The sequence below is a fragment of the Oncorhynchus mykiss genome, chromosome 11, assembly GCF_057628025.1.
Source record: "Oncorhynchus mykiss isolate SJ-2025 chromosome 11, ASM5762802v1, whole genome shotgun sequence".
Classification (NCBI taxonomy): Eukaryota; Metazoa; Chordata; class Actinopteri; order Salmoniformes; family Salmonidae; genus Oncorhynchus; species Oncorhynchus mykiss.
Genome location: NC_143032.1, coordinates 64,545,417 through 64,600,500, shown reverse-complemented (window position 1 = coordinate 64,600,500; position 55,084 = coordinate 64,545,417). Strand labels below are relative to the sequence as shown.

General features: G+C 44.1%; 2 protein-coding genes across 10 annotated transcripts; both read right to left on the bottom strand.

Annotated features, from left to right (window-relative positions):
* Positions 1-282: 282 nt before the first annotated feature.
* On the bottom strand, positions 283-19,937 carry dhx37 (DEAH-box helicase 37). Of its 7 annotated transcripts, none has more exons than XM_090190923.1 (28): positions 19,832-19,934; positions 16,173-16,277; positions 12,389-12,848; positions 10,684-10,818; positions 10,281-10,450; positions 10,032-10,144; positions 9,522-9,873; positions 9,238-9,386; positions 8,998-9,090; positions 8,804-8,900; positions 8,434-8,547; positions 7,881-8,196; positions 7,702-7,778; positions 7,487-7,613; positions 7,320-7,396; positions 5,318-5,550; positions 5,091-5,202; positions 4,877-4,983; positions 4,517-4,705; positions 4,201-4,325; positions 2,408-2,524; positions 2,065-2,237; positions 1,832-1,946; positions 1,612-1,749; positions 1,234-1,328; positions 997-1,070; positions 819-916; positions 283-729 (listed from the first exon to the last, which is right to left on the bottom strand). In XM_090190923.1, the coding sequence occupies exons 3-28, from the start codon at positions 12,561-12,563 to the stop codon at positions 653-655; spliced, it is 3,648 nt and encodes a 1,215-aa protein (XP_090047049.1). In that variant the 5' UTR covers positions 12,564-12,848; positions 16,173-16,277; positions 19,832-19,934; the 3' UTR covers positions 283-652. The 7 variants fall into 7 exon arrangements, with proteins under 7 accessions (XP_090047049.1, XP_090047050.1, XP_090047051.1 ...); XM_090190924.1 differs by lacking the exon at positions 16,173-16,277 and adding an exon at positions 17,859-17,942 and having other exon boundaries at positions 19,832-19,926; XM_090190925.1 differs by lacking the exon at positions 16,173-16,277 and adding an exon at positions 18,832-18,912 and having other exon boundaries at positions 19,832-19,901.
* Positions 19,938-20,718: 781 nt separating this feature from the next.
* sept5a (septin 5a) lies at positions 20,719-52,607 on the bottom strand. Of its 3 annotated transcripts, XM_021621824.3 has the most exons (12): positions 52,463-52,607; positions 52,279-52,292; positions 28,681-28,771; positions 27,041-27,127; positions 26,813-26,936; positions 26,166-26,300; positions 25,772-25,889; positions 25,528-25,629; positions 25,303-25,399; positions 24,852-24,987; positions 24,450-24,552; positions 20,719-22,592 (listed from the first exon to the last, which is right to left on the bottom strand). In XM_021621824.3, the coding sequence occupies exons 1-12, from the start codon at positions 52,506-52,508 to the stop codon at positions 22,527-22,529; spliced, it is 1,119 nt and encodes a 372-aa protein (XP_021477499.1). In that variant the 5' UTR covers positions 52,509-52,607; the 3' UTR covers positions 20,719-22,526. The 3 variants fall into 3 exon arrangements, with proteins under 3 accessions (XP_021477499.1, XP_021477498.1, XP_090047054.1); XM_021621823.3 differs by lacking the exons at positions 52,279-52,292; positions 52,463-52,607 and adding an exon at positions 29,914-30,397; XM_090190928.1 differs by lacking the exons at positions 52,279-52,292; positions 52,463-52,607 and adding an exon at positions 28,993-29,287.
* Between the last annotated feature and the right edge of the window lie 2,477 nt (positions 52,608-55,084).

Here is a 55,084-nt window from a genome sequence, read left to right as displayed (position 1 = left end):
TTGGGTTGGAGTTGATAGCCATAAAACAGTGAAAGAGATACTTTGTTTATGGCCCTTTTTTTGCCATTGAAATACATTGGAGATCATTTTCCATATTGTTATAGTTAAAGTATAAATGCTATCCAAAATATTTTCTCAAGCAATTTAAGTTCGGGAGGTCTGTACCTCGAAGTTAGTTTCGTTCTCAATCGTTTAAGAAGTAGAGCGAGGGAAATAAATATGATAGTAAGACTATGCAAGAAATCTTCAGGAAACACACTAAAATAAATACATTCACTTCAATTAAAACAGAAAAAAAAGCCTTCGTATTTATTTTGGGTGTCAACTGCGAGGTAAGATTAAGGCTTCATCTTCAAAAAGACTTGTCCAACATTGATCAAATCTCATTCTAATCATCAGTTTCAGACTAGCACAAATAAGCAGTCTTAAAAATGTATCAAAACACAACCAGAGATGGACACATCGTCCAAGTGAAAGACGGCCCTTCCCCTGAACAGTTCTGTACAGAACAGCCAAAAGGTCCTGTGTGTTGTGTGGCTGGCTGAGGTATGGATAACTGGCTCCCTGGTATGTGTAATGGGGTTGTGTTGATGGCACTGTGATGGTATGGCTGGTTTGGCAGGCTGCAAAGCTGGTATCAGTGTCCTCTGTGTCAGATGGGAGGCCAGCTCTTGGCCACGTCTTGGTGCTTAGCTTCAGGGATCCACTGGCAGTACGCAGTCAAGAGGACTGGAAGGAGAAAATTATGAGAAGAGAACATCATGATAAACTATTTGACACGTTTGACAGTCTCTCATTGAAATGACACAAATACGTACATTTGTCGTGGTTCTTCCAGGATGAGAGCAGTAAGTCTCTGCAGTCCACTCTCTCTGACACTAAAGCTCCCAGCAGAGCCTCAGTCCTGGGCTGGAGTCTGACAGAGGAAAAACAACATTAAGCACCAACACAGACAGACCATCCTATGTGGTGTAGTGAAAGGAACACTTGGCTTACTTTGCCCAGGTCTTCATCATGATGGAAGGGTTTGAGAGAAGATAACCGCTGTGCTGCTTCAATTTAGGGCAGACCTGAAACACACGACACACAAATAAAAGTGAGTGCAGTCAACCTCTGTTTTACTCCATCTAACCAGGTTTATCCCATAGAGATCTGTACTGCCTGACCTGACACTATAGAGCACACTTATAGGTTAAAGGGTTCCCTTTGGGATGCAGCCAGTGCTTTTAGTACCTGTCCTTCCAGAAGAAACTTGGCAAACAGTTTGTATCGTTCCAGGCCATCTGGGTAATCCATCTCTATAGCAGGAAGCTGCCAGCCACATCGGACTGGAGAATACGGGGAATAGAGTGTTAGGCTCAATCTCAATCAATGTTTCTGTGATTCTTCACATCCTCGCCTCCTTTTCTACTGTATTAGAGAAGGTCCAAGGTCCCTCCCCTCAGACCTTCCTCTCCAATACGTTTTGAGGAAATGAGAGGGGATTCAGGGAATTGAGAAAAGATTAATAGAGACATAGCCAGAGATCAGAGACGTTATAGCCCACACAGACCAGGGAGATACTGTATTACTGAACGTGACAAGGACAGGCATGGTGTAGAGCAGACTCACAAAAGGTGCTGGTACAGTGACATTTGACCCTGCCTGTAGAGGCACAGAGCCATGGCGACGGGGTCTCCAGAGGAGATCCAAAATGGCAGTACTGGGTGAGGAGCTGGGGAACCCACTCTGGTTCTACCGCTGACACACCTGAGAGACAAATCTCCTAGTTAACAGCTGTTGGCATAATGGAATACCGATGAGATTAAACTGTACTAAGTGTTTCACCTACCTCTCATGTACATCTTGGTGGTCTCCAAGACCTCCTGATAGACCACAAACTGAGGTAGCGTTTTAAACAGGGCTGAGGAGGGGTGGATGTAGACTGGCTCATCCAGGAGTGGGGTCTGAAAAGGGTTAACACAACACTATCAACAAGCAGGATCAGAAATGGGACTAAGAAACACAAAGATAAAAATAAACAAAAAAACTTTCCTCACCAATCAGTATTATAGGTGAACTCACCTTGTATCCATTCCTCCATTTTGGGTCTAGAAGTTCCTCTTGCTGTACCCGTCTGGCGAGGTGGTCTCCCAGTCCCGCCAGCACTATCTGACGTAAACACACCACCTGGCTCTCAGTAGGTGGAGCCATCTTACAGTCCACAAACACACCCACCTCTGGACACACTGAGTTCACTATTGAAGGAGAGGACAGAGTTTTTACTTAAGAATTGCACTGTTGGTTAGGGCCTGTAAGTAAGCATTTCACTCGAAGGTCGACACCTGTTGTATTTGGCGCACGTGACAAATAAACTTTGATTTATTTATTTGTGTGTGTGTGTGTGTGTGTGTGTGTGTGTGTGTACCTGCGTTGGTGAGCTGTCCTCTAAGTCGTCTGATCTCCAGCATGGCTTTATACCGCAGTCCATTCTCCTCACAGAATTTAAGAGTGCAGCCAGCAAACTCACACGCACCCACAGCACCTGAGGTAACCCATCATACTTTAACAGACACATGTAGTACACTACCGGTCAAAAGTTTTACAACACCTACTCATTCAACGGTTTCTCTTTTTTTTGAACATTTTTTACTATTTTCTACAACGTAGAAGAATAGTGAAGACATCAAAACTATGAAAAAAATACATGTGGAATCATGTAGTAACCAAAAAAAATCAAAATTTATTTGAGATTCTTCACATAGCCACCCTTTGCCTTGATGACAGCTTTGCACACTTTTGGTATTTTCTCAACCAGCTTCACCTGGAATGCTTTTCCAACAGTCTTGAAGGAGTCCCTACATATACTGAGCACTTGTCGGCTGCTTTTCCTTCACTCTGTGGTCCAACTCATCACAAACCATCTCAATTGGGTAGAGGTTGGGGGATTGTGGAGGCCAGGTCATCTGATGCAGCACTCCATCACTCTCCTTCTTGGTAAAATAGCCCTTACACAGCCTGGAGGTGTGGGACTAAGCCCAAACCAGATGGGATGGCGTATCACTGCAAAATGCACACTGGTTAAGTGTGCCTTGAAACGCTAAATAAATCACAGACAGTGTCACCATCAAAACACCACCACACCATAACACCTCCTCCATACTTTACGGTGGGAAATACACATGCAGAGATGATCCGTTCACACACACACACACACCGCGTCTCACAAAGACACAGCAGATGGAACCAAAAATATCAAATTTGGACTCCAGACCAAAGGACTAATTTCCACCAGTCTGATGTCCATTGCTCGTGTTTCTTGGCCCAAGCAAGTCTCTTCTTATTGGTATCCTTTAGAAGTGGTTTCTTTGCAGCAATTCACCCATAAAGGCCTGATTCTCCTCTGAAGAGTTGATGTTGAGATGTGTCTGTTACTTAACTCTGTGAAGCATTTATTTGGGTTGCAATTTCTGAGGCTGGCAACTCTAATGAACTTGTCCTCTGCAGCAGAGGTAACTCTGGGTCTTTCTTTACTGTAATGGTCCACATGAGAGCCAGTTTCATCATGGAGCTGCAGCAGAGGTAACTCTGGGTCTTTCTTTACTGTAATGGTCCACAAGAGAGCCAGTTTCATCATGGCGGTTGATGGTTTTTGCGACTGCACTTGAAGAAACTTTCAAAGTTCTTGAAATGTTCCATATTGACTGACCTTCATGTCTTAAAGTAATGATGGACTGTCAATTCTCTTGCCATAATATGGACTTGGTCTTTTACCAAATAGGACTCTCTTCTGTATACCCCCCTATCTTGTCACAACACAACTGATTGGCTCAAACGCATTGAGGAAAAAATTCCACTAATTAACTTTTATCAAGGCACACCTGCTAATTGAATGCATTCCAGGTGACTACCTCATGAAGCTGGTTGAAAGAATGCCAAAAGTGTGTAAAACTCTCAAGGCAAAGGGTGGCTATTTGAAGAATCTCAAATCTAAAATTTATTTTGATTTGTTTAACACTTTTTTGGGTTACTACATGATTCCATGTGTGTTATTTCATAGTTTTGATGTCTTCACTTTTATTCAACAATGTAGAAAATAGTAAAAACAAAGAAAAACCCTTCAATGAGTAGGTGTTCTAAACCTTTTGACTGGTAGTGTACAGAACACACACACAAAGAAAACCACCACCACACCCTCATACGCTCACACTCCAGCCTTACCCAGCAGGACCATGAGGTCCCCCAGCAGTAGAGAGGCTCCCTGCCCAGCCCACAGCCTCCTCATCTGGGCCAGCCGGGCTCGACGCTGGGCCAGCTTGGAGCTCTCATCCTCACTACCAGCAGGTCTGGACCAATAGAGACAGTGGAGAGAGAATGTAGACGCAAACACTTTAGGATCTTGTTTAAATATGCATTTCACAATAAGTAACAAAACCAAAACACTGTTTGATCAGAAACACATGCTATTCTAATGTCTATGTATTTTAGAATAATCCTATAAAACACACATTTCCTCTACTCTCTCTCTGCCCCTCACCTGTCCAGATCCTCAAAGATCTCCCGGACCGTCATGGCGGCCACCACAGCGATGACGTAAGGCAGACAGTCCTGCTGCTTCCCTAGCGCCAGCATCTTAGCGTAGCGTGGTGACACGGGGAATGATGCCATTGCCCTGCCCAAGGGGCTGATGGGACAGCTCAGACGCGCTCGCTCCATCTCCTTAACCCTAAAGCAGATAGAGATGGATTTATCGTGGGTGGGTTTGCTGCAGGAGGGGATAGTGAGGTAGAGGATCTGAAGAGGGGACCTCAGATATACCTGCTGAGAAGTGAGTTTTTGAGCCGTGAGGTAGGTTGAGTGAAGGGTGAGAGAGAGTGAGTCAGGTTTAACCGCTTACCGTCCGGTGCGTGGCGGCTCCTCTAGGGCTCCCAGTGAAACCAGTAACTGTTCTGCTGCCACCAGCGCCTCAGCTGAGGGAGTTGTGGGGAATGGGAAGTTGACCACCTGAACACACAGGAAAACACCATTAGCCAAATAGGTAGTGTCTGACTAATTTCACAGGAAGACTTTCTCCCTCTTTACAGCATCAATCAATCTGTTATTTCTCTGACCTTGTCTATGTTAAGGTCCTTCATCTGTAGTACCAGGTCCTCAACTGGCCTGCGGGTGATCTCTGCCTCTGAGAACAGACTGAAGTCTCCAAACACCGCTGATGAGTACAGCCTAGCACACACAGTCATAGCACATTACATTTTATCCCAGTTAGAAATGATTGAGGTTAAAAATGGGGTGTGAAAGAATTTACTTTAACAATTAAACACCCCTTTCCAGTTCTGACCTATAGCAGTGTCCAGGTTCGGTACGGCCTGACCGGCCTGCCCTCTGATTGGCTGAGGCCTGTGAGGTCCAGGAGACCTTGAAGGAGGAGACCCCCGTGACGCGGTCGTAGAAGCGCTTCTTGACCCGACCGCAGTCGACCACATACTTTATCCCCGGGATGGTTAGAGAGGTTTCTGCTACGTTGGTAGCCACGACACACAGACGTGTACCATGAGGAGGGGGCTGGAACACCTGGACACAAAGATTAGAAACACACATAGACACAGTTGAAGCCGGAAGTTTATATACACTTAGGTTGGAGTCATTAAAACTTGTTTTTCAACCACTCCACAAATTTCTTGTAAACAAACTATAGTTCTGGCAAGTCGGTTAGGACCTCTACTTTGTGCATGACACAAGTCATTTTTCCAACAATTGTTTACAGGCAGATCATTTACCTGTATCACAATTCCAGTGGGTCAGAAGTTTACATACGCTAAGTTGACTGTGCCTTTAAACAGCTGGGAAAATTCCAGAAAATTATGTCATGGCTTTAGAAGCGTCTGATAGGCTAATTGACATAATTTGAGTCAATTGGAGATGTACCTGTGCATGTATTTCAAGGCCTACCTTCAAACTCAATGCTTCTTTGCTTGACATCATGGGAAAATCAAAAGAAATAAGCCAAGACATCAGAAAAAAAACATTGTAGACCTCCACAAGTCTGGTTCATCCTTGGGAGCAATTTCCAAACGCCTGGAGGTACCACGTTCATCTATACAAACAATAGTACGCAAGTATAAACACCATAGGGCCACGCAGCCGTCATACCGCTCAGGAAGGAGACGCGTTCTGTATCCAAGAGAACGTACGTTGGTGCGAAAAGTGAAAATCAATCCCAGAACAACAGCAAAGGACCTTGTGAAAATGCTGGAGGAAACAGGTACAAAAGTATCTATATCCACAGTAAAACGAGTCCTAAATCGACATAACCTTAAAGGCCGCTCAGCAAGGAAGAAGCCACTGCTCCAAAACCACCATAAAAAAAGCCAGACTACAGTTTGCAACTGCACATGGGGACAAAGGTCGTATTTTTTGGAGAAATGTCCTCTGGTCTGATGAAACAGAAATAGAACTGTTTGGCCATAATGACCATCGTTATGTTTGGTGGGGAAAAGGGGAGGCTTGCAAGCCGAAGAACACCATCCCAACCGTGAAGCACGGGGTGGCAACATCATGTTGTGGGGGTGCTTTGTTGCAGGACGGACTGGTGCACTTCACAAAATAGATGGCATCATGAGGTAGGAAAATTATGTGGATATATTGAAGCAACATCTCATGACATCAGTTAGGAAGTTAAAGCTTGGTCGCAAATGGGTCTTCCAAATGGACAATGACCCCAAGCATTCTTCCAAAGTTGTGGCAAAATGGCTTAAGGACAACAAAGTCAAGGTATTGGAGTGGCCATCACAAAGCCCTGACCTCAATCCTATAGAAAATTTGTGGGCGGAACTGAAAAAGTGTGAGCAAACAAGGAGGCCTACAAACCTGACTCAGTTACACCAGCTCTGTCAGGAGGAATGGGCCAAAATTCACCCAACTTATTGTGGGAAGCTTGAAGAAGGCTACCCCAAACGTTTGACCCAAGTTAAACAATTTAAAGGCAATGCTACCAAATACTAATTGAGTGCATGTAAACTTCTAACCCACTGGGAATGTGATGAAATAAATAAGAGCTGAAAAACACTTATTATTCTGACATTTCACATTCTTAAAATAAAGTGGTGATCCTAAATGACCTAAGACAGAGAATTTTTACTAGGATTAAAATGTCAGGAATTGTGGAAAACTGAGATTAAATGTAGCTGGCTATGGTGTATAAACTTCCGACTTCCACTGCACAATAAGCATGCACACAAGGACAAGCTCGCACAGACAGACACAGATCAAATATCCATGCATTAATGCAACGATATCACTTAATCTACTGTAGATTTCTTGTGCCAAGTGGCCCGTCTTACCTTAGCCTGCTGCTCTGGAGCCAGGAGAGAGTAGAGGGGGAGGACATAAAGAGGGAGGGACGGGTCCGCCTTCTCCTCTACAAACACGGAAAGAGAACATATGAATCAAGGATACACACCTGAGAGCTGTAGGGCAACACATACACCTAGCTGTACTTTTCTCTTACCTGTGTCTGCAGCATCGTCTCCTAGTTCTAGGTCTGACCCCTCATCATCTATCCCCGCCAGACGGTCCTCGTCTCCCTCATCCACCGGCAACGCTGAGTAATTATCCAGGTCAATACGGGGTAGGGACTACTCACACACAGAAACCACACAAACAGCATTAAAACATTCACTCACACACTTCTCAACAGTGACAGAATAACTAAGTAGTACATACCACAGTTCTCTTATGTTTGGCTTTCTTAAACTTCTTCATCTCATCTGAGTAGTCTGTTGCTGCCTCCTCTCCCTCACCTTATCAGAACACACAGTCATACATTTTACACGGTGTAAAGACTGTGTGCATAAAAAAATATATAATAATAATAATCTTTTTTTTTTTTTTTTTAAACTTACCAGTAGCTGTATTGCCCCTCCTGAAAGGGAAGGCCCTCCGCAGTCTCCTGCAGACAGAGTGGACCTCAGCCTGACCAGTCAGGAACACCAGGATACCCCCAGGGGGCAGCATGCGGTGGATCTTACAGGTCTTGTGGAACACCTCTCCAGTGTAGTCCTCCAGAGGAGTCCGTTTGTTAAAGTGAACGCTTACAGGGAACTGACGGGCCTCCACCTTTATGACGGGAGGAGGAGTAGGAAACAGCTTCCTGTTTTCTGTGAAGTCCTCCACACGCAGAGTAGCTGACATCACTATCAGCTTCATGGGGAGGCCTTTCTGTATGACACACAGGAAACAACAGGGTAGTGGAAAATAAGGACAACAGCAAGCTGGGTAGAGAAGTCTGCTAATAAATCATTATTAAACACATTTTCGATTGAGTAAATAGTTTATAAATCTTTACATAACAGTTGTGCATATGTTAACTAACAGGCCCAAGGTGTCAGGAACCCCCAGTCACTTGTTGATGTTCTTTTTTTAATAACAAAAAAAAATGAACCCCATCTGTCTGACCTTGTTTCTGAGTGGTACGATGCGTGACAGCAGGCCAATCAGGATGTCTGTGTACACACTCCTCTCATGGGCCTCATCTATGATGATCACACTGTACCTCTGGAGCAGGAAGTCCTACAGCAGAGAGCGACAAACTTAGATTGCATTTCAAATAGCACCCCATCCTATACAGTAGCACACTACGGGCTCTGGTCAAAAGTAGTGCAACAAATGGACTAGGGTGCCATTTGGGTGACTGAGGCAAATAGACTAAGAATGGAGTCATACAATAAATATGGAAAAACATGGGGGGGCAGATAGGTAGGGAGGGGGAAGGATGGAACAAGTGAAGGGAAGGATAGAGAATAAGGAGAGGGGGTGGGAGGATTACCTTCTGAATCTCCTTCAGCAGGACTCCGTCTGTCATGAACTTGATCTTGGTGTCACTGGTCACATTCCCCTCATAACGGATCTGGTACGACACCACCCTAACAACAGACAACCAAACACACAGAGAGCCTCAGACACAACTGGAAACGAAATCCAAACACTAACCATTGTGTGTGTGTGTGTGTGTGTGTGTACCGTGTAGACAGGTTCATCTCTTTGGCCACTCTGTTGGACATACTGACAGCTGCCACTCTCCTAGGCTCTGTCACACCAATGATTCCAGTGCCACTGGAGAGTAACAGGAGGGAGAGGGGTAAACAGAGATATGATGGTATTAGTGGAGTGAAAAAAGGCTTCAAATAAACATACAACAAGATAAGTGGTGAATAAGATAGAGTGAAGCAGAGAAAAAGAAGAGCAGGGTGTGTGTGTTACCTGGCATATCCAGCCTCGTACAAGAACTGGGGTACCTGGGTGGTTTTACCACTTCCCGTCTCTCCACACAGAACCACAAAACTGTTCTCTCTCACCGCCTCCATGATTACTTGCTCCTCAGCCAGCACTGGCAGCCTCAGACGGGAATCCTACACACATTGCAGGACAAACACACAAAAACACATGCGCGCACACAGCAGGAGAAAAAGACAAATGCACACGGCTTGAGAAAAAAAAAAGAGAATGTGCATGAGAAACAAACACACACCACAAGAAACACACACCTGTATCTCTGGCAGTCTGTCCACGGAGATGAAGATTGCTGGCTCGGAAGGTTTTTTACTGGAGGCCCGAGCAGGGCCTGACTCCTCGCTCATCTCCTTTTTCTCTTCTTTCTTTTCCACCTCTTTCTCCTGACAGGAGGAGGCTGGCTCTTTAGATTCTGAGACATTAGTGGCCTCCACCCTTCTATTCCCCATCCTGCTATCATCCATCTCTTCATCAGATGAGTCCAAATCACTACTCTCCTCTTCTGCCTTCTCTTCCTCTCGTGCTCTTCGTTTCCTCTTCCTGTTGGCTCCACTCAGGCTGCTGATCCTGGGCCCTGAGGCTCCGTCATCTACCTCATCAGGAGTCCTGAGAAAGTTACCACAGAGGATCACACACAAGTCTTCAGTTGCCCAGGACACTAATCACTCCAACTGAATATCATTGTTCATCAGTCAACCTGAGCTTATGGAAAGCATAACTAAACCAAATGCTGCTACAAGGGTGTGACAGTCCCACTGCCTTACTGTTTGGTCTGGTACTGCTTGTCTCCTGTGCCCAATTTGGAGGTGGTGTAGAGCAGCTTCAGTTCAGAGTCAGGCAGCTGCACTTCAGCCAGTTTGGCCAGGATGTCTACTCTCTGGTCAAAGGAGGAAGATGATGAATAGTGTAGTTTCATGTTTTTGTGCAGAACTATTTCAAATGACACACTTCATAATTATACTTGACTGAAACTGGCCTGGTCTGACTCAGAGAAGGCAGATTGAGAATGTTACCTTAGCTTTCTTCTCTTTGACCTCCAGGACTTTTTGTAGATGTTTCCTCTGTTTCTTGGTAAGGGGCTGTTTCTTAGTAAGGGCCTTCTCAATGCCCCTCTTCTTCTTGGGTTTGGTGGCTGGGAGGACCAGGGCATTGCTCTCGTCCACCCCCTTTAGGTTGGCCCCGTCTGTGGGACAGAGAACAGAGTATCATGAGTACACAAGAATCACACCCATTACAACACCAACCTCACGAACAGTAGTTGTACATTTTAGTAGCAGACGCTCTTATCCAGAGGGACTTAACAGTAGAGTGCAAAAATGTTCATACTTAGTTACCATGTATCTCTCCCCTTCACCACCCTCGTGAGTACCTACATATTTTGAGAGCCATCGGGCCACAGGCGCTTGAGTGTTGTACCTTTGAGTTCCACTACAACAGTCTTCCCCTCCTCCTTGGCCTCTGGAGGTGGATGTGTCTCGTTCTGCTCCCGTCCCTTCCAGTTGTGCCTCTTCCTCAGTCGCCCCATCTTACGGCACGTAACAGACAGGAGCTCTGTGGATCGCACAAGGAGAGCTTCGCATTGACAGGGAGGTGAGTGCTACAAGTTCCCATTTAAATATATCGGTACTAATGCGTTGTTAAGCGGTTTTGAAAACAAATGTAGCCGCTGGTAGAAAGAGCCTAAACAGCTACGGTAGCTAACGTTACTGATGCTAGCAAAACTATTCTTGTGAAACGCTAACGTTAACTCCATTGGCTAGCTAATACAAACCACGAACAACAACACTCACCGTGTCAATACGTAGAAATGATGGTAATGTATGGCGCATAAACGTTAAAGACAAAATGCCGTCCAGCTCGCTGTTGAAACTTTTCCAGGATCTCACGTGTATACAACATTAAGCCTGGGTCCGTCACACATTATGTTCCGATACTGATACATGATCGGTATGAAAGTTCCGCCGTCTTTTTCAGAACGCTATGGTTATGTATTTATGTATTACAATATCTTTGAACGTTCCAGTGAATAACGCATTTTTATTCGATGAAACAGACGTACAATAGCTAATATGACACATGTGTATGGTGATGTGCTAAACTGTTCTGTGTGGAAGTGTATGGAATAGCCTAGGTCTAATGTAGCCTAGGCAGACGATAGCGGGCGCCAGATCTGCACTGTCGTCTAGGGTTGATGTGCCTAGTAGTAATACCAAAGACAGTACCAACTCTGTGTCGTCCGTGGACTGGGTCCTACACAAAGCATCCTCCATTCAGGCTGAAAAATGATAATTTTACTCTTTTAACTAGCTTTAATGGCGAGCCGTCGAATAAAAAAAACTGAAGCTGGTTGAGATAATGCCAAACGTGAAGAAAGCTGCCATTAAGGCAAAGGGTGGCTACTTTGAAGAATATCAAATATAAAATACTTTTGTATTTGTTTAACACTTTTTTGCTTACTACATGATTCCAAATGTGTTATTTCATAGTTTCCATGTCTTCACTATTATTCTACAATGTATAAAATAGTACAAATAAAGAATAACCCTTGAGTAGTAGGTGTGTCTAAACTTTTGACTGGTAATGTACATCCCAAACCTTTAAAAATACACCCATTTAAGAAATGATAACACAATACAGTATTATTGTAAATTAAATGTTATCTCTATCTGCAATGTATTCAAAGCTTGATGTATTATTTTAACAGCTTTATTGAGTGATGCAAGCAATGAAACATATTGAAAGAATCCTCAGAAAATAAATGCATAACCACTTGTATTTGCCCATGTTTCTTGTCCTGTGAGTCCCCTTTCAAGCTCACCAGCTTGACCCCTTTAAGGTTCTCTCTACTCTGCCTTTCGCTGTTTCCTCTCCCTCTTCTCCCTCCTTGCCTACCTGGCCCCTCCCTCCCCTCTTCAGATGCTGCTGGCCTTCAGGGGCTCAGTCTCACTATTACTCATAAGCCCCTACCCCCCCAGCAAAGCTCTCCTCTGTGGTCCTTCGTGCCTCACGGGACAGCCTTTCAAACCTCCTCAGGAACACGACCATGGCACCCAGCAGCCCCACCTGCACCGCCACAAACACAAACAGAAAGACCTGGGAGGCCAGTGCCAGGTCACAGTACCAGTAGTGACAGGACTCCAAAACCTCCTCCTCAGCCAGGTAGACCACCAGCCTTCCCCGCAGGCCGGGAGGGGAACTGCAGGTGACATTGCTGTGTCCCACGTAGTCGACAGGCTGTTTGAGCAGCCAGGAACGCAGGTAGAGCACGCCGCAATCACACGCCCAGGGGTTGCCATGGAGAGAGACAGAGCGGAGGGAGGAAAGGGAGTCCAGCAGGCCGTTGGGGAGCGTGGTCAGCTGGTTGTCGTGGAGACGGAGCTCGATGCTGGCAGGAGGGAAGTGGGAGGGTAAAGAGGAGGTGGTGAGGGTGCGGCTGCTGCAGTCTACCTGACCACCATGACAGGAGCAGGACAAGGGACAGCCTGATGACCCTTCAACCCTCCCTGGGGTCAGCAAGAGGAGGAGCAGACCCAGGAGTTGGGTCACACATGGCAGGAACCCCCTCATCATCACTGCCAACTCTGGAGAGGGAGGGAGGGTGAAAGGATGGAGAGAGAGAGAGAGAGAGGTAGGGAGACATGTCATACTGGAAGGGTGGAGGAGAAACAATACCAACTCATGTCTGTGGATGTCTCTGCCATGTGAGGGATGCAGATATCATTTTAGTGTGAGTGTGAAATTAGTCATTAAAATAGAATATGTATAATTCCAAGCAAGGGAGATAGCAACCCAAAAGGCCTTTTCACACTGCATTGTTCTTAGCACAAGGCTAGACTGGCCCTGTGCGGGGTCATTCCTACACTGTGGTACCCTTTTCTGTCCACAGGAAATATCACTTCTTATTTAGTGTTAAATGTGGATTCTAGGCCTCCCGGGTGGCGCAGTGGTTAAGGGCACTGTACTGCAGCGCCAGCTGTGCCACAAGAGACTCTGGATGCGCGCTAAGCAGTAGGGCTTGGTTGGGTTGTGTACCGGAGGACGCATGACTTTCAACCTTCATCTCTCCCGAGCCCGTACGGGAGTTGTAGCGATGAGACAAGATAGTAGCTACTAAACAATTGGATACCACGAAATTGGGGAGAAAAAGGGGTACAGTTATAATTTTTTTTTAAATGTGGATTCCAAAATGCTTTAAATATAAGGTCAGATGTCCTTTACCTCAAGAACACAAAAATATGGATATTGAACACTTTTTTTCAATGGATAGCGTTTTTGCTTTGTTCCTGGGTGTTATTCATCAACTTCCACAAGAAATATAAGCCTTAAACTACAATCTTACTTCATTATTTTATAGTCCTAGTTAAATTCTCTCTGATAAAATTATTTTTTCATAATTATTGTATTTATTATTATTTTATTTGATATTTTTATGTGTGACTGATATCCCTTTTGTTCGTTGTTCACTCACTATGGCTAATTTGGGCTTCAAATGTCCAGCCTGTTAGGTTCCACCCTGTTGGGTTTATGCACCTAACAAGTTGGGAAAATGCACCACCCCAAAAATATGTGCCTTTTTTTCTGGAGTTATGAGGTCCACAAAAGGCACCGCGTTGTAGGAATGACCCGGCTAGCTTAGCCAGTGTTCACACAAACATTTGTTAACCTGGGCTAAGATTTAGCCCTGGGCTAAGGATTCCGCTGGTGTAAAGTACTTAAGTAAAAATACTTTATAGTACCACGTACATTGTTTTTGGAGGTATCTGTACATTACTTTACTATTTATATTTTTGACTACTTTTACTTTAACTTCAATACATTCATTCCCTAAGAGAAATGTACTTTTTACTCCATACAGTGTATATTTCCCCTGATATCCAAATGCGCTCCTTAAATTTTGAATGCTTAACAGGACAGGAAAATGGTCCAATTCACACACTTATCAAGAGAACATCCCTGGTCATCCCTACTGCCTCTGATCTGGCAGACTCACTAAACACAAATGCTTTGTTAGTAAATTATGTCTTGAGTGTTAGAGTGTACCCCTGGCTATCTGTAAGTTTATAAAACACACAAATTGTGTTTTCTGGTTTGCTTAATATAAGGAATTTGAAATTATTAATACCTTTACTTTTGATACTTAAGTATATTTTAGCAATTACATTTACTTTTAATACTTGAGTAAAAGTGAAAGTCACCCAGTAAAAGTCTAAAAGTATTTGGTTTTAAATATACTTTAGTAATTATGATGATTGGGTACTTTTTCCACCACTGAAGGATTCACACACTTGTACTCCAAAGCCCCGAGCTAACGGACAATTTGGACCAACATTCTATCTCTGACTCGCGCCCAATGTTATAAACGCTAAGACATTTATTAATCCATTAATTCCTCTTGCTTCTGGGCTAGCATTTTATTTCCTCTTGCTTCTGGGCTAGCATTTGATTACCTCTTGTTCTGGGCTAGCATTTAATTTCCTCTTGCTTCTGGGCTAGCATTTAATTTCCTCTTGCTTCTGGGCTAGCATTTCATTTCCTCTTGCTTCTGGGCTAGCATTTCATTTCCTCTTGCTTCTGGGCTAGCATTTCATTTCCTCTTGCTTCTGGGCTAGCATTTCATTTCCTCTTGCTTCTGGGCTAGCATTTCATTTCCTCTTGCTTCTGGGCTAGCATTTGATTTCCTCTTGCTTCTGGGCTAGCATTTGATTTCCTTTTGCTTCTGGGCTAGCATTTCATTTCCTCTTGCTTCTGGGCTAGCATTTGATTTCCTCTTGCTTCTGGGCTAGCATTTGATTTCCAACAGTGATGGTTTGTATAAACCTTGCTGTCTGCCAGTCAGACATCAAGAAACAATGTTTCACTTTTGAAATTCGATCTTGCTGCTGTGCAGAGAATGCTGTCAACGAACGAGATATCAACTTTCCTGATCCAGGCGAAGTCATGCAACAATATTATTATTATGGATATATGCAATGCTGGAGTGGTGTAAAGCTTGCTGCCATCGGACTCTGGAGCAATGGAAACGATCTGGCAGTCCGATGGACGAATCTGGGTTTGACGGGTGCCAGGAGGAGCTACCTGTCCAAATGCATAGTGCCAACTTTAACGTTTGGTGGAGGAGGAATAATGGTCTGGGGCTGTTTTTCATGGTTCGGGCTAGGCCCTTTAGTTCCAGTGAAGGCAAATATTATTGCTACACAATAAAAATTACATTCTAGATGATTCTGTGCTCCCAACTTTGTGGCAACAGTTTGGGGAAGGCCCTTTCCTGTTTCAGCATGATAATGCCCCTGTGCACAAAGCGAGGTCCATACAGAAATGGTTTGTCGAGATCGGTGTGGAAGAACTTGACTGGCCTGCACAGAGCCCTGACCTCAACCCCATTGAACACCTTAGGGATGAAACCCTACTAATACACCACGACTGGTATACCCGAAGTAACCGCACGAGGAGGCTATAACAGACTTCCTCCATCGCGATGTTCCTCTAAGGCCCTTCTGCTAGCTTGCTAGCCCCGGCCTGCTAGCTCTCTGAATCGCCTTGCCTATGATCAATTGGCTACACATGCCTCTCCCTAATGTCAATATGCCTTGTCCATTGCTGTTCTGGTTAGTGATTATTATCTTATTTCACTGTAGAGGCTCTAACCCTGCTCAATATGCCTTAGCCAACCAATTAGTTCCACCTCCCACACATACAGTGACATCACCTGGTTTAAATGTGTCTAGAGACAATATCTCTCTCATCATCACTGAATGCCTAGGTTTACCTCCAATGTATTTACATCCTACCATACCTTTGTCTGTACATTATGCCTTGAATCTATTCTATCGCGCCCAGAAACCTGCTCCTTTTACTCTCTGTTGCAAATGTACTAGACAACCAGTTCTTATAGCCTTTAGCCGTACCCTTATCCTACTCCTCTTCTGTTCCTCTGGTGATGTAGAGGTTAATCCAGGACCTGCAGTGCCTTGCTCCACTCCTATTCCCCAGGTGCTCTCATTTGTTGACTTCTGTAACCGTAAAAACCTTGGTTTCATGAATGTTAACATTAGAAGCCCCCTCCCTATGTTTGTTTTATTCACTGCTTTATCACACTCTGCCAACTCGGATGTTTTAGCCATGTCTGAATCCTGGCTTAGGAAGACCACCAAAAACTCTGAAATTTCCATCCCTAACTATAACATTTTCCGACGAGATAGAACTGCCAAAGGTGGTGGAGTTGCAATCTACTGCAGATATAGCCTGCAGAGTTCTGTCTTACATTCCAGGTCTGTACCCAAACAATTCAAGCTTCTACTTTTAAAAATCCACCTTTCCAGAAACAAGTCTCTTACCGTTGCCGCTTGCCATAGACCACCCTCTGCCCCCAGCTGTGCCCTGGACTTCATATGTGAATTGATTGCCCCCCATCTATCTTCAGAGCTCGTGCTGCTAGCAGACCTAAACTGGGACATGCTTAACACCCCGGCCATCCTACAATCTAAGCTTGATACCGTCAATCTCACACAAATTGTCAATGAACCTACCAGGTAGAACCCCAAATCCGTAAACACGGGCACCTTCATAGATATCATCCTAACCAACTTGCACTCCAAATACACCTCTGCTGTTTTCAACCAAGATCTCAGTGATCACTGCCTCATTGCCTGCATCCGTAATGGGTCTGCAGTCAAACGACCACCCCTCATCACTGTCAAACGCTCCCTAAAACACTTCAGCGAGCAGGCCTTTCTAATCGAACTGGCCCGGGTATCCAGGAAGGATATTGACCTCATCCCTTCAGTAGAGGAGGCCTGGTTATTCTTTAAAAGTGCCTTCCTCACCATCTTAAATAAGCAGGCCCCATCCAGGAACAGATATAGCCCTTGGTTCACTCCAGACCTGACTGCCATTGACCAGCACAAAAACATTCTGTGGCGTACTGCATTAGCATCGAATATCCCCCGTGATATGCAACTTTTCAGGGAAGTTAGGAACCAATATACACAGGCAGTGAGGAAAGCTAAGGCTAGCTTTTTCAAACAGAAATTTGCATCCTGTAGCACAAACTCAAAAAAGTTCTGGGACACTATAAAGTCCATGGAGAATGAGAGCACCTCCTCCTCCTCCTCCCAGCTGCCCACTGCACTGAGACTAGGAAACACTGTCACCACCGATAAATCCAATTGACAATTTCAATCAGCATTTTTCTATGGCTGGCCATGCTTTCCACCTGGCTACCCCTACCCCGGTCAACTGCCCTGCACCCCCCACAACAACTCGCCCAAGCCTCCCCCATTTCTCCTTCACCCAAATCCAGATAGCTGATGTTCTGAAAGAGCTGCAAACTCTGGACCCCTACAAATCAGCCGGGCTAGACAATCTGGACCCTCTCTTTCTAAAATAATCTGTCGAAATTGTTGCAACCCCTATTACTAGCCTGTTCAACCTCTTTCGTATCGTCTGAGATTCCCAAAGATTGGAAAGCTGCCTCGATCATCCCCCTCTTCAAAGGGGGAGACACTCTAGACCCAAATTGCTACAGACCTATATCTATGCTATCCTGCCTTTATAAGGTCTACGAAAGCCAAATTAACAAACAGATTACTCACCATTTCGAATCTCACCGTACCTTCTCCACTATGCAATCTGGTTTCAAAGCTGGTCATGGGTGCACTTCAGCCACGCTCAAGGTCCTAAACGATATCATAACCGCCATCGATAAGATACATTACTGTGCAGCCGTGTACATCGACCTGGCCAAGGCTTTCGACTCTGTCAATCACCACATTCTTATTGGCAGACTCAACAGTCTTGGTTTCTCAAATGACTGCCTCACCTGGTTCACCTCCTACTTCTCTGATAGAGTTCAGTGTGTCAAATCAGATGGCCTGTTGTCAGATGTCGCTCGTTGCTGATGATTCTCTGATCCACCTCTACGCAGACGACAACATTCTGTATACTTCTGGCCTTTCTTTGGACACTGTGTTAACTAACCTCCAGACGAGCTTCAATGCCGTACAACTCTCCTTCCGTGGCCTCCAACTGCTCTTAAATGCAAGTAAAACTAAATGCAAGCTCTTCAACCGATCGCTGCCTGCACCTATCCGCCTGTCCAGCATCACTAATCTGGACGGTTCTGACTTAGAATATGTGGACAACTACCAATACTTAGGTGTCTGGTCAGACTGTAAAATCTCCTTCCAGACTCACATTAAGCATCTACAATCCAAAATTAAATCTAGAATCGGCTTCCTATTTCGCAACAAAGCATCCTTCACTCATGCTGCCAAACATACCCTTGTAAAACTGAACATCCTTCCGATCCTCGACTTCGGCGATGTCATTTACAAAATAGCCTCCAACACTACTCAACAAATTGGACGCAGTCTATCACAGTGCCATTCGTTTTGTCATCAAAGCCCCATATACTACCCACCACTGCGACCTGTACGCTCTCGTTGGCTGGCCCTCGCTTCATACTCATTGCCAAACCCACTGGCTCCAGGTCATCTACAAGTCTTTGCTAGGTAAAGTCCCGCCTTATCTAACCTCACTGGTCACCATAGCAGCACCCACCCGTACCATGCGCTCCAGCAGGTATATCTCAATTCCACCTTTGGTCGCCTTTCCTTCCAGTTCTCTGCTGCCAATGACTGGAACGACCTGCAAAAATCACTGAAGCTGGAGACTCATATTTCCCTCACTAGCTTTAAGCACCAGCTGTCAGAGCAGCTCACAGATCACTGCACCTGTACATAGCCCATCTGTAAATAGCCCATCCAACTACCTCATCCCCTTACTGAATGTATTTATTTATCTTGCCCCTTTGCACCCCAGTATCTCTACTTGCACATTCATCTTCTGCACATCAATCACTCCAGTGTTTAATTAAAACTGTATTATTATTGACTGTATGTTTGTTGATTCCATGTGTAACTCTGTGTTGTTGTATGTGTCAAACTGCTGTGCTTTATCTTGGCCAGGTCGCAGTTGTAAATGAGAACTTGTTCTCAACTAGCCTACCTGGTTAAATAAAGGTAAACTAAATAATAATACAAATTGGAATGCCAACTGCAAGCCAGGCCTAGTCGCCCAACATTAGTGCCGACCTCACTAATGCTCGTGGCTGAACGGAAGCAAGTCCCCTCAGCAATGTTCCAACATCTAGTGGAAAGCCTTCCCAGAAGAGTGGAGGCTGTTATAGAAGCAACGGGGGACCAACTCCATATTAATGCAGATCATTTTGGAATGAGATGTTCAACGATACTTTTGGTCATGGAGTGTATATGAGGATTTGAAAATTATATCTAACCTTTGATCTTAATAACAATTCAGTTATACTCCATAGTAGTTGTTTTCTAAAGAGGAAACAGTTGTCAGACATTTTTATAACTACCACTGGAATTTATCTTTGACAGGTTTTTCTGACATCTTAGACCATTCTCCAATCAAATCAAATTTGATTGGTTGCGTACACATATTTATCATGCTTGTGATATCATACACAGAGAAAGCCTAATTAAACAGTTAATTAGGTTACAGTCATAGTGAAAGGTGTTATGGTCAGGAGAGGGTGCCTTACCTTCCCTGTTGTGTGTGGTCGTAGCAGGAGTGTGTGGTCGTAGCTGTTGCATGTGTTCATAGCAGGAGTGGTTTGCAACTCATCACTCAGAGGCATGAGAGTGTATAAAAGTCCAAGCTGGCCTGCACTGATAAAGCACCCTGACACTCACATATGGTTGACACACAATACTGATTGGACACAGGAAGAATATATTTATTTAATGTCAGCAGCATTTTACTCCTTATCACTGCCATAGAGGCTCCTGTCAGGGAAGCCTTATTTAAGCTTCAGGGGGTTTATGGATACAGTTAATACTAACACTACTGGCCCCTATTGATACATCTCTACAAACTATCCACAGATCAACAGTATTTTACCATACTGTATGTGACAGACCACAGTACACTAGCTTAGCAGCTAAGCTTCCTACTTCTCTGGGTGCAACCCAGGATAAACTTTCCCCACAACGGCTCGTAGGTTCACCGTCTACACTAACTATACTATAGCTGCAGCAAAGCCCTCATCATTCAGCTCCAAACAGTCAGTTGGGTTAGTGATGGATCTGACTGTGGGCCAGAGGGGAAGTGAGGTCCAAGGAGATACGTTGTGACTCAGCACTTTATTCAGCTACAGTAGCCCGACTTCCCCCACACAGGCCTGCCTGCATGGGGCCTACAGGATGTCTCAGGGGCTGTGTCTCAAATGGTACCCTATTCCCTATTTAGTGCCCTTACTGCCCTAAGGCAGTCAAAAGTAACGCAATATATTATAAGGGATAGGGCGTCATTTGAGAACCAGTCAAGACCTTCCTTGTAGAAATATTAGTGTCAGTAAGATCGTACTAGAAACAATAGGCTATTTATACATTTTTTTTCAGATGAAGATATATTGAAGAAACACTGATATGAATCAAGACTGTTTATTCGTCCTCATAACCTGGTCAGTAGTTCCACCACAACCTCTGAGCGCTAGCACTATAAAAAGACACAATCACCATCCTGTATGACACAGCCAGAAGGCAGCATAAACTTCACACACACACACACATACACACACAGATATGCCATATTGGACAGAAGCATATACAGTAGCTCCTCTTAAAATGTGGCCTCTTTTTACCATCCCATAGTGGTACTGTGGCATAGGTCATAATGCATTTCAGAACAAACACATTGCATCATATGAGAGAGTGGAAATCCAGCTGTAAGCAGATTTGAGTAACTTTGGCATGCTTGCACATGCACCCCTTACTGTTCTGTCCCTACCCTTTCATTTGCTATGTACTGTATGTCAGAGGGGCTCAATTCACTGTAAGGTAAGCAACTGGCGCTAGAGACATGTTCAATCTCATTCACAAGCACCAAAACATGAGAAAGGTCTTCTCAACAAGTCGAAGTAGAGACCAGCAGTAAAAAGTTAATACGTTACATTTATGTTCAGATTCTTAGGTAGCCTATTGTTCATTAGTCTGTAGCTAGAACATACAAGAAATGCCACTAAGAAAGGGGAAGCAAATTCTCACAGTTTCAAAGCAGAACAAGGTTCTCGTAATAGAGGGTGATACATATGGAAACACGCAGACACACACACTCACACGCGTTCAACATCAACAAGGATTCAAACTTTAACATCAGTAATATCGCTGTTTTACAAAACATTTTGTAATGCGTCTTCATCACCTGACAGAATATCCCAAAAGTATTCACCATATTTATAATAAATTGGATACATTTAACAGGTCATTTATATGACATGTTTATGTTATGTCATATGTTACTAGGACCGTCAATAATATTAATGGGGTTCAAATGGACACAAGATACAGTAAAAACACCACATTTCTCGTTGCAGGACAGACCAAATATGCAAGCACCAAAAAACAAATGACCAATGAACATGCAGCTACTGTTTTCCTCCAACACAGTGCTGATTATATCCAGGGGTGAAAGTAAGCAGGTCCTGTACGGCGTACCGGCAAAATAAATAGTGGGGGTACACTGTACCGGTAAAGCATGAGCCTGTCACAATAATTAAAACAGAGTGATTCCAAGAAAACTGTAGGCTTATATACTATTACTTATCATTACCCCATGAAGAATGAGCGAACAGACAAAAACGATTGGGTTACGCTCGAAAATGCAGCGTGGTTCGACAATAACACATACATTTTGCCAAGGCAGAGATAAGTGGCCGAGACGGGCGTGGACAGCAGAGGACGCATCAATTCAGGTTACAAGACTTTTGTAGGCCTAGTGAATGACCATCACAGAATGTCATTCACTAAACGTTTTGGTGTTTTGCAACTGATGTCTCTTAGCATTTATCAAATGGCAGGTGCACAGTGCAAGGATGCAGGAATTATTTTAGAGTGGAATAATGTGCGCGGGAAGCCTGTAGTAACCTTTTGGAGTAATTGTTTGACAATCAGATGAAAACATTATGACTGGTTGTGTTTATGATACATTAATAGGTAGGCCAATACATTTTAAAAGTTAACAGTAATCTTTACTATTAGGTCACAGAGATCCTATTAAATTAATAGGGGTTCTATAACTAATTATATTATTAGGCCCATAACAAAATGGCGTGCACGTGCACGCATAGGAGGTCCTCTTTAAATATACTTTCACCCCTGATTACATTATAGTTGGTATGTAAGTAACATGTCTGAAGTTGTGGTTGTAGTTCAGTTGCCAGCAGATGGGGCTGTAGCTCACTGGTCCTTCCCATCATGGATCTGCTGCTGCATCTTATTTAGCATCTCTTGCATCCTCGCCAACTGCAGAGAGAGAGAGAAAGAAAGAGGGTGGGGTAGAGAAAGACACAGAGAGAGAGAGAGAAAGAAGGGGGGTGGGATAGAGAGAAAGTGTGAGAGAAAGACACAGATAGAGAGCGAAATAAAGGGGGTGGGGTAGAGAGAAAGACAGAGAGAGAAAGAAGGGGGGTGGGGTAGAGAGAAAGACACAGAGAGAGAGAAAGAAGGGGGTGGGGTAGAGAGAAAGACACAGAGAGAGAGAAAGAAGGGGGGTGGGGTAGAGAGAAAGACAGAGAGAGAGAGAGAAAGAAGGGGGGTGGGGTAGAGAGAAAGACACAGAGAGAGAGAAAGAATGGGGTGGGGTAGAGAGAAAGACACAGAGAGAGAGAAAGAAGGGGGGTGGGGTAGAGAGAAAGACAGAGAGAGAGAGAAAGAAGGGGGTGGGGTATAGAGAAAACGACACAGAGAGAGAGAAAGAAGGGAGGTGGGGTAGAGAGAAAGACAGAGAGAGAGAAAGAAGGGGGGTGGGGTAGAGAGAAAGACAGAGAGAGAGAGAAAGAAGGGGGGTGGGGTAGAGAGAAAGACACAGAGAGAGAGAAAGAAGGGGGGTGGGGTAGAGAGAAAGACACAGAGAGAGAGAGAAAGAAGGGGGGTGGGGTAGAGAGAAAGACACAGCGAGAGAGAAAGAAGGGGGGTGGGGTAGAGAGAAAGACACAGAGAGAGAGAAAGAAGGGGGGTGGGGTAGAGAGAAAGAAGGGGGTGGGGTAGAGAGAAAGACACAGAGAGAGAGAAAGAAGGGGGGTGGGGTAGAGAGAAAGACATAGAGCGAGAGAGAAAGAAGGGGGGTGGGGTAGAGAGAAAGACACAGAGAGAGAGAAAGAAGGGGGGTGGGGTAGAGAGAAAGACACAGAGAGAGAGAAAGAAGGGGGGTGGGGTAGAGAGAAAGACACAGAGCGAGAGAGAAAGAAGGGGGGTGGGGTAGAGAGAAAGACACAGAGAGAGAGAAAGAAGGGGGGTGGGGTAGAGAGAAAGACACAGAGAGAGAGAAAGAAGGGGGGTGGGGTAGAGAGAAAGACACAGAGAGAGAGAAAGAAGGGGGGTGGGGTAGAGAGAAAGACACAGAGAGAGAGAAAGAAGGGGGGTGGGGTAGAGAGAAAGACACAGAGAGAGAGAAAGAAGGGGGGTGGGGTAGAGAGAAAGACACAGAGAGAGAGAAAGAAGGGGGGTGGGGTAGAGAGAAAGACACAGAGCGAGAGAGAAAGAAGGGGGGTGGGGTAGAGAGAAAGACACAGAGAGAGAGAGAAAGAAGGGGGGTGGGGTAGAGAGAAAGACACAGAGAGAGAGAAAGAAGGGGGGTGGGGTAGAGAGAAAGACACAGAGAGAGAAAGAAGGGGGGTGGGGTAGAGAGAAAGACACAGAGAGAGAGAAAGAAGGGGGGTGGGGTAGAGAGAAAGACACAGAGAGAGAGAAAGAAGGGGGGTGGGGTAGAGAGAAAGACAGAGAGAAAGAAGGGGGGTGGGGTAGAGAGAAAGACACAGAGAGAGAGAAAGAAGGGGGGTGGGGTAGAGAGAAAGAGACAGAGAGAGAAAGAAGGGGGGTGGGGTAGAGAGAAAGAGAGAGAGAGAAAGAAGGGGGGTGGGGTAGAGAGAAAGACAGAGAAAGAGAGAAAGAAGGGGGGTGGGGTAGAGAGAAAGACAGAGAGAGAGAAAGAAGGGGGGTGGGGTAGAGAGAAAGACACAGAGAGACAGAGAAAGTGAGAAGTTAGAGGAGGTAGAGAGAGAGTATGAGGGGTAATGCCATTTTTGTCCTTTCTAGGATCTCTCTATAAACAGGAGACTATCCTGTATAGGTGATGTTACCCATGATGACATAGCAGTTTACCTCTTCATCTTTCATCTTGATGAGTCTGTCTGTCTCCACATCTGGGGTGGATAGGGGCAGGATGGGGATCGGGCTTTCCATGCGGTTGTCGTGCGTCAGTTTACTAAGGGGAAAAAACATAAGGAACATGAATACAGACTCACACAAGGGCAATATTAATAAACACTTCAGATATAAACTATAAACCAAGCACCTCATACTTTCGGTCTTGCACTCTGTCTGACCTCTACAACAGGGTTTCCCAAACTCGTTCCTGAGGCCCCCTCTGGGTGCACATTCTGGCTTTGCCCTAGCTTTGATTATTTAAAGCTACTGTGTAATGCTAGGGCAAAAAACAAAATGTGCACCCAGGGACCGAGTTTGGGAAACCCTTCTCTACAGTATACACACAGACGCACATACCTGGTCATGTCCTGTATACACTGGGCTCTGTAGTTCTCATAGTGCACATCACATGTCACGTCTTTGAGGTCATGCATGTGAGAGCGAATCAACATGTTCCTCAGCTTCACAAAGTCACAGTGAGACTGGTTCTCCACTGAAACACAAACACAAACAGACAGAAAGACTGGGTCATTTTACACTGACATGATTTGCTTAGATAAAACATTCCTCTCTGTTGTCTCCACCAGCAGTGATGCACTGTATCCTATTAGGAACAGGGCGTTTTCTGAGCAAGAAAACTGAGCCTAATCATAATGCATTGGTTGAGAAATAAGGGTAGATAGAGGTTGTTTTTCATAGTTTGAGTTTCAGTCATTTTTCTTTCAAAAATGTTAATATGTGAGGAATGTTCACCATGCAACTTAAAGAGTCAAAGCCCTAAGTAATATTGATCTGTGTTGTCACCCACCTTCCACAATACCCCATGGATAGAGTCTCCCTCTCACTCTCTGGCCCCTGGCCTCAACCACTGTGTTACTGCCAATCACTGCTAACGGACAGCATTCCTACACACAGAACACGTGCGCACACACACACAGGTTAGGATTTGGCATGATAGATTGACATGTTAGAAGGTATGGTTGAGTTTGGTTGACTCTATTCTTAATGTTCGGTCTCCAGTTGTGTGTCTCACCTTCAGTTCTTTGTCCAGTTGTTTGAACTCCTCATCCTCATCAGAGTCACACTCTGGGAACTGGTACACCTTAATGCCAAACCTCTCAATTTCCTCACGGACCTACATGCACACACACACGAACACACACACACGCGCAAACACGTGGCACCACACATTGTGCTGGGTGAGCAACTTCCAATCTTCCAATCATAATGTGACACCTGCTTCAGCAGTTTTAGTCGGTCTGCTGTGTTGAACTCACCCTGTCTTTGAGTTTCTTGATCTCATTGGGAGTGAGACAGTCAGCCTTGGCAATGAGAGGAACCACGTTCACCTTCTCATGGAGAGCCTTCATAAACTCAACATCTACTGGACGCAGTCTGCAAGGGAGAGGAGATACCCCACCTGGTCAGAGTATGTGCGTGTGTACCTGCATGCACGTGTGAGTTTTCATGGAGACTAAGTGCATTCTGACTGAGGTGGGCAGTAATAACAGTGTTTGCTGGTTGAGTTGTATTGGTGCTGTTTACATAGTATCCTCCTGTCATCACACTCAGGATGTGTTATTACTATCTATACCTGTCATTACACTATCACATTCATGTGTATGTATGTGTGTGTGTGTGTGAGTGTGTGCGTGTGTGTGTTTGTGTTACCCGTGTCCGAACGGAGGAATGAAGTAGAGGCAGCAGTGGACTCTGTTGTCCTGTATATTCTTCCTGTTCAGTCCACTCTCATCTCTGAAGTACTGCTCAAACTGCTGGTCGATGTAGTCTGTGATCGGCTTCCAGCTATATACAGTGGGGCAAAAAAGTATTTAGTCAGCCACCAATTGTGCAAGTTCTCCCACTTAAAAATATGAGAGAGGCCTGTAATTTTCATCATAATTTGCAAATAAATTCATTAAAAATCCTACAATGTGATCTTCTGGATTTTTTTTCTCATTTTGTCTGTCATAGTTGAAGTGTACCTATGATGAAAATTACACTTGACTCAGAACTTGCACAATTGGTGGCTGACTAAATACTTTTTTGCCCCACTGTACAAGATGAATTTCCGCTATCATTCCTATTTTAGGTCAATCTTCTAACCCAGTGTTTCCCAACTCCAGTCCTAGAGTTCCCCAGCAGCACACATTTTTGTTGTAGTCCCAGACAAGCACACCTGATTCAACTTGTCAACTAATCATCAAGCCCTTATTGAGTTGAATCAGGTGAGTTTGTCTGGAACTACAATGGAACTACAATAAAAATGAGAAACACTGTTCTCACCTGTAAAGAAGCCTCAAAGAGATTTAGCTCACCATTCATTGTTGTTGACAGCGTCTCCAAACCCTGGCGTGTCTACAATGGTCAATTTGAGCTTCACTCCTTTCTCCTCAATGTCCACTGTATGCTTAATGATTTCCACTGTCTGGTTGATGCGCTCTGAGAGAGGGAGGGATGGATAGAGAAAGGGAAGAGAACCTCTAATGAGATGGCATTTTAAAATTGCTCTAGTTTACATTTTAATGTGTGTGTGTGTTACTCACCCTCAGCGTTGAGTAGTTTCCTGTCCTTGTACAGGTCTGTGAGGAACAGGCTGTTGACAAGAGTAGATTTACCCATACCAGACTCCCCTGTAACATGATATACATATTACATACACTGAACAAAAATATAAGAGCAACAATTTCAAAGATTTTACTGTGTTACAGTTCATATAAGGAAATAAATCAATTGAAATAAATTCATTAGGCCCTAATCTATGGATTTCACATGACTGGGAATACAGATATGCATCTGTTGGTCACAGATACCTTAAAGAAAAAGTTAGGGACGTAGATCAGAAAACCAGTCAGTATCTGGTGTAACCACCATTTGCCTCTTGCAACGTGACAAATCTCCTTCACATAGAGTTGATTGTGGCCTGTGAAATGTTGTCCCACTCCTCTTTAATGTGGAAAGTTGCTGGATATTGGCAGGAAATGGAACACGCTGTCGTGCTCAATGGGTGACATGTCTAGTGAGTCTGCAGGCCATGGAAGAACTGGGACATTTTACACTTTCAGAAATTGTGTACAGATCCTTTCGACATGGAGCCGTGCATTACCATGCTGAAACATGAGGTGATGAATGGTACAACAATGGGCCTCAGGATCTCGTCACTATCTCTGCATTCAAATTGCCATCAATAAAATGCAATTGTGTTTACTGTCCGTAGCTTATGCTGCCCATACCATAACCCTGCTGCCACCATGGGGCACTCTGTTTACAACATCTGCCATCTGCCCGGCTGCACAGTTGAAATCTGAATGAATTTGTGAAGAGCACACTCCTCCAGCGTGCCAGTGGCCATCGAAGGTGAGCATTTGCCCACTGAAGTCGGTTACGACGCCAAACTGCAGTCAGGTCAAGACCCTGGTGAGGACAACTAGCAGGCAGATGAGCTTCCCTGAGACAGTTTCTGACAGTTTGTGCAGAAATTGTTGTGCAAACCCACAGTTTCATCAGCTGTCCAAGTGGCTGGTCTCAGACGATCCCACAGGTGAAGACACCGGATGTGGAGGTTGTTACATGGTCTTCGGAGCCCGGTTGGACGTACTGACAAATTCTCTACGATGACGTTGGAGGCGGCTTATGGTAAAGAAATTAGCATTTCATTATTTGGCAACAGCTCTTGTGGACATTCCTGCAGTCGGCATGCCAATTGAACGCCTCCACAAAACTTGAGACATCTTTGGAATTGTGTTGTTTGACAAAACTGCACATTTTAGAGTGGCCTTTTAATGTCCCCAGCACAAGGTGCACCTGTTTAATGGTCATGCTGTTTAATCAGCTTCTTGATGTGCCAAACGTGTCAGGTGGATGGATTATCTTGGCAAAGGAGAAATGCTCACTAACAGTGATGTAAGAAAACAAACATTTGAGAGAAATAAGCTCTTTGTGCATATGAAAACATTTCTGGGATATTTTATTTCAGCTCATGAAACATGGGACCAACACTTTACATGTTGCGTTTATATCTTTGTTCAGTATAACATGTTTCTAAACAACCACCAACACACACAGACACACACGGCCATCAACACTAACACTGAGTCAACATTCATGAAAACACATGAAGTACTTAATATCACTGGGTTGTTTTACTTTTACTACAGTAAATGCTACAAACAATACTTTCACTGACCGGCGACCATGAGAGTGAAGTCAAAACCCTTTTTCACTGACTTCCTGTGCACCTGGTTAGGGAGGGTGGCAAAGCCCACATACTGCTTCTCCTGAGAGAGAGAGAGAGAGAGACAGAGAGAGAGAGACAGCGAGCGAGACAGAGAGAGGGGGAGAGAGAGAGAGAGACTCAGTCACACTCACACAATAGGTAAACGAACATACAATATCCTCAGTAGGATATCTATTCAAAGCAACATTCCTAAGACCTAAATAAATTACAGAAAAATTGCAATTTAAATTCAAATACAGCTCAAATTCAAACTCAACTCACAGTCAACCCACAAATCCCTTGACAATAGCAGGGGAGAAAGTCTCTAAGACCTGGCGCTGCGCTTTTTCCACACACACCAACAGACACACAAATACACACACATAAAAAACACACAGACACAGTGAGAGAAAGAGAGAGAAAAGTATGACTGATCTATAACATTTCCACCACACAATGGCTGTCTATCTTGCAGCTCTCCTCATCCCCTTCTGACACCATTCACACATCACCCAAAGCTTCTCCTTACTCAGAATCTACAGTACTGAAGACCCCATACACACACACACACACACACTAACAGCCTTACCAGTCTACCAAGGCCAGAGTCTGGCAGCCAACGGAGGGTGACAAAGGCTGTATTGACCAGACATAAATGGCCTATTTTAAACCCCAAACAAACACAAACATTCCAAAGAAGTACTCAGTCTATAACAAGTTGTCATAATTTGTCATGTGCATTCTCGACAGCTCCTGGGGCAAGGCTTATATACAGAAACACGCATACACACGGTCACAGCATACATAGACATGGAAGAGAGCTCGTGCTGAAGTCACACACACAGAGAATTGGGAAATCTATATCAATGAGTAATCATACAAACATCTGACTTACTTCTAGGGTGTGTTTGGGAACAAATATGCCACAGTCAGAACAAACAAACTACCCATAAATCTGTCATGAACGCATCAGGACATAACTTAAGAAAACAGTATGTTCTATATTCCATACTAATATGACATGTTAGAGAGAGAAAGATGGTGTTTCTATGAGCGTTTACTGACCTGTGTGTGTGTGTGTGTGTGTGTTAAATGTCAATTTCTCTTTGACATTGACCCCCTCTCCCTTCTCTTTCCTCTCCTTTACTTTCTCTCTCCTCTCATTCCCTATCCTCTCTCGCCTGTCACGTTCCAGTTCTTTACCTTCCGCCTCGCGGTTCTGACTCGAGGGCACAGCAAGCGTTCCACTAGTTTCTCCTGCAGCATGATAGCATCCATAACAAGCCAGCACGACACCAACAGGGAAAAGGTTTTCCAAAGGACAAAAACAGAGCAACCTCCTCACAACGCTTCTCTTATGCACCCCTCTACTCTCTACCTCTCCGTCAGTCCACTCTCTTCTCAATACACACACCACTTTCCTGTTCTCCCTCACTATGTCTTTGTTCCTCCTACTCTCCTCCTCTCTCTTTCATTCTCCTCTTTCTCTCCTCTGTCCCACAGCGCTCTACTGCTCCCTGTTCAGACAGGTAGGGGGGAATTCTGAGAGGGAGGAAGGGAGAGAGCGAGAGCTAGGGGGGTAGACAGGAGGAAATAAAATGGTAGGACAGAGTGAGAGAGGTAGTAAGAGGTAGAAATTTAGTGGAGGAAGAGAGGGACGGAGGGGGAAACTGAAGGAATAAAATACACTCATTCATTCACCATAGTCCCTCCCCCTTTTCCACCATTAGAAAAATAAAGCATTCACTGCTACAGTAATAACCTACAGTATAGCAGCCTAGAGCAGAAAGAGCACAAAAGAGAGAAGCAGACAGACGAGAGGGCTAAATAATCTAGCCCATATCTGACCCTAATAGTGATAAGTTGTCAAAGAACAACACAGTGTCCTATAGCAGAGACACAAACTATTTGTGTGGTTCAAGTGTGGACTTGTAAAAGACAGTAACCTGTCACACAGAGCTGAGTGAAGCTTAAAGGTCCTCTTAACCCAGCCCTGGGATGACGATAGCAAGAGATGTGTGACTCAATGGCTATATGAAGAGACGAGCCGACGTCTAGACTGGACATTAGCCATACAACAAAAGGCCCCTGCTGTGGAAATTACACTAAAAGTATCAAAGGAAACGTTCTCTCATTAAGTTAAATCAAAGTTAATTGGTCACATAAACAGTTTAGCAGGTGTTATAGTGGTGCAACAAAATGCTTATGTTGCTTGCCCCTAAGAATGCAGTCAAATGTCAATTAAAATAACAGAGGGACGAATCCTGGATGTTCAACCCAAATAGCACTGTAGCTGTATCAAAATGCAATCTATACATATGTACACCGGGGGAATTTACACAAGATAAGCTCATGTAGATTTAATATAGTGTGAGTTACAGTATGTCGTGAATCCAGTATATAAAGAAATATGCTGTAACGGGTGTCGTCGGGAAGGATGAGACCAAGGCGCAGCGTTCTTTGAGTTCCACATAATTTATTAACCAAGTGAAACTTTAGAAAAGACAAAACAATAAAGAATACAACGACCGAACAGCTTTGTTGTGCAAACTACCTGCACACAAACAAAGAACAAGATCCCACACAGGAGGAGGGAAAAGGGCTGTCTAAGTATGATCCCCAATCAGAGACAACGATAGACAGCTGCCTCTGATTGGGAACCACACTCGGACAGAAACAAAGAAATAAAGAACATAGAATGCCCACCCAAATCACACCCTGACCAAACCAAAATAGAGACATAAAAAGGCTCTCTAAGGTCAGAGTGTGACATATGCAGTTTGTATAAACAGTATAACAAAAATACAATGTACATTAGTAGAAATATTTTAATAAACTATGTCGGGGATACAGTATTCACCCGGGTGCTGAATGCAGCCTGACAGAATGCTCTCAATGGTGCATCTGTAGAAGTTCGTGAGGGTCTTAGGGGCTATGCCAAATTTCTTCTGCCACCTGAGGTTGTAGAAGCGCTATTGCGCCTTCTTCACCACAATGTCGGTGTGGCGAGACCATTTCAAGTCCTCAGTGATGTGCTCGTTGAGGAACTTGAAGATTTTGACCTTATCCACTGCGTCCCGTCGATGAGGATGGGGGCGTGCTCCCTCTTCTGTCTCCTGTAGTTCGCGATCTGCCCCTTTGTTTGGTTGACGTTAAGGGAGAGGTTATTTTCCTGGCGCCACTCCACCAGGGCTCTAACCTCCTCTCTGTAGGCTGTCTCGTCATTGTTGTTAATCAGGCCTACCACTGTTGTGTCATCAGTAAACTTGCTGATTGAGTTGGAGTCGTGCATGGCCACGCAGTCATGGGTGAACAGGGAGTACAGAAGGGGGCTGAGCACACACCCCTGGGGAGCCCCCGTGTTGAGTATCAGCATGGCGGAGGTGTTGTTACCGACCCTCAGGAAATCTAGGATCCACTTGCATAGAGAGGAGTTCAGACAGAAGGCCCTGAGCTTAATGACGAGCTTAAAGGGCAGTATGGTGTTAAAAGCTGAGTTGTAGTCTATGAACAGCATTCTGACATAGGTGTTCCACTTGTCCAAGTGGGATAGGGTGGTGTGTAGTGCAATGGTGATTGCGTTGTTCATAGATCTGTTGGCGCAGTATGCAAATTGTAGTGGTTAAGGGTGTCGGGTATGGTGGAGGTAATACAATCCTTGACTATCCTTTCAAAGCACTTCATGATGACAGAAGTGAGTGCTACGGGGCAATAGTGATGTAGTTCAGTTAACTTGGCTTGCTTGGGTACAGGAAGAATGGTGGCCATCTTTAAGCAAGTGAGGACTACAGTCTGGGATAGTGAGAGGTTAAAATTGTCTGTAAACACTCCAGCCGGCTGGTCTGCGGATGCTCTGGGGACGCAGCTTGGAATGCCATCCGGGCCAGCAGCCTTACGACGGTTTACAGCTTGGAATGCCATCCGGGCCAGCAGCCTTACGACGGTTTACAGCTTGGAATGCCATCCGGGCCAGCAGCCTTACAACGGTTTACAGCTTGGAATGCCATCCGGGCCAGCAGCCTTCCGACGGTTTACACGCTTGAAGGTCCTACTCACTTCGGCTACACAGATTGGCAGCCCGCAGTCCTCGTGAGCAGCGGGGGCACACGTCGTCTCTGTGTTTAGCATGTCTGGGAGTGAGGCATCAGTGACCGTGACGTGGCTAGTTTTACTTTTATAATCCGTATTGTTTTAAGTCCCTGCCACATGCGTCTCGTGTCTGAGGCGTTGAATTGCGACTGTACCTGTACTGTCTTTTTGCCTCTTTGATTTTCTTGCGGTGGTCATAGGTGGTCTGTTCATATTTCCAGACACTCTACCGTGGTTAAATGCGGTGGTTTGCGCTAATAGCTAAACGCTATTTGCGTTTTTGGTTTGGGTATGTTTTAATCATCACTGTAGGAACAACATCCTCTATCCACTTCCTGATGAACCCAGATTGAATTACTTTCTATTTGTCTAATTTATTCCCAGAGGTGGCCCGGAACATATCCCAGTCCACGTGATCAAGACAGTCCTGCAGCATGGATTCTGATTGGTCAGACCAGCGTTGTACAGACCTTAACACAGGTGCTTCCTGTTTTAACTTCTGCCTATAGGCGGGGAGGATCAGAATGGAGATGTGGTCTGATTTATCAAAGGAGGGGTTTGTATGGATCTCGGAATGGAGAATAACAAGGATCCAATGTATTTTTCCTGTGAGTGAGGCAAAAGATGTTCGAAATTCGAGAGAAGTTTCCTTACATTTCCTTTGTTAATGTCCCTGGCTACAAGAAATGAGGCCTCGGGATATGTTGTTTCCAATTTGTTAAAAGTCCTGTGTAATTCCTTGCGGTGTTGGCTTGTTGGGGGATGTACACAGCCGTGATACAAACATACACTCGACACACTGTGAAACAGGACAGGGCGTGGTGGACAATTGTTGCCAGATGTGGGCCCATGGAGTGTGTGTGTGTGTGTGTGTGTGTGTGTCTCGTTTCAGTGGTGATATCTCAGCTAAGCTACCACTGGAGGACAGACATGAGGTTCAAGACAAATGGAGCTAAGAAAGCTATGGTACCCCAGACAGAGTGGGCAACATCAATTGGTCTATCTCCAAGGCATTCCTAATCGATTACCAAACATTTCTTTTAAAAAAACAACGATAAAGCCTTGCTTTCCTCTTTTTGATTTGTTTCACGCTGTAGGTGGTAGGTGCACTTGACTCAGCAGTCCTAGTGCTGGGAAGGCAAAGTGTTCCCATTTTGAACCATTTCATGTGTCTGAAGATAAAACCCTGCCTACCCGGCAGGCCCAGAGAGCAAATCAAGTGTACATATAGGCCTTCCGTTGGCCAATTAGATAGCTCAGATCACCATGTCTGCAGTTTCCTCGAGCCATAGACTGTAAAAAGAAGCCTTGAACACATAGCACAAGTTGATACTGTGAGATTTCAAAACTGTTAAGACCATGACTCGAGAGAGACTCAACGAAAACAGCAAAGAGCTCCTGTTTTTAAGAGTAAGTTCATGTTTAAGTTGGTATTCAGCAGTCAACACTTTTATAAGCCATAAAATGCACATTCTTCCTACTTCCCCTCACGCTACAACCAACACTGCAGCTGCAATGAATGAATGTAGCAAAGTGTTCCGATAAGCTTGCGTTGTTACAGTGCCTTCGGAAAGTATTCAGACCCCTTGATTTTTTCCACATTTTGTTACAACCTTATTCTAAAATTGATTTTTTTTAAATCCTCAGCTATCTACACACAATCGCCCATAATGATAACGCGAAAACAGTCACTATTTGTTTAGGAGTAACAGGCAGAAATAATGCATTGTAACTTGAGTTTTGCCATCAGCTGGAAGACTGTGTCCCCTTTTCTCAGCGGGGGGAGTGGAGGGACGGAGAGTTGGGTGATAGACAGCCTCACCACTGCTCTCTCCCCTCAGACTGACCATCAGATGGAAGACTGTCCCCTTTTCTCAGCGGGGGGAGTGGAGGGACGGTGAGTTGGGTGATAGACAGCCTTACCACTGCTCCCTCCCCTCAGACTGACCATCAGATGAAGGCCATCAGTCCAGTAAAAAAATAAGATAATTATTATGCTCACTCCGCTGTGCCTCAAGTAATACAATACATGATGTATTACCAGCGTGATCATACACCTACATTTTTTTAATATAATTCCAAAATGGTCTGAAATGAACTACATTGACAGGGAAATTCAAGCACAGCCAATATGCAGTGATAATGTATTGGGCCTATAGCCTATTGCACAAATCTCATTGCTACAGAACTGTTTTTAATTGGTTAATGTTGCATGTTTAAAAAAAATCTGAGCGGTAGATCTCCGCTTGCATTTTGGCTCAGAAAGTGATCTTGACTCAGAAAAGGTGACCTATGGTATGTTATTTTAACTACTAATCAAGCCCTTGAATAGCTGTATCAGATGTATTAGTGCTGGGTTGGAACAAAAGCCTGAAAAGCTGTGGATCCCTAGGACCTCTCTTCATGGGATTGCTCCGAAGCTGTAATACCAATCTACATCACACGAGGGAGACAGATCAAAACAGAACAAGTTACATGATGAAGGTAGTTATCAACAGAAATGTATTGTGCTATGTAGCTAAGCTACCGTTTAAAGTAAGATATAAGAACACACATCAGATACCAGCATTTGAAAGAAAACTTGACTGGCTCTCAGGAGAGAATGAAAAAAGAGACAACATGAGCAGCAGATTTGGCAGGGTGTGTGACTGAACGGAAGCTACTGCTGCTCTGGTGTGTGTGTGTTGGGGGGGGGGTGAGAAGATGAAGTAGGAGCGCAGGGGGTCAAAGGCAGAGGGTAGGGATGTGCTGGGGTCCACTGTACAGCTATTTTTTTTATCTGAAGTTGTGTTTATTAATATTGCCCTTGTGTGAGTCTGTACTCATGTTCCTTATGTGTATACCTCTCAGTAAACTGGCACAAGACAACCGCGGGGGGGCAGGACCGAGTTTGGGAAACCCTGGTGTAAGGGACTGAGGATCCAGATAGCAGGGGCAGGGCGAGAGAGTTTTTCTGTGTGTGTTTGTGTGTGTGTGTGTGTGTGTGTCTGTGGGGGAGATGGGGTTGGTGTCCTCTGAATAGAACAGATGTCCTAGAGTGACATCACAATAGCCCTCTTCAGGCCCCTCCCTCTCTCTCACTGGCCAGCTGTCCCGCTGGCCTCTGGTAGGACACAGCACAGGGAGTTCTCTCTCACCTTCACACACACGCACGGCCTGATGCACGTGCATACACATGTAAACATACACACATGGATACAGCTGACATCATCAGCTGGATAAAGTGAAACGGTACATATTGTGAACAGTGTTTAGGAGGCCACTGTGAAAGACACTTATCAGGGACAGAGATACTCATGTACATTCGGGCTCCCGAGTGGCAAAGCAGTCTAAGGCACTGCATCTCAGTGCTAGAGGCGTCACTACAGACACCCTGGCTCAATTCCAGGCTGTATCACAACCGGCCGTGATTGGGAGTCCCATAGGGCGGTGTACAATTGGCCCAGTGTTGTCCGGGTTTGGCCGGTGTAGGCCGTCATTGTAAATAAGAATTTGTTCTTATCTGACTTGCCTAGTTAAATAATTAATTTGCAATTAATTGCAAAGTCCCTCTTTGCCATGCAAATTAACTGAATCCCCCAAAAACATTTCCCCTGCATTTCAGCCCTGCCACAAAAGGACCAGCTGACATCATGTCAGTGATTCTCTCGTTAATACAGGTGTGAGTGTTGACGAGGACAAGGCTGGAGATCACTCTGTCATGCTGATTGAGTTCAAATAACAGACTGGGAGCTTCAAAAGTAGGGTGGTGCTTGGAATCATTGTTCTTCCTCTGTCAACCATGGTTACCTGCAAGGAAACACGTGCCGCCATCATTGCTTTGCACCAAATGGGCTTCACAGGCAAGGATATTGCTGCTAGTAAGATTGCACCTAAATCAAGAACTTCAAGGAGAGCGGTTCAATTGTTGTGAAGAAGGCTTCAGGGCACCCAAGAAAGTCCAGCAAGCGCCAGGACCGTCTCTTAAAGTTGATTCAGCTGCGGGATCGGGGCACCACCAGTACAGAGCTTGCTCAGGAATGGCAGCAGGCAGGTGTGAGTGCATCTGCACGCACAGTGAGGCGAAGACTTTTGGAGGATGGCCTGGTGTCAAGAAGGGTAGCAAAGAAGCCACTTCTCTCCAGGAAAAACATCAAGGACAGACTGATATTCTGCTAAAGGTACAGGGATTGGACTGATGAGGACTGGGGTAAAGTCCTTTTCTCTGATGAATCCGCTTTCCGATTGTTTGGGGCATCCGGAAAAAAGCTTGTCCGGAGAAGACAAGGTGGACAAGGTTTTGTTATGCTACAGCTTTATTCTAAACTGGATTAAATGTATTTTTCCCCCTATCAATCTACACAATGACAAAGCGAAAACAGTTTAGACATTTTTGCAATTGTATTAAAATAATAAACAGAAATACCTTATTTACATAAGTATTCAGACCTTTTGCTATGAGACTCAGGTGCATCCTGTATCCATTGATCATCCTTGAGATGTTTATGCAACTTGATTGGAGTCCACCTGTGGTAAATTAAATTGATTGGACATGTTTTAAAAAAAAGGCACACACCTGTCTATATAAGGTCCCACAGTTGACAGTGCATGTCAGAGCAAAAACCAAGCCATGAGGTCGAAGGAATCATCCATAGAGCTCCGAGACAGGATTGTGTCGAGGCACAGATCTGGGGAAGGATACCAACATATTTCTGCAGCATTGAAGGTCCCCAAGAACACAGTGGCCTCTATCATTCCTAAATTGAAGAAGTTTGGAACCACCAAACAGCAAAACTGAGCAGGGGGGGGGGGCTTGGTCAGGGAGGTGGCCAAGAACCCGATGGTCACTCTTGCTTAGAGTTCCTCTGTGGAGATGGGAGAACCTTCCAGAAGAACAACCATCTCTGCAGCACTCCACCAATAAGGCCTTTATGGTAGAGTGGCCAGACAGAAGCCACTACTCAGTAAAAGGCACAATGCAGAATGCCTGGAGTTTGCCAAAAGGTACCTGAAGGACACATACTATGAGAAACAATTCTCTGGTATGATGAAACCAAGATTGAACTCTTTGGAAGGAATGCCAAGTGTCACATCTGGAGTAAACCTGGTACCATCACTACGGTGAAGCATGGTGGTGGCAGCATCATGCTGTGGGGATGTTTTTCAGTGGCAGGGACTGGGAGACTAGTCAGGATCGAGGGAAGATGAACAGAGCAAAGAACAGAGAGATCTGTGATGAAAACTTGCTCCAGAGCGGTCAGGACCTCAGACTGGGGCGAAGGTTCACCTTCCAATAGGACAGCAACCCTAAGTACACAGCCAAGACATCACAGGAGTGGCTTCGAGACAAGTCTCTGAATGTCCTTGAGTGGCCCAGTCAGACCTGACAGAATCTGCAGAGGAGAATCGGAGAAACTTCCCAAATACAAGTGTGCCAAGCTTGTAGCATCATACCCAAGAAGCCTCGAGGCTGTAATCGCTGCCAAAGGTTCTTCAACAAAGTAGTAAGTAAAGGGTCTGAATACTTATGTAAAATTTCAGTTTTTTAATTTGGTATAGTTTTTTGAAAAAGCCTGTTTTTGATTTGTCATTTGGGGATTGTGTGTAGATTTATGAGGGAAAAAAACTTTTAATACATTTCAAAATGAGGCAGTAATGTAACAAAATGTGGAAAAAGTTGAGGGGTCTGAATAATTTCCGAAGGCACTGTATCATTTTTTTGTTAAAAACAATACTACTCGCCCCTTAGCAATTTTAGGAAGTTGGCTTTAGCTGGCCCAGATAGGTTCCCAATCTCCCAACCTCATAAATCTAATCAAATCAAATTGTATTTGTCACATGCAACTTTACACATGCATTTTATTTGCTGAATACAACAAGCCCTTAACCAACTGTGCAGTTCAAGAAGAAGAACATATTTACCAAGTAGACTCAAATAAAAAGTAATAATAAAAGTAACACAATAAGAATAACAATAACGAGGCTATATACAGGGGCACACAAACAGTGTACATAAGGTGTACAAAAGGGGGCGGGTCATTGTAAATTGTCCGGTGGCGATTTTATGAATTGTTCAGCAGTCTTATAGCTTGGGGGGAGAAGCTGTTGAGGAGCCTTTTGGTCCTAGACTTGGCGCTCCGGTACCGCTTTCCGTGCGGGAGCAGAGAAAACAGTCTATAACTTGGGTGACTGGAGTCTCTGACAATTTTATGGGCTTTCCTCTGACACCGCCTATTATATAGGTCCTGGATGGCAGGAAGCTTGGCCCCAGTGATGTATTGGGCCATACGCACTACCCTCTGTAGCGCCTTACAGTCAGATGCCGAGCAGTTGCCATACCAGGCGGTGATACAACCGGTCAGGATGCTCTCGATGGTGCAGCTGTAGAACCTTTTGAGGATCTGGGCACCCATGCCAAATCTTTTCAGTCTCCTGAGGGGGAAAATATTTTGTTGTGCCCTCTTCACGACTGTCTTGGTATGTTTGGACCATGATAGTTCCTTGGTGATGTGGACACCAAGGAACTTGAAACTGTCGACCCGCTCCACTACAGCCACGTCGATGTTAATGGGGGCCTGTTCGGTCCGACTTTTCCTGCAGTCCACGGTCAGCTCCTTTGTCTTGCTCACATTGAGGGAGAGGTTGATGTCCTGGCACCACACTGCCAGTTCTCTGACCTCCTCCCTATAGGCCGTCTCATCGTTGTTGGTGATCAGGCCTACCACTGTTGTGTCGTCAGCAAACTTAATGATGGTGTTGAAGTCTTGTTTGGCCACGCAGTCGTGGGTGAACAGGGAATACAGGAGGGAATACAGGAGTACACACCCCTGAGGGGCCCCAGTGTTAAGGATCAGCGTGGCAGACGTATTGTTGCCTACTGTTTCCACCTGGGGGCGGCCCGTCAGGAAGTCCAGGATCCAGTTGCAGAGGGAGGTGTTTAGTCCCAGAGTCCTTAGCTTAGTGATGAGCTTCGTGGGCACTATGGTGTTGAACACTGAGCTGTAGTCAATGAATAGCATTCTCACATAGGTGTTCCTTTTGTCCAGGTGTGAAAGGGCAGTGTGGTGTGAGACTGAGATTGCGTCATCTGTGGATCTGTTGGGGCGGTATGCGAATTGGAGTGGGTCTAGGGTTTCCGGGAGAATGCTGTTGATGTAACTAGCTACCTTGAAGTAATTTCAGCCTATCAATCTAGTTAGAGTAGCTATCTTGTCTAACTTCCTTAGCTGGCATGCTTGCTGGCAAGGTTGGGAGAGTTTAGAAAAGCAAACAATAACTAAATGTACCGAATAAGACTCACATTCATTCCTTTCAATGTTTTACCCAGATTTTAGCAGATTTATTTTATTTTTACCACCACTTACAGTGCTTGTAAGTAAGCACTGGAAGTGTATTCGGCGCATGTGACTAATAACATTTGATTTTATTATGATTTGAGTCGGAAGGATACAGACAAGAAGTATGCTGAGATATTTTTTTTTTTAAATACAGAAAATTAAGCATGACGATTTTTGCTCTAGATTGCAAGAAAAAAGCTTTTTCAGGTGTTTGAAAAATACACAATTCTTGAGCTCTGCCTGCATGGAAACCAGTGTGGTTATTAGCGGCTAACCATAACAATGCTACATAATGTGAAAGGCTGAAGATGAAACATTGAGACATCTGAAGCCAAGCCCAGTGCTGCTGGTGACAGTGACACACACACTGATCTAAACCCTTCACAATCCACACCTCCAGCTGACCAAATACTGGACAGGAGGAGAGTGTGAGAGCTGGAGAGAGAGAGAGAGTGTGAGAGCTAGAGAGAGAGAGAGAGAGCGAGAGCGAGAGAACTATGGGAGCCATGGTGTTGAAGCTAAGGTCCATGTTCCAACACTTTTAACCCACATCCTTCCTTCCATCCTCCCTTTAGATAATCACTGATCATCAGAGACACTTTCCCTTTCCAGCTGACAGCAACTAGAGGTCCAGTGACTTCCTTCCCTTTAGAACCTGCATGCCTGCTGGATACAGAGGCAATGATCCAGAGATCAGTCATTCACACAGATGCATTGATCTTCTTGTTTACTGTTGTAGCCTTTCAGAAAGCTCTTTTCAAAAGGCCACGGCAGTAAACTACACACATATTACAGAAGTTAAATACACAAAGACAGACACTCATACCACACACACACACACAAAGTAAGGCAGATAGACAACCATACACACAAGCTGTAAAGCAGCTCCAGAGCCAGGAGATGTGGAGAGGATACATTCTGTGATGTAGATATAAAGAGGTGACCTTTCCTGATGACATCTCAGTCCTGTCCAACCTTGACTTTACACACAATTAAGTCTAAATGCTGCAACAAATGGTTGCTGTGTGTTGGGCCAAATATGCGTCCAGAGAAAGGGAAGGAGAAAAATAAGGGGAAAGGGGGAAAGATAGAGAAGGGAGGTAGATGGAAGACAGGGATAGATAGAGAAAGAGAGGGTGAAGGGAAAAGAGAGGGAAAGATGGTGGAACTTGAGAGATCGAGAGAAAGAGGATGAGAATGAGAGAGGGTGAGATAGAAAGGCTCTTTGGACCCCCATCCCCCATCCCTGTGGTGTTTGCTCTCCTTGGAGACGTGAGCCTCTAAGTGCTAGGCTCTTTACCATGCTAATCTAACAGCACGTAATTGGCCTGGCAACAATAGTCCTTCTAAAGGACACTTGGCTAGCGTAGCCTAGCATTAACGTCTAACCATTCAGCAACAATAGGCTCTTCCACAGCCTAGCTACAAATTGACCTATAGCCCTTTCCCTATAAGTGGCTTGAGTAGATCTGTAAAGATTAGTAAATATTGTAGAAGTAGTTCATAACCTATCAGGGCACAAGGTGGAACTGTTAGCCACCTTAACGTCTATATCAATCCAATCCTTTCAGAGCTACATGAATTGCCAAGTTGCGGGTAGGGTCAGGGGTTTGGAAATGGGGAAAAAGAGGGACACTTGGCGATATGGGTTTTTGGTTCGATTTGCAGCACCAGATACAGTGCCTTCAGAAAGTATTTATGCCCCTTGATTTATTCCACATTTTGTTGTGTTACAGCCTGAATTCAATTAATTCTCATCCATTAACACACAATACCCCATAATAACAAAGTGAAAACTTAAGTTCTAATTTAAGTTCTAACTTTAACTAGGCCACTCAGGAACATTCAGTGTAGGTTTCAGGATATATGTGAATTTGTCTCCAAGTGTCTGTTGGAAAGCAGACTGAACCAGGTTTTCCTCTAGGATTTTCCCTGTGCCTATAGCTGTATTTCATTTTATAAATAAATAAAAAAAACTCCCTAGTCCTTGCCGATGACAAGCATACCCATAACATGATGCAGCCACTACCAAGCTTAAAAATATGAAGAGTGGTACTCAATGATGTGTTTTGTTGGATTTGCCCGAAACATAACGCTTTGTATTCAGGACATAAAGTTAATTTCTTTGCCACCTATTTTGCAGTATTACTTAAGTGCCTTGTTGCAAACAGGATGCATATTTTGGAATAGTTTTTATTCTGTACAGGCTTCCTTCTTTTCACTCTGCCATTTAGGTTAGTCTTTTAAAGTAACTACAATGTTGTTGATCTATCCTCAGTTTTCTCATAGCACAACCATTAAAATCAGTAACTGTTTTAAAATCCCCATTGGCCTCATAGTGAAATCCCTGAGTTAGGAAGGACACCTGTATATTTGTAGTGACTGGGTGTATTGATACAATATCCAAAGCCTAATTAATAACTTCACCATGCTCAAAGGGATCTTCCAATCGGTATCCCCTCTGGTCTTTGTGGGTGAATCTGTGCTTGAAATTTACTACTCGATTGCGGGACCTTACAGATAATTCTATGTGTGGAGTACAGAGATGGGGTAGTTATTCAAAAATCATGTTAACCACTATTATTGAACACAGAATTAATTTGTTCAGTATATTTTTTACCGCTGAACTTATTTAGGCTTGCCATAACGAAGGGGTTGAATAATTATTTGTTAATAATTTGTCAAAATTCTACTTTGACATTATGGGGTATTGTGTGTAGATCAGTTACACAAAATCCCAACTTAATAAATATCTTATTCGGGCTGTAACACAACAAAATGTGGATAAAGTAAAGTGGAGTGAATACTTTCTGAAGGCACTGTATGTAAAAAAGTTATACTTTTTAAATGTTAAATTATTTTGTATTTCATGCATCATACCATTCTCAGATAATCTTTTAAAATTTCTCAAGGAGGAATTCCTTCATTTTAAAAGATTCCTCACATCTTTTAACATTCCAAAAGGGAGCTTTTCTACCCACATTAGGCAAAAGGAGTCCTCTAATTCTCCTTACAATTTTCATTAGATTTTAGTTCCCAAGTCTCTGATTCCTCCTCTCAAACATCATATAATCTCTAACTTATCAAGGTCACCCAAACTCTTCCTTCTTAAAAAGGGGTTTGGAATCCTATCTGGGTCAGGCATGGGTTATTAGCAAAAGCTTTTTAAACGCCTACGCAAAGGCTGAGACATGGCTAGCTGTACAGGGAGAGAGGGAAACCTAGGGATAGAGATAAAATATACACTTTCTATTCACGTGTGTTGTTTGTGAACTCTCTCTCTCACACACACACACACACACACACACACACACACACACAACCGCACACAAACACACTGCATGTTTGGCATTGCATGTTTGCAGCATGACATAATGACATCAGGTGCCAGAGAAAAATACAAATTTCAGTTCAGATAAAGAACAAAGACAAACACTCAGAACATGAGAGAGATAGTTGAACATGTTGCTACCAGACAATTTTCTGTAAACAACCATAAACTGATTATGTAGTATCCTTTTGTACTAAAGGAATAGCTCAGATGAACTCGTGGATACCATGTTTATGTATCTGCGTCCAGTATGAAGAAAATTAGAGGTAGTTTCGCAAGCCAATGCTAACTAGCGTTAGCGCAATGACTTGAAGTCTACAAGAACAGTAAGCATGCTAGCTGGTGGTATGCACCATGTACAGAGTGCTGGTATGAACATGGTATTGAAACTAGGTAGGGTTGGTGCTTGTTACATGAAGAGTGGGCAACATTTCCCCTCTGATAATGTCCTTTAAGCAGTGCTAAAGAGATGATTCAACACTCTTACCAATACCGATCAAGACCCCCAAGGGGTTCCGCTGTTTAAATGCCTGCCCCCTGCATGTCCCCTACCCCACCCGGCAAGTCTATCCAAGCCTAGCAGCTGTTCTTCACGAGGGAGGATAGGGAGGGGGTTCCATCTGTGACTACAACCAGCAGCACTCAAGGCTGTGTGTGTGTGGGGTGGGGTGGGGGGGAGACTGGTCCAAGGCTGGGATGTGAGACAGATGCATATCTCCATCTGAAAAACATCTGTTCAGCCCAGCTAAGTCAAAATCAATATTTATCATATTAACACTCACTGATGCATGACTCATTGTTTTAAACCACATGTAACCATTTTTCATAGGGATTACCATGACAACCATGGATGGCAGATGGATGGCCTGGGCTGGTAGAATTCAAACTATTCCTTTTTCCTACACTGTCTTTTCAATCAGAACCTCTGTTGTGTGTGTTCATACCCTATATATACACAGAATAATATGTAAACCCCTTCAAATTAGTGGATTTGGATATTTCAGCCACACCCGTTGCTGCCAGGTGTATAAAATAGAGCATGCAGCCATGCAATCTCCATAGACAAACATTTGCAGAAGAATGGCCTTACTGAAGAGCTTAGTGACTTTCCACGTAGAAGTCAGTTCGTCAAATTTCTGCCCTGCTAGTGCTGCTTGTGACGTGGAAATGTTTAGGAGCAACAACGGCTCAGCCATGAAGTGGTAGGCCACACAAGCTCACAGAATGGGGCAGCCGAGTGGTGAAGCCAGAAGCGCGTAAAAATCGCCTGTCCTTGGTTGTAACACTCACTACCGAGTTTCAAACTGCCTCTGGAAGCAATGTTAGCACAATAACTGTTCGTCGGGAGCTTCATGAAATGGGCTTCCATGACCGAGCAGCCTCACACAAGCCTAAGATCACCATGCGCAATACCAAGCATCGGCTGGAGTGGTGTAAAGCTCGCCACCATTGGACTCTGGAGCAGTGGAAATGCGTTCTCTGGAGTGATGAATCAGGCTTCTCCATCTGGTAGTCCGGCAGATGAATCTACCTGTGCAAATGCATAGTGCCAACTGTAAAGTTTGGTGGAGGAGGTATAATGGTCTGGAACTGTTTTTCATGGTTCGGGCCAGGCCCCTTAGTTCCAGTGAAGGGAAATCTTAACGCTACAGCATACAATGACATTCTAGACGATTATGTGCTTCCAAGTTTTTGACAACAGTTTGGGGGAAGGCCCTTCCCTGTTTCAGTATGACAATGCCCCCATGCACAAAGCGAGGTCCATACAGAAATGGTTTGTCAAGATCGGGGTGGAAGAACTTCACTGGCCTGTACAGAGCCCTGACCTCAACCCCATCAAACACCTTTGAGATGAATTGGAACACCAACTGCAAGCCAAGTCTAATTGCCCAACACCAGTGCCCGACCTCACTAATGCTCTTGTGGCTGAATGGAAGCAAGTCCCCTCAGCAATGTTCCAACATTTAGTGGAAAGCCTTTCCAGAAGAGTGGAAGCTGTTATAGAATCAGGAAGGACCAAATTCATATTAATGCCCATGATTTTGGAATTAGATGTTTAACGAGCACATGTCCACATACTTTTGGTCATGTAGTGTACAGTAGCTGGCCAGACTAACTTATCAATTTAAAAAAATGTTAGCTGATATGGGCTGATTGAGTCTCTGTTAGTGACTGATATTACAAGAGAAGACCTGCTAATGTACTACCAAATTTCAAAATTGCACCTTGTGTATTCTACTATTCTAACCCTCAACAGTAAGTTGAGACCAGGGCCCACTCTGCATGTGAGTAGTGCCAAGGAGAACTATAATAAAAACATGTGGTGTAGATTCCACACCATAGTGATTTGTGATAACTGAGTGTCATTGAACTTCAGCCTACACACAGCAATCACCTTTAGGAATGTGTGGGTAGGTTTCTCTCCCAGCATCCGAGAGTGATGAGAATGGAAGGAAGAGAGAGGAGGGTAAAAGGAGACAATGGGCTTGATTTGAATGTGACACACCTCTGCATCGCCCCTGCTCTCTCTCAAGAGTGTGCAAAGCTGTCATCAAGGCAAAGGGTGGCTACTTTGAAGAATCTCAAATATTAAATATATTTTGATTTGTTTAACACTTTTTTGCTTACTACATGATTCCATATGTGTTGTTTCATAGTTTTGATGTCTTCACCATTATTCTACAATGTAGAAAACAGTAAAAATATAGAAAAACCCATGAATGAGTAGGTGTGTCTAAACCTTTGACTGGTACTGTATATTTATTATATTTCTCTTTCTGTCTCTTTTGCTCTCTCTCTCTCTCACACACACACACAAACAAACAAACAAACAAACACGCACAGAGACAAAGTCCCACTTCCTACCCAGGGAAGCACCCTCCCTAAGCACCAGATCAAGTCAGGCAGTGTGTGGGTGCACTGTAGCAACAGATATGCTGCTTGAATATCTCCAATTCATAGTACGATAGGATCTCAGCAAATATAAAAACAGGGAAAAGTCCTCACAGGGGGAAAGAATATTGAATGTCTTCAGACACAGGACATTTGTCCATTCATTAGGGGACATGCAAACACGCTGAGTATTTCCAAATCAACACTGTAGTAACTGTACTGTAGTAATCAATGCTAAGTGTCTTCGAGCAATCATTTCCCAAAAGTTAATTCCACAATGCTGCCCATGTGATTTTACAGGCTTACTGAATATCTCTCTTCAGCAAACCCAGCTTACAGCTCAAACAATAAGAATTACGGTGCCTTGATTCCTACAGTATGTGAACACCACAAAATCAGCAAGGACCAGTGGACCTATGTGGGCCATAGCCTCTGCATGACCGTAACACTATACTGTCAAAGGCCTGGATATAATAGCCTTACAATAAGTTCAGCAATTAGCTTTGATTGAGATCAAAATGTTAAAAAACATAAAACCGTGCTATCAAATCGAATCAAATTTTATTCATCAGGTACACAGTTTACAGCAGGTATAAAAGGTGCAGTGTAATGCTTGTGTGCTAGATCCCTCAACATTGCAGTACAATAATCAGTATCAAATCAAATGTTATTGGTCACATACACGTGTTTTGCGAAATGCTTGTGTTCCTAGCTCCAACAGTGCAGTAGTATCTAACAATACACAAATCTAAAAGTAAAATAATGGAATTAAGTAATATATAAATATTAGGTTGAGCAATGTTGGCATGGCATTGACTAAAATACAGTAGAATAGAATACAGTATATACATATGAGATGAGTAAAGCAGTATGTAAACATTAAGGAAGTGACCAGTGATTCCTTATCTATGTATATAGGGCATTAGCCTCTAAGGTGCAGGGTTGAGTAGCCGGGTGGTAGCCGGTAGCTGATGGCCTTGAGATTGAAAAACAGCTTCTGTCTCGCAGTCCCAGCTTTGATGGACCTGTACTGACCTCACCTTCTGGATGACAGGTTGTTGTCCTTGATCTTTTTGGCCTCCCTGTGACATTGAGTGCTGTTGGTGTCCTGGAAAGCAGGCAGTGTGCCCCCGATGATGCGTTGGGCAGACCGTACCACCCTCTGGAGAGCCCTGCGGTTGCGGGCGGTGCAATTGCCGTACTAGGCGGTGATACAGCCCCACAGGATGCTCTCAATTGTGCATCTGTAAAAGTTTCTGAGGGTCTTAAGAGCCAAATTTCTTCAGCCTCCTGAGGTTGAAGGGGCGCTGTTGCGCCTTCTTCACCACAGTCTGTGTGGGTGGACCATTTCAGAATGTCAGTGATGTGTACGCCGAGAAACTTGAAGCTTTTCACCTTCTCCACTGCGGTCCTGTCGATGTCGATAGGGGTGTGCTCCCTCCACTGTTTCCTGAAGTCCACGATCAGCTCCTTTGTTTTTTTTTTACTTTGAGAGAGAGTTTATTTTCCTGGCCCCACTCTGCCAGGGCCCTCACCTCCTCCCTGTAGGCTGTCTAATCATTGTTGGTAATCAGGCCTAGTACTGTTGTGTTGTCTGCAAACTTGATGATTGAGTTGGAAGCATGCGTGGCCACACAGTCATGGGTGAACAGGGAGTGCAGGAGGGGGATGAGCACGTACCCTTGTGGGGCCCCTGTGTTGAGGATCAGCGAAGTGTAGGTGTTGTTTCCTACCTTCACCACCTGGCGGCAGCCAGTCAGGAAGTCCAGGACCCAGTTGCACAGGGCGGGGTTCAGACCCAGGGCCCCGAGCTTAATGATGAGCTTGGAGGGTACTATAGTGTTGATGGCTGAGCTATAGTCAATGAACAGCATTCGGATGTAGGTATTCCTCTTGTCCAGATGGGACAGGGCAGTGTGATGGCGATTGCATTGTCTGTGGATCTATTGGGGCGGTAAGCAAATTGAAGTGGGTCTAGGGTGGCAGGTAAGGTAGAGGTGACATGATCCTTAACTAGCCTTTCAAAACAGTGCTACAGTGCTATAGTCATTTAGTTCAGTTACCTTTGCTTTCTTGGGTACAAGAATAATGGTGGACATCTTGAAGCAAGTGAGGACAGCAGACTGGGATAGGGAGAGATTGAATATGCCCATAAAAACTCCAGCTAGCTGGTCTGCGCATGCTCTGAGGAAGCGGCTAGGGATGCCTTCTGGGCCGGTAGCCTTGCGAGGGTTAACACTCTTAAAAATGTCTTACTCACGTCGGCCATGAAGAACGGAAGCACACAGTCCTTCGGAGCGGGCTGTGTCGGTGGCACTGTGTTATCCTCAAAGCGGGCGAAGAAGGTGTTTAGCTTATCTGAGAACAAGATGTCGGTGTACGCGACATGGCTGGTTTTCCCTTTGTAATCCGTGATTGTCTGTAGATCCTGCCACATACCTCGTGTCTGAGCCGTTGAATTGCGACTGCACTTAGTCTCTGTACTGACGCTTCACCTGTTTGATTGGCTTGCGGAGGGACTAACTACACTGTTTGTATTCGGCCATATTCCCAGTCACCTTGCCATGGTTAAATGCAGTGGTTCGCACTTTCAGTTTTGCACAAATGCTGCCATCTATCCACGGTTTCTGGTTTGGGTAGGTTATAATTGTCACCGTGGGAACAACATCCCCTATACACTTCCAGATGAACTCAGTCACCGTGTCCGTGTAAGCGTCAATGTTACTCTAAGCTACCCGGAACATATCCCAGTCTGTGTGATAAAAAAACATCTTGAAGCATGGATTCCGATTGGTCAGACCAGCTTTGAGTAGACCTTAGCACGGGTACTTCCTGTTTGAGTTTCTGCCTATAGGAAGGGAGGAGCAAAATGAAGTCGTGATATGATTTGCCAAAGGGAGGGCGGAGGAGGGCCTTGTAGGCATCTCTAAAAGGCGAGTAGCAGCGATTTAGTGTTTTCCCTAAGCGAGTACTAGTCAATGTGTTGATAGAACTTCGGTAGAGTTTTCGGGGGGGCAAATTACGGGGGGTAACCCCCTGAATGGCAGATGAGCCCCCCTAAATGCAACAAAAGTGAAACTTGTGTTTTCAAATGAAAACATGACTGGTTGTGTTCATTTCACATTTAAAGAGGATTAAAAAAAATAATACTTCAATTCCATGTCTTTATTTAGAGACCCCTGAATTTCAGGATAATATTTGCCCTCTGCGAAAGAGGATAGTTTAGCCAGCCACCAAGCTCCACCTAAATGATGCATGGTCACACACAGGGTTAATGCAAGGTAATAATCTATGGCATCTATGAAATTGAGCTCGTCTGACCAATTCAGAGGGAAAGCAATGAGAGGATAATGAGCTGTGATGTACTGAGGATGCAAACAGAGATTGTTCTAAAGACAGCGATGTGCTAATTAACAGCCGGTCACTTCGCTGACTATACCAATAGGGTCTCTAATAGCATTTAGGAAGCGGGTCACTGTTACACCCACAGCCAAGTGCGCAACTGGAAGCCTGGATGAATGGATGGATGCCCAAGGATGAGGAGAGCCCTCGGGTACCACAAGCTGCGTACGCATCCTGTGTCTGACTGGTTGCGTAAATATGATATGCCGAAGGGAGGGCACGGGAGGGCCTTGTAGGCATCTCTAAAAGGCGAGTAGCAGCGATCTAGTGTTTTCCCTAAGCGAGTACTACAGTCAATGTGTTGATAGAACTTCGGAAGCGTTTTCCTCAAATTTGCTTTGTTAATATCCCCAGCTTCAATAAATACGGCCTCAGGATAGGTGGTTTCCAGTTTGCATAAAGTCCAGTGTAGTTCCTTGAGGGACCGTCATGGTATCGGCTTGAGGGGGAATATATACGTCTTTACTATAATCGAAGAGAATTCTGTTGGGAGGTAATACGGTCGGCATTTGATTATGAGGTATTCTAGATTGGGTGAACAAAAGGACTTGAGTTTCTGTATGTTATCACAATCACACCATGAGTAGTTAATCATGAAACATACTCCCCCGCCTTTCTTCTTTCCGGAGAGTTCTTTGTTCCTGTCTGCACGATGAACTGATAACCCAGCTGGCTGTATGGATGGGGACAGTATATCCCAAGAGAGCCATGATTCCATGAAACAGCCTATGTTACAGTCCCTGATGTCTCTCTGGAAGGAGATCCTCGCCCTGAGCTCGTCTACTTTATTGTTCAGAGACTGAACATTAGCGAGTAATATACTCAGAAGTGGTGGATGGTGTGCCTGCCCCCTGAATCAGACTAGAAGTCCACTCAGAATATCTCTTCTCCGCTGGCTGCGACTCAGAACAGCCTCTGGAATAAGTTAAATTGCCCTTACGGGTACGAACAAAGGATCCAATTCGGGAAAGACGTATTCCTGGTCGTAATGCTGGTGCGTTACTACCGCTCTGATATCCAAAAGTTATTTTCGGCTGTATGTAACAAGACAAAAAACGCTCTGGGCTAATAATGTAAGAAATAACACACAAAAAATAAAATACTGCAAAGTTGCTTAGGAGCCAGAAGCAGAGCTGTCATGTCTGTCGGTGCCATATAATCAATAATAAGAGTAAAGTCAAATAAAAAATAACAAGTAATTGAAAAGTAGTATGCATAGTAAAACCTAATATATACACAACAGGGTATCAGAGTAGATAATGAAAGTGCCAAGTCAAGTAGGGCTTTATTTAGAAATATAATGTGGGTAGTGTCTTGGTCGAGCAGTTGAATAAATAGCAAATGCTAGAGCATCAGTGTGTGTGTATTTGTGGGTGGTTATGTGTGTGTGTGCGCTTGTGTGTAAGGGTTGGATGTGTGGAGAGTCTATTAATTACAATTGCTGCATGCTGCCTACTCGCAAATGTAGCTACACAAGGCTAATAACCTACTAACAGAACAGCATCCAAAGCTTCTGTCATCATGTGATCACCCTCAGAGCAGAGAGAGAGAGGAGATATGTACACATGAGAAGTAGTCTGCTGCTGGTCTCCCAAGGAGCAGAGTGCAAATTACGGGGGGGGGGGGCAACCCCCAACGAGAGAAAATGAGAGATGAGCCCCCCTAAATGCAACAAAAGTGAAACTTTTGTTTTCAGATGAAAACATGACTGGTTGTGTTCATTTCACATTTAAAGAGGATTAAAAAATATATAATTAAATTCCATGTCTTTACTATAAGGCTCATAAAAAATAGAGACCCCTGAATTTCAGGATAATATTCGCCCTCTGCGAAGGAGGATAGTTTAGCCAGCCACCAAGCTCCACCTAAATGATGCATGGTCACACACAGGGTTAACGCAAGGTAATAATCTATGGCATCTATGAAAGGGAGCTCGTCTGACCAATTCAGAGGGAAAGCAATGAGAGGATAATGAGCTGTGATGTACTGAGGATGCAAACAGAGATTGTTCTAAAGACAGCGATGTGCTAATTAACAGCCGGTCACTTCGCTGACTATACCAATAGGGTCTCTAATAGCATTTAGGAAGCGGGTCACTGTCACGCCCACAGCCAAGTGCGCGACTGGAAGCCTGGATGAATGGATGGATGCCCAAGGATGAGGAGAGCCCTCGGGTACCACAAGCTGCGTACTCATCCTGTGTCTGACTGTTTGCGTAAATATGATATGTAATCCTTCTGACTGTGTGATGCTCACTGTACCCTGTAATGCGGTGGCATGACAACAATAGTAATCTTCAATGCATCGGAATGATGATTCCGTTGACGTTTACTTGGCCTACATAGGCTGTAGGCTAAATATATATCTAGGCTATGCGGCCATTCGAAGCGAATTGGAGAGAAAAAAAGTAAGCTACCATGCTTGATATGAATGATTCTTTGAATCGCCTAACATGGCCTTGGTTTATACCAAAAGCGCGGAGCACAGATAAACATTTTCTATTTAAAAAAATCCTTTAGGAATAAACATGTTCCTTACCTCAGTGGTCTCATCTGTTTGGTCATTGTGGTGGATGGGTACATGAAACGCAGGTGGAGGGATACAGAACGACGCCCAATTTAGAAAGAGGGGGAGAGAAATACATAGAGAAAGACAATCATTGTAATTATAATGCGTTATAATTGCCTTTATGCATAATCATCCCTATTTTCATCATGCTTACCCGATTTGATCGGGATCCGGCTCTTGTATCTGATATTGGTCGTCATCTTCACGGCTCTCCTCCCCTCGGTGTCGCTTCCAAAACGGACGTACTGTTTGGTAAAAGCACGCGCCCGGTCCTTCTCCGCGATACTACAGCAGCCAGACAGGTTGTGTGAGAGCCCCGCCCTCCTATATGTGGTACCCAATGGTGGATGGAGACCCAGCTAACAACACACGTTCCCACAACTTTAGAGAAACTTCCCTTAATAGTTACATTTTATAATTACCTCACCTTTCATATGAATATTCCAATGATTTACAAGGACTGTTTCGATGAGACCATTCCCTTAATGTCAAGCAGAACTTACTCAGAATGTGGTTAACATTTTCTCCGAATATTCAATACTAATGTTCTAGACACGTTTCATGACAATATTGCACAAACATTCCTGTGTCCAGTTATCTAAGGGTTAGGAGAATATTCCATCAACGTCCCACCAAACATACACAGAACATGTTTGCCATGTTCAGAGAATATAAGATAATGTTCTAGACAAGTTTTATTAAAATGCTGAAAGAAAATTGTGTATCATTCATCAGGACGGTCCCAAAGAAACGTTCTCCCAACAAAAACAAAACGTTTTATTACACATCACCCCTTGTTACTATGGCCTAGCCCATCAAGGCTCTGATTGGTGAATGACTAATCCATTCACAGTTGAAGGCATTCAGATATTCCTGCTACCCCACCATGTTTGTATCAGTTAAAACATCTCAGTTAATCTGACTATTCTCTCATCGTTGATTTGATCTACATATTTCAGCAATTTTAGGGTTTCTGTATAGTTGTCTAAATATTGGTGGGGCATATAACCCTGTTTTCACTTTACTCCTGAACCACTATGATCAATAAAAGTTTTTCTTGAGTGTACTTTTAACTGAGCAGAAATGTACTTCAAAGTGCATTCACCCTATTGCTTACACCTATGCAGTTGTTGCAGATCTACAAGTGCCTCCGGAGAAGTGGTTAGGGTTATAAACCATCCCCAAGGATATCCCTTATTGGGATAGTGGTTAAGGTTATTTGATCAGAAATACAGTGTAGACATTGTTAATGACTATTGTTGCTGGAAACAACTTATTTTTTAAATGGAATATCTACATAGGCGTAGAGGCCCATTATCAGCAACCATCAATCCTGTGTTCCAATGGCACGTTGTGTTAGCTAATCCAAGTTTGTCATTTTAAAAGGCTAATTGTTCATTAGAAAACCCTTTTGCAAGTATGTTAGCACAGCTGAAACTGTTGTCCTGATTAAAGAAGCAATAAAACTGACCTTTAGACTAGTTGAGTATCTGAAGCATTAGCGGGTTGATTATAGGCTCAGAATGTCCAGAAACAAACGTCAACAGTGAAGAGGCAACTCCTTCTAGCAGAGTTGCAAAGAAAAATACATATCTCAGACTGGCCAATAATTTTTTTTATTAAGATGGGAAAAAGAACACAGCCACTGGACAGAGGAACTCTGCCTTAGAAGGCCAGCATCCCGGAGTTACCTCTTCACTGTTGATGTTGAGACTGGTGTTTTGCGGGTACTATTTAATGAAGCTGCCAGTTGAAGACCTACTTGCCAGTTGAAGACCTGCCTGTTTCTCAAACTGGACACTCTAATGTACTTATCCTCTTGCTCAGATGTGCACCGGGGCCTCCCACTCCTCTTTCTATTCTGGTTAGGGCCACTTTGCACTGTTCTGTAAAGGGAGTAGTACACAGCATTATACGAGATCTTCAATTTCTTGGCAATTTATCACAAGGAATAGCCTCCATTTCTCAGAACAAGAATAGACTGACGAGTTTCAGAAGAAAGGTCTTTGTTTCTGGCCATTTTGAGCCTGTAATCGAACACACAAATGCTGGTGCTCCACATACTTAACTAGTCTAAAGAAGGCCAGTTTTATTGCCTCTTTAATCAGCGCAACAGTTTTCAGCTGTGCTAACATAATTGCAAAAGGGTTTTCTAACAATCAATTAGCCTTTTAAAATGCTAAACTTGGATTAGCTAACACAACGTGTCATTGGAACACAGGAGTGATGGTTGCTGATAATTGGTCTCTGTACTCCTATGTAGATATTCCATTAAAAATCAGCTGTGTCCAGCTACAATAGTCATTTACAACATTAACAATGTCTACACTGTATTTCTGATCAATGATGTTATTTTAATGGACCAAAAATGTGTTTTTCTTTCAAAAACAAGGACATTTCTAAGATATCAATAAAGTGTAAACAGATCGGGATGGTTAAATCATTTAAATCATTATACCGGCCTCTAAAATCATTGACAGGTAGGACCACTGACTTTATGCCACCAGTAATTGTTTAAAAATAAATACATGTTCTTTTGAGAGAATATCTGTTAAATAATTTCCATACGGGGAGGAATGTTCTTGCAAAGTTCCAATGAAACATGATTAGAAAATTAATATTGGACATAAAAAACACATTCTGGGTAAGTTATGTTTGACATTTAGGGAATGTTCTCCTAACTCTAATGCCAAGAGGTGCTAAACAGGTTCTCAGGAGGTTTTTGCTAACATACATAGAATGTTCCCCTAACTAACAGAAAACTGGACACTCAAAC

Excerpts from the sequence above, each read along its gene's own strand:
- dhx37 (XM_090190922.1), bottom strand. The coding sequence starts at position 12,563 with ATGGCAACCCCTGGGCGTGTGATTGCGGCGTGCTCTACCTGCGTTCCT. Across the intron at positions 5,551-7,319 it reads CTCCAGAGCAGCAGGCTAAG|GTGTTCCAGCCCCCTCCTCA; the intron begins GTAAGACGGGCC and ends CTTTGTGTCCAG. Across the intron at positions 4,326-4,516 it reads ATCTTTGAGGATCTGGACAG|ACCTGCTGGTAGTGAGGATG; the intron begins GTGAGGGGCAGA and ends CTATTGGTCCAG.
- sept5a (XM_021621823.3), bottom strand. The coding sequence starts at position 29,988 with ATGGATGCTATCATGCTGCAGGAGAAACTAGTGGAACGCTTGCTGTGC. Across the intron at positions 27,128-28,680 it reads CTTCACTCTCATGGTCGCCG|GGGAGTCTGGTATGGGTAAA; the intron begins GTCAGTGAAAGT and ends ATCATGTTACAG. Across the intron at positions 26,937-27,040 it reads GAAACTACTCAACGCTGAGG|AGCGCATCAACCAGACAGTG; the intron begins GTGAGTAACACA and ends TCCCTCTCTCAG.